General features: G+C 41.6%; 8 protein-coding genes and 1 long non-coding RNA gene across 10 annotated transcripts in view; 2 read left to right on the top strand and 7 right to left on the bottom strand.

Moving 5' to 3' along the window:
* The window catches only part of LOC306973506 (autophagy-related protein 16-1-like), a gene marked incomplete at its 3' end in the record, with an annotated part of 8221 nt that extends 8188 nt beyond the window's left edge, over nt 1–33 (top strand). Inside the window, exon 14 of the mRNA XM_079570430.1 lies at nt 23–33. Within this exon, the coding sequence (XP_079426556.1) occupies nt 23–33 (11 nt within the window). The remainder of the gene's footprint in view (nt 1–22) is intronic.
* Nucleotides 34–6993: 6960 nt separating this feature from the next.
* Nucleotides 6994–12908, bottom strand: LOC306973508 (C3a anaphylatoxin chemotactic receptor-like; the record flags this gene model as incomplete). Its single annotated transcript, XM_079570432.1, has 3 exons — nt 6994–7171; nt 11122–11939; nt 12759–12908. 3 exons carry the CDS (start codon nt 12906–12908, stop codon nt 6994–6996), a joined length of 1146 nt encoding a protein of 381 aa, XP_079426558.1.
* A 2161-nt stretch (nt 12909–15069) lies between these two features.
* LOC306973509 (C3a anaphylatoxin chemotactic receptor-like) lies at nt 15070–16859 on the bottom strand (the record flags this gene model as incomplete). The annotated part of the gene is made up of 2 exons (XM_079570433.1): nt 15070–15933; nt 16710–16859. 2 exons carry the CDS (start codon nt 16857–16859, stop codon nt 15070–15072), a joined length of 1014 nt encoding a protein of 337 aa, XP_079426559.1.
* Nucleotides 16860–21543: 4684 nt separating this feature from the next.
* On the bottom strand, nt 21544–23806 carry LOC306973510 (formyl peptide receptor 2-like; the record flags this gene model as incomplete). Its single annotated transcript, XM_079570434.1, has 3 exons — nt 21544–22410; nt 23187–23343; nt 23775–23806. The coding sequence occupies 3 exons, from the start codon at nt 23804–23806 to the stop codon at nt 21547–21549; spliced, it is 1053 nt and encodes a 350-aa protein (XP_079426560.1). The 3' UTR covers nt 21544–21546.
* A 2665-nt stretch (nt 23807–26471) lies between these two features.
* On the bottom strand, nt 26472–27338 carry LOC306973794 (formyl peptide receptor 2-like). Its single transcript, XM_079570788.1, has one exon. It carries the CDS (start codon nt 27309–27311, stop codon nt 26475–26477), a length of 837 nt encoding a protein of 278 aa, XP_079426914.1. The 5' UTR covers nt 27312–27338; the 3' UTR covers nt 26472–26474.
* Nucleotides 27339–28150: 812 nt separating this feature from the next.
* On the top strand, nt 28151–36702 carry LOC306973999. Of its 2 annotated transcripts, none has more exons than XR_013793593.1 (3): nt 28151–28291; nt 32794–33005; nt 36556–36702. It is a non-coding gene; the product is annotated as an uncharacterized lncRNA (long non-coding RNA). The 2 variants fall into 2 exon arrangements; XR_013793594.1 differs by having other exon boundaries at nt 36608–36689.
* Nucleotides 30985–31896, bottom strand: LOC306973809 (fMet-Leu-Phe receptor-like). Its single transcript, XM_079570806.1, has one exon. It carries the CDS (start codon nt 31816–31818, stop codon nt 30988–30990), a length of 831 nt encoding a protein of 276 aa, XP_079426932.1. The 5' UTR covers nt 31819–31896; the 3' UTR covers nt 30985–30987.
* Nucleotides 34787–36754, bottom strand: LOC306973933 (formyl peptide receptor 2-like). The gene is made up of 2 exons (XM_079571024.1): nt 36591–36754; nt 34787–35607 (listed from the first exon to the last, which is right to left on the bottom strand). Exons 1-2 carry the CDS (start codon nt 36738–36740, stop codon nt 34789–34791), a joined length of 969 nt encoding a protein of 322 aa, XP_079427150.1. The 5' UTR covers nt 36741–36754; the 3' UTR covers nt 34787–34788.
* A 3312-nt stretch (nt 36755–40066) lies between these two features.
* On the bottom strand, nt 40067–43761 carry LOC306973511 (C3a anaphylatoxin chemotactic receptor-like; the record flags this gene model as incomplete). Its single annotated transcript, XM_079570435.1, has 2 exons — nt 40067–40930; nt 43612–43761. 2 exons carry the CDS (start codon nt 43759–43761, stop codon nt 40067–40069), a joined length of 1014 nt encoding a protein of 337 aa, XP_079426561.1.
* Nucleotides 43762–50690: the final 6929 nt, after the last annotated feature.

Raw genomic sequence — 50690 nt, forward strand, 5'->3', positions numbered from 1 at the left:
CTGTCTGTTTCTGGAGGCGCAGGTAAACACTGAGCATTGCCTAAAAATAAAGTTAAAACCTATAGGAAATGGTAATAAGCAACTATATTGTATATTAACTATTAACTATATTAAATACCTGTACAACCTGCTTACATGTGAGCCTACATAATTACATGACGGATTTGGACGTGGACATATTGGCTGTTTCTCAATTGCGAGGATCCGTTTGGCCACTTCGTTGACGTCCTCGGTGGCGGCTCCTCCAAAACGGAGCGGAGTGTCCTCTCCCCGCCGCCTTTGAGCTCAAATGGAACGGCCTCCGGGGCGACCAGCTGCGTCAGGTCACGTGTCAATCTATGCTCATTAAAACAACTGTTTTATGAATAACAGAGGCCAGGAAACTGTTTATGTGGAACAAAACTTTTTTAAAGTGAGTTCAAACTAATAACGTTTTGCGAGAAAAGAAAAAAGAAACTATGCTGCAGTGCATCATGGGTAATTTCAGCTCTCCGAGGCAGCGGAGGATCCACAGCTGTATCCTTCGTAAATGAGCCAAACGGAGGAGTCGAGCTGCGAGGGGGCGAGTGCTCCAGGTGAAATTTTGTTTTTGTTTTTGTTTTTTTACTTTTTTTTTTTGTTTTTTTTTTTTAACTTTTTTTTTTTATTGAACAGTTATTTTAATGTTATAAACATTTATGCCAGGGGTTCAGCAAAAAAAAAAAAATAACATAATAAAGAAATAATAATAAAAATAAATACAAAATTAAAAAAAACACACAAAAATGACAGAGGCAGCCCTTAGCAGCAGCACCCAAAACAGGTTAAAGCATCAAGAGTCTTAATAGCTTTAGGGTTTGAAGAGGAACGTATTGATTCTTTATATTGCACCATTTCGAGCAAGTAGAGTTTAAAAAGGGGATTTTTACCGGAAAATTTACATTTATGAATGTGAAATTTTGCAAAAATAATAAAAAGATTTATCACATAAAATTCTTTTCGTTTAGAGCCACAGGGATTGTAAAAACCAAAAAGCACACCAGAGTATGTAAGTGAAAAGTTATTAAGGATATAAGTTTGTATATAACGAGTAAAGTTTTTCCAAAAAGCTACAGTGAAGGGGCATTTCCAAAATAGGTGGATGACAGTTTCATTGTCCTGATGACAAAAGGAGCAGCTACAGTCAATGTCCTTGTGTAGAGATTGCTTTGCTGGGTAGCACCTGTGGAGCAGTTTAAAACACACATCCCGAAATTTGTTTGTAACCAGGTATTTAGAAGGTAAAGTCCATACAGTAGTCCATTTGATATCAGGTACAAACTGCCTCCAGTAGTGAATGACATAAGGCACAGTAGCAATATCTTTCTGAAGTAAAGCTCTAATTTTTTTGTTACTCATGGAAGGACTGGAGGCAAAACAGATTTTGCCCACAACAGTCTCAAAGATTGACAAAGAAGAAGCAATTGGCCTCTCGGTAAGTGAATGAACCCCACCCCGAAATAACATGAGCACACCTTGAGGAATAGCGTCCATAACAATAGCAAACTCCTTGGGAGTTACCGGAATCTGAAAGGATGACAAAAATTCAGAGTATGACATCAGGAACCCCTCAGGATTGAAAAGTTGCTTGACAAAAATTAAATTATTATTATACCAGTTTGAAAAAAAAATCGATTTGTTTTTATATAGAATGCAAGCATTGTTCCAAATTTGAAATGTGTGGGGAGAGAAAGAGTGTTTATAAATAAGAGACCAAGCTAGGAGCATCTGTTTGTGATAATTGGCTAGTTTTACGGGCAGTTTATCAATCTTAAAGTTTGACATTAGTACTAACGAGAGGCCACCGACTTTTGAGAATATATAATTAGGGATAAAATTCCACACTGAAATAGGATCCATTAGAAACTTCCTAATCCATTTAATTTTAAATGTATGATTTAAAGTGGTGAAATCTAAAAAATTAAGTCCTCCAGAATCTATTGGGTTTACAAGCACACTATCTTTAATGAAATGGGGCTTGTTTTTCCAAATAAACCTATAGAGCATTTTATCGATGGATTTACAAGTTGAAGCGTTAACATTCAAAGAGAGAGCAGCATATGTTAACCTAGACAGCCCCTCCGATTTAGATAAAAGGATTCTACCTCTTAAAGATAGATCTCTTTGAAGCCAGTGGTTCAATTTTTTTTGGGTTTTCTCAACGACAGGATCAAAGTTCAGAGTGCATCTTTCTTCTATGTTTTTGGAAATAACAATGCCAAGGTAAGTGACTTCGGATTTGACAGGGATATTATACAAGGACAATTGATTACAAGATTTAATTGGGAGGAGTTCACATTTATTAATATTAAGTTTAAGGCCTGAAGCACTTGAAAAAACCCGGATGAGATCTATGGCAATAGGAATTTGCTCAGAGTCTCTTAAAAAAAGAGTTGTGTCATCCGCCACTTGGCTAATCAAAACCTCTCTATCAGCAATGGAGACACCACGCACATTATTCTCTGTAATATAACTTGCCAGAAGTTGAGCTGCTATTAAGAAAAGGTATGGCGAAACAGGACAGCCCTGCCGGACACCTCTAGACAACGGGAATCTAGGAGTAGTCCCATATTTAAGTTTGATCGAGCAATTTGCATTGTTGAATAATGTTTTAATGGAGTCTATGAAGAAGCAACCAAACCCAAATTTTTCTAATGCTTTGAAAATGAATTTGTGCTCTAAGGAGTCAAACGCTTTATAGAAATCTAAGAACATGACAAAGCTATTTTCATTTATTAGTTCAGAATAGTCCAGCATGTCCAGAACAAGCCTTACATTATTAGTAATATGTCTATGGGAAACGAAACCTGACTGCGATTCATCAATAATGGAAGATAAGGTCCTTTTAATTCTTTTCGCTAAAATTACGGCAAATATTTTATAATCATTGTTAAGCAGACAAATAGGTCTCCAGTTTTCGAGTGATAACTTATCCTTATTGGATTTTGGAATAAGGGTAATAATGCCTTGAGTAAGGGTTGTTGGTAATTTACCATGATTAATACTTTCAGTGAGTGTGTTAAGAATGAAAGGACTAATTTCATTTTCGAAAGTCTTATAAAATTCACTTGATAAACCGTCGCTGCCAGGTGATTTATTATTTTTAAGACATCTAATAGCTTCTTGAATTTCAGTAAGGGTTAAATTATTGTCACATTGTTTCTTATCAGGATCAGAAATGCTTTTACAATTAACAGAATTTAAAAATTCACTAGTTGCTTGTTCTGAATAATTAGAGGAATAGAGTTTGTTATAAAACTCGGAGCAAAAAGAAGCTATGGTTTTAAAGTTAGAGGTGATTTCATTGTTAATTTTAAGTGACTCCAAAGAATTATTAAGCTTTGATTTTTCTAGGCCAAAAAAATATGAAGAGCACTGCTCGCCCTCCTCCAGCCATCGAGCTCTGGATCTAATAAAAGCACCACGGGCCTTTCTTTTGTAGATTTCATCAAGTTTACTTTGGCACTCACCAAGGTGATATAACTGGTCTTCTGTTAAAGTCTCGTTACTAATATTAGACAAAGATGCAATCTGAGAGCAGAGATCGTCTTCTTCTTTTTTTCTGAATTTTGCTAGGTTACAACTGTATGATCTCATAAATTTACCAATGTCATATTTCAGTAGTTCCCAGGATGTGCAGAATGAATTTTTATTACAGGCCTCATGCCAGCGTAAAGATATAAGATTTCTAATAGTTTCAGTAACTGAGGCATGAGTCAAAAGGCTGTTATTGATCTTCCAACATATAGGCCTCGGTATGTTAACTTTAGGCGAAACCTCAATGTTAAGACTAATAACTTTATGATCAGAAAATGGAGCTGCGTGTGTATTTACAATTGCACTGGTGTGGCTAAATTTATTCGAAACCAACCAATAATCTATACGGGACATTTTAGATAGATCTTTTGTGCTCCATGTAAATGATTTCAGTGTAGGGAATTTTTGTCTAAATACATCTATGACATCAAATTTCTCCATAAAATCTTTTAAGTAACCATTTGACACATTTAAACTATTAGGAGGACATCTGTCTAAATTATTATCATACACAACATTGAAGTCACCACCAAAAATTAAGAAAGCATCAGGATATTTGGCCAACCAAGAAGATATTTTTTCATCCCATGTATCAAAAAGTTTTCTATTGTCTGAATGAGAGTTGTAGCCATAAATATTAGTTATTACCACCACGCTTCTAGAAATGGACAAAACAATAATAATAAAGTGCCCTTTTGGGTCGCTATAAACGTTCAAAATTTCTCCAGAAAATCTGTCTTTTAGAACCAAAACACCCGCCATTCTCTCAGAACAATGTGCTCCCCACAACTCCTTACCCCATTGACTTTTCCAAAAGGCCAGATCCTCTTTAGTGCTGTGTGACTCCTGAATAAAATAAAAATCACATTTAAATTGCTTCATAAACAAAAAAACTGCTTTACGCTTTAAATTGTTTCTTAAACCCCTGGCATTAAAAGTAACAAAAGAGAGAGACATACAAAATAGAACAAGTTCTCTAACAGAGAACAATAAAGGATAAACAAGTCAGTAGAAAGAGGTCCTTACTCTTATAAAGACCTTATGAGCTCAAGCTCCAACCACTATAACATTAACAAGTGAAGAGCCAAAAGGTGATTCAAAGCATTAAATAACTTTTTTTTTCTTTTTTTTTCTTTTTTTCTTTTTTATACAAACTTATTTAGAAGTGTCAATGTAGACTCCCTGCAGATGATTCCATCATAGAAGAGGAGGTCAAGATGGCGCAGGGGTCTTCTTTAACTTGATGTCATCCGGGTAGACGTTCATGAAGAAGAAGGCGGGAAGATTTCGGCGCCGTTTACAAAGGCGCGTCCAGCGACGAAAAACGCTGCTTTCCCTTGAGCGCGAGCCTCTTGTACCTGTGGCCAAAGAACACGTCGTTTCTCCCGGTCCTCCGTAGTGAGATCTTCGGCGAAGCGCAGATTGTTGTGCTTCAGGAATGCCGATTGCTTTGCCGCTTTCCACACCAAATCTCTCAGAGAGCGTGACAAAAACCTGATGATGACGTTGCGTGGAGACTTCTTGGTGAAATCCCGTTTCCCAAGCCTGTGCACAATGTCGATGCCCTCTGCCACTTTCACATTCTCATTAGCAACCGTTTTCTGACAAATGTCAATCACCGTGGCTTTAATATTCTCCGCATCAGACTCACGGACCCCAGCCAGCCTCAGGTTCCATCTTCGAGAGTAGCGTTCAAGCTCAGAGATCCGCGATTCACAGCTTTTCACTCGAGTCTCCTCCATTTTGGTTTTAGCGTCAACCTCCTTCAGCTTCGTTTTCATATCTTTCACCTCCTCCGACACAAAGTCAATAGTTTTCTTAAGCCCTTCGATTTTAAGAGTTACCATTTTCTCCAGTGAATCAGCTCGGCAGTTGATGAGGGCAGAAAGCTTGGCCACAATGCCGTCTGGGTCTTCGTCGCCAGCAGCGGGCTTACCCTTCTTGGTTGCCGGAGAATAGAGCGGGGAGTCCGGTAACGGAGAGAGCGCGAAATCGCCCGTCTCCATCAAGGCTTCTGACGGGGCAGAGGCGCCAGCGTAGTTGTGGATATCCATTTCCAGTTGGGATACTGAGAATGGCTCACGTTCCTTCCTCTTGATATCTACTTTAGGCATGTTGGCAGAAAGTTGGTCAATGTAATTTTGTTTAAAAAAGTTACTGTATTTTGGCTCAAAATATAGTTTTTTCAGCGGAGCTCAAGTGCAGACGTCTTACAGAGTCGCCATCTTGCGCCAACCACCGAGAATGTCTCCAGGTGAAATGGAACCACTTGGCGGCGCCGTGATGACGCGAATGACGTCCGAAGTGGTCGAGACGGTCGAGACGCCGAGGATCCTGGCAATTGGGAAACAGCCATTGTGCGTGTTGTTGGCGGTGTTCCTCCATTAATACAATGACGTCATCATACGACTAGTCGACTCTACGTCGACTTTCCTGACTATAAAGTCGACTTCTAAAAATCAGTAGTCGTTCAGGCCCTACCGGCCGCAGATAAATAAACTACTGTAGATCCGATAACCTAGCAGGTCACTTCGCCGCGGCGTAGACATGCGCTAGCCTAGCACTAGCACTAGCATAGCATAGCATAGCATCACTAAACTCTTCAAATATAAGGAGTGCACGAATTAAAATAATATATACATATCCAGAAATCAACAACACTCTGGATAACTAGGAAATGAGCCCCTATGTCAAAAATCCTGAAATATCCCTGTAAGTGACTAACCTGCTGTGTGCGCTGGAATCATTTCGAACTGCACATATCACTTGTGATGTTAGTCTGGCGTTAGCCAGGCTAGTAAGACACAAAATATATTGCGAAATCACTTGTGGCGGTGGTGCAGCAGTTAGTGCTTGTGCTTCACAGCTACAAAGTCCCTGGTTTGATTCCCACCTGGACGGGGCCTTTCTCTGTGGAGTTTGCATGTACTCCCTGTGACTGTGTAGGTTTCCTCTGGGTACTCCGGTTTGCCCTACCACTAAAAACATGTACAATAGGCCAGAATGAATGTAGTGTGTGAGTGAGTGGTTGGTGGTGGTCGAAGGGGCTGATGGCATAGACTGGTTGCCTCGCTTCCGTCAGTCTACCCCAGGGCAGCTGTGGGTACAATAGTAGCTTACCACCACTAAGTCTGGTGTGAATGAACAATTACTACAGAGGTGTTTTGAGAATCCTGGTACTACAGGCTTTTAAAGTGCAATAAAGTAAATGCCATTGTTTGCAGCCATTATTAGTAATAAACAAAAATACATAGTAACTTAAAAAAAAAAAAAAAAATTTGGGTCCTGATTTTAACACTGTTAAAGGCTTGTTTGGTCAACATTTTATGACGGTTTTCTTAATTAGCAAAAATATTGCAATGATATTGTCACTATATTCACAAGAGGTTTTTTGCATTTCCTCATATGCAGCCCTCACAGATACAATGACATTCCAACCTAGTGCCTGTGACGGACCTTGATTTTGAGCGCAGCGACGTAGATGACCACAGAGTTGCCGCTGATGCCCACGGTCACGGTGATGATGTACAGGACCAGACTGACCCACAGCGAGACCGCATCCATGTCCACTCCTCCCTGGGCGCTGTCGGGTGAGACGAGAGCCATGATGGTGGGACTGCAAAAAAGAGATTTAAGGTTTTTCAGCCCTGGATCAGTCCCCACTTTCACAGTAAACATGCCGATAAGGATTTAGTCACAGACTCCTGGCCTTTTATATTTAATGGGTATTGGGGTCAGCTGAAAATGCTTATGGATAATGTGCTGTTTCATGATTACTTTATCTCACAAAGGCTGAGCGAGACATTTTCTTAGAAGCCCCTCGGGTATAAAATAACCTTAATAAAATGAATGCACGAATTTATGAATAGTAAACGGTAATTAAAAAAAGTGGCAAAGAATGCAACTTACTTTAGAATGACAGGATTTCGAGTTGCTGGTTGTGTGATGCTCCAGTGTTATCTGTGAGAAGAGTTTAAGAGCTACTGACACAGGATGTTTATCTTTGTGCTTCATCGGAATAAGCGTTTTTTCTTTATTACACTTGAGACAAACAGGAAAGGCACATTATGACCTTGTAATGTTAAATGAGAAAGAAGTTAATTAAAATTACAATGACCTTCAAGTGATTCTCTCATGGACAGATGTACATTTTAAAATCAGCTTAATGCAAAAGAAAACTAATTCCTGTGAGCAACATGTTTGTGAAGTAGGGGTGAAATGCATTCCATCAGGACCTCCACAGGGCAGGCCTACCTGCCCTGTGGAGGTCCTGATGGAATGGTAATTCTGTTCCAGAATTAAGAATTTGAGGATTAAGGCATTGAATTTCAGCAGGCATTAAATGTACTTTTCTGAAAATAATGGCAGTGCTGAACTTTATTTAAGGCTGAGGTACACTTTATTGATCCCTGCAGGATATTTGTGCATGTTTTAGGAGAAAGTAAATGGTCTCTACTTATAGGGGAGACCAGGTATGGTTGTAACATGGGGAGAGTTGAAACGCCACCAATTCCACCATTCAGGGATAGGAGTCAAATGATCACATCAGTGTTTGCCCACTTCCTCCATGATCCAGAATGGTGATTGTCAAGGTTATAAACAGGTTCTTGCAGATTCTATAGAGAGAAAAAAAAAATTGGGGTAAGAAAGTAAATTTTATATATTTTGTTTAATGCTTATACTATAGCACATAAAATAGATATAACTTACACAATTAAACTGAAGTTTCTCAGGCAATATGTGATGCACATTTCCCCTGCTAATTTTATAACCAGCTGAACAATGGCTGACACAATCATCCCCTATATGCAACTAATAACACTTACTTCATATGAATACTTTTACAGAATGCCTACACAGTGGAAAAGAAAGACTGACAGAGGTGTGCCTGCAAATGTAAAAAAAAAAAGAAAAAGAAAAAAAAGCATCTGATGAGGTCGGATCAGTTGCGAAAGCACATCAACAAAGTTTTCTCTGAGGTGCACGAGGAAGTGTTGGCTGACTCTTTGACTCAGGCCGCAGACCTGTATTATGGACTGACTCCACATGAGGTAAGCATATAATAATGATAATAATAATAATAACAATAATACATTTTATTTGTAACACACTTTTGAATATCAGAGTGCTAAACAGGTTAGAGAGAGAGAGACATTGTTCTTTTATTGAAATAAACCTCTTTTTGAAGCATATCACATACTGGGGTAGATTGTTACAAAGCAACACCTTGTAATTGACATCAGCTCACGAGGTCTGTGATATTCTTGCAGAGGTTTGTTATGGTGCCATTTGTAGTAAACAAATGTGTGTACTTTCTTTGTATAAAGGTTTAAGAACTCCAGCTCAAAAATTCAGTTTACAGGTTACAGTTACAGGTGCTGAAGCAAAAAGGTGCAAAGGTATGATCCAAAACGTTTACATTCTTTACATTTGGTTCAGATTTACATACAGTGCCTCTCGAAAGTATTCATACACCTTGAACTTTTGCACATTTTGTCATGTTTACAAGCCTAAACATAAAGATTTTATTTTTTATTTTTTTACTGAACGTTCACACACAAGTAACCGACAACTGTGAAGTGAAAGCAAAATGATACATGATTCTGTTATTTTTCAAAAAATAGAAAACCGAAAAGTGGGGCGTGCATAAGTATTCATACAGCATGCATGAATACTTTGTGGAACCCCCTTTTGCTGTAATAACAGCACAAGTCTTTTGGGGTTTGACTCTACAAGATTTGCACATGTAGAGACTGACATTTTAGCCCATTCCTCTTTACAAAACAACTCAAGCTCTGTCACATTAGAAGGAGAGCGTTTGTGAACAGCAGTTTTCAGACCTTTCCACAGATTTCCAATAGGATTTAGGTCAGGACTTTGACTGGGCCATTCTAACACATTAATATGTTTTTATCGAACCATTCCATTGTAGATTTATCTTTGTGTTTAGGGTCATTGTCCTGCTGGAAGGTGAATCTCCACCCCAGCCTCAGTTCTCTTGCTGACTCCAGCAGGTTTTCCTCCAAAATGTCTCTGTATTTGGCTCCATCCATGTTCAAAACTATTCTTATAATCTCCCCAGTCCCCGCTGAGGAAAAGCAGCCCCACAGCATGATGCTCCCCCCGTATATTTGACACTGGGGATGGTGCACTCAGGACCATGAGCAGTGTCAGGTTTGCTCCATACATAACGTTTTGCATTTGGGCCAAAAAGTTCAATTTTTGTCTCATCTGACCAAAACTCCATGGAGCTGTGTCCTCCATATGACTTCCAGCAAACTTCAAACGGGATATCTTATGGCCTCCTTTCAATAATGGCCTTCTTCTTCCACTCGTATATGAAGGCCAGATTTGTGTAGAGTAAGACTTATAGTTGTCCCATGTACAGATTCCCCCAGCTCAGCGGCAGGACTTCACAGCTCCTCCAGAGTTATCTTGGGGCACTTGGTTGTATTTCTGACCAGTGCTCTCCTTGTTCAGTTTGTTAGTTTACGTGAACAGCCGTGTCTTGGTAAGTTGGCAGTGGTGCTCTACTCTTTCCATTTCTGAATGATGGATTGAACAGTGCTCCGGGAGATGTTTAAATCTTGGGAAATCTTTGTATAACTTAATGCTGCTTTAAACTTCTCCACAGCTTTATCCCTGACCTCTCTGGTGTTCTCCTTGGCCGTCATGATGTTGTTTAATGACCAATACACTCCGACTATAGATCTGAGGGCCTAAAAAAATAGCTGAAATTATACTGAGAGTAGATTACACACAGGTGGCCTCTATTTAACTGTTAGGCCAAGGTGTGAACATTCTGCAGTCATTAGGAATGTTATGAAGGCAATTTAATGCACTCAGAAAATGCTGTATGAATACTTATGCAAGCCCCACTTTTCCCTTTTCTATTTTTTGAAAAATAACAGAATCATGTATCATTTTGCTTTCACTTAACAGTTGTCTGTTACTTGTATGGGAACGTTCAGTAAAAAAATCAAAATAACATCTTTATGTTTAGGGTTGTAAACATGACAAAATGTGCAAAAGTCCAAGGTGTATGAATACTTACGAGAGGCACTGTACATTTCTACTCACATAGATTGAGCACATTTTTTGTTCCAAACTTTCACTATTTATCTAACTTGTTTTTTGCTTGTTTTGTTGGTTTCCTCCAGGTTGCTTTCACTTAGATTTGGAAAAATAGATGAACAAAAAAGGGAACCCTTAACCAGCCTTGCCCATTATGAACAATAACATAATAAAAGTACAAATGAAAGGTGGACCTGGTGAGCCGGCCAAAAGGAACAAAAAGGTACCGGGCCAATCCTATATAGGAGAAGCCGGTACCAATCAAGAACTAAACCAATTTAAAAAGGAAAATGAAAATAGGACAAACAAAACAAACAAAAACAAATGCTATAACGAAGGCGGAGAGAGGCAGGCATGGGTGTGGCCTGCAGCATGGAGCTGACCGCTGGAGTGTGCACGATGACGAGGCGTGCCACAGCAGGAGAGTGGAGGACAGAGATGCTTCAAAAAGATATTTCCCACAGCACCAAACATTCTTGCACACAAATGTACTAAAGTTCACTGAAGGCCTGGGACCTGGTGGTGTCTTCAGGGCAGGTCTCCTCCTCCATGACGTTGACTATGGCTCTGTTGTAGACACTGGGCAGACGCTGCCTGGAGCCGCCCCTCACTCTCGCCCCCAGGCAGTAGTACAGCAGTGGGTTCACACAGCTGTTGAAGTACGCGATGGCACTGGTGATTTGCAGCCAGGGCGTCAATTTCTCTTTATTGTTGTTGGTCATTTTGAAAAGCTGCAGGATGTGATATGGAGCCCAGCACAGGAAGAAGGCGACGACCAGAATCAACAAAATCCTCAAGGAGCGTGACTTTTTCGCCAATTTTGTGCGTTTGATTCCTAAACCGGCCAAAATGTAACACACAAGGATGACCACAAAAGGCAGCACAAAGCCAAACACAAAACGAAGCCAGTACAGGTATGATTTGGCGCTCTTGCTCTTCTCCATATCGATGGAACACCTGGTCATGTTGTTGTCGAGGTAAACTTGGCGGTACATGTAGTAAGGAACGCTGAGAGCGATGGCGAGCGTCCACACGGCTACAGCCACCGCTCGGGCCACAAATACTGTGCGTCTGGTTTTGGCTGAGAGAGGCCTCCACACGCACAGAGCCCGGTCCAGGCTGATGACGGCGAGCAGGAACACGGAACAGAACATGTTGGCGTATTTGAAGAAGCCGTTGAACTTGCAGAGGAAGGAGCCAAAGGGCCAGTTGTAGGAGCGCAGCTTGTAGATGATGACGAAGATCCGAGTCACGCAGAAGATCAGGTCTGCCACTGCCAGGTTCACCAGGAACACGTTCGTGACATTGGCCTGAAAGGAGAAGAGCATTGGTTTGTGAAAGTTTAGTTTTAGACACTAAAGCCCAAAGGGGAACCTTGGAACTCTAGGTAAACAACAATATGTAGAATGTGCAGAGATCCCACATCAAACTCTATGGGCCTGATCTTCGGCCTGGTGCAAGGACAGCGTTGCTCCAAGTGCGTCGGCCATCTTGACCGCCCACGGACAACCCACTTAATGCACCAAGTCTGGAACTGCAAGATCGCACTCTTACTAAGCGCAAAAGTCTATAGTCTTAGTTTAGAAACAGAAGATTGGACCCTGCATGTAGTATTAAAGACAAACTATTAAAATGTAAGTGTTAACAAGCCATTATTTTGTAATTAACACGCTAATAATAAACATTGTATTTCTACTGTTGCAGGTCCATTGTTTTATGCAGCCATGGGGCTGTTACCACAACGTGACACAAAATCCATATTGAGAGAAGCCAAAATATGTTGCAAAATCATCTGAGGTTGATTGATTATAATCATTGATAATTTTAATTTTTTTTTTTCTAAAACATGGCCTTTAACAAAAATGTATCGTAACTTGCAAAAATAAAAGTGGTTCAGTTTTAATTAAATATGTTGATTCATTTCCATTTTCTATTCACACAATTTGATGAAAAGAAAATACAGTATCTTATGATTTTTTTTAATCTATGAGAATTTACTGGTGTTAAACGGTTTAGTAACATATTGCAATAATATTGTATCACTATATTCACAACAGGTATTGCAATTTTCCTCATATTTTGTAGCTCTCACAGATACAATGACATTCCAACCAGTGCCTATGACGGACCTTGATTTTGAACGCAGAGACGTAGACGACCACAGAGTTGCCGCTGATGCCCATGATCACGGTGATGATGTACAGGACCAGACTGACCCACCACGCGACATCATTCATGTCCACTCCAACCTGGGCGCTGTCGGACGAGACGGGAGTCATGGTGGGACTGCAAAAAAGAGATTCAAGGTCATCTTTTTCTCATGTATTATCACCATATTTATTTATCTGCATTGATGCTGGGGTATAGACTTGGGGGTCATGTTTGTTGGTCTGCCAGACTCCGTCCACTTGGTCTTGTATTCACAAGGCGCAGTAACGGAAGTTGCCAAAAGGGGCAAAATTTGGAATGAGCTGTTGCCAACAATGCATCACATGTTCGTAATGAGTAGCTCAACACAGAAAATGCAAATTGTTCATTGATTAGGTAATTTCCTTCCTTTGGTTCTCACTTTTACACAAAACATGTCGATAAGAATTTAGTATCAGGGATAGATTCAATTGGCTTTTTTAGTTTAAAAAAATGGTTAAAAAGAATAAAGTTTATTTTGTTTTATTCTATTTCTAGTGATTTTTTCTGTAATATAGGAAACTTAAGGCTCTTGTCGCATCATAAACGATATGACTGAAGAAGCTGCTACGACTGTATGGAATCACGGGTCCAATATATTGCATATTTACTTTTGGATATTTCTGTCAATCAAAATACAGCAATGAATCTGGAAGTACGACATCTTCACGTTTGAAGGTATGTGATCATATTTTTTCTTTATCTTTCATAGGCTGTGGCACAGTACACATTTCCGATTCATTATCATCCGTTATTCTTTTGTCATTGGCTACAGTCTGACCTAGAGCAAGTTCCTTTCTTGGAAGCCACTCTTTGGATATAAAATCGCCTAAATCAATTAATTTATGGGTGAAAAGATGAGGACATTTGTGTGATAAAAAAAGAAAAGCACCTTACCTTAAAATGAACAGAGGTTTTCGAGTGGCTGGTTGTGTGATGCCCCAGTGTTATCTGTTTGAAAGATTTAAGAGCTTCTGACACAGGATGTTTATCTTTGTGCTTCATCGAAATAAAGCGTTTTTCTTTATTTTACTTGAGACAAACAGGAAAGGCACACAGAGAGATACTGTTGGTCTGCGTTATGACTTTGTAATGTAAAATAAGTTCAATAAAATTACAATCATCTACAAGTGATTCTCTCATGGACAGATGCGACAGATGCACATTTTAAAATCGGCTTAATGCAAAAGAAAACTATTTCCTGCGAGAAACATGTTTATGAAGTAGAAGTTCTATCAGGACCTCCACAGGGCAGGCCTACCCGGGTCATTAAATGAACTCTGCCAAAATTAAGAATTTACAAATTAAGGCATTGAATTTCAGCAGGCATTAAATGTAAATTTCTTTGAAAATAATGGCAGTGCTCAACTTTATTTAAGGCTGAGGTAAACTTTATTGATCCCTGCAGGTCATTTATCCTCTGCATTTGACCCATCCTTCGATGCCGCTGGGGCAAGACATAAGGAGAAGTGGGCGACCGCGGTGCAGTGCCACGGCACTCATCTCCAGGGGCCAGGTTAATGGTCAGAATCACCAAGCTGGAGGATTAACCTATTGCGCATGTTTTTAGGAGAAAGTAAATGGTACTAGTAAATGGTCTCAACTCAAAGCTCTTTACAGCAAGAAACCACCACCGTGCGGCGCGAGCGCTAATCGCTGGACCACTTACTCCCAAGTGCAGTGAAAATGCAAAATGTATGATCCAAATGTTTACATTTTCTGTACGTTTGGTTCAGATTTACATACATTTTTACTCACAAGGAGCCCACAATGAGTCCATTTTTTCCCCTCAAAATTTTCACTATTTATCTAACTTGCTTTTTGCTTGTTTTGTTGGTTTTCTTCAGGTTGCTTTCACTTAGATTTGGAAAAATAGATGAACAAAAAAGGGAACCCTTAACCAGCCGTGCCCATTATGAACAATAACATAATAAAAGTACAAATGAAAGGTGGACCTGGTGAGCCAGCCAAAAGGAACAAAAAGGTACCAGGCCAATCCTACACAGGAGAAGCCGGTACCAACCAAGAACTAAACCAATTTAAAAAGGAAAATGAAAACAGGACAAAAAACAAAACAAAAAAAACCCCGCTATAACGAAGGCGGAGAGAGGCAGGCATGGGTGCGGCCTGCAGCATGGAGCTGACCGCTGGAGTGTGCACGATGATGAGGCGTGTCACAGCAGGAGAGTGGAGGACAGAGATGCTTCAAAAAGATATTTCCCACAGCACCAAACATTCTTGCACACAAATGTACTAAAGTTCACTAAGGGCCGTGGACCTGGTGGTGTCTTCATGGCTGGGCTCCTCCTCCATGACGTCAACTATGGCTCTGCTGTAGACCCTGGGCAGACGCTGCCTGGAGCCGCCCCTCGCTCTCACCCCCAGGCAGTAGTACAGCAGTGGGTTCACACAGCTGTTGAAGTACGCGATGGCACTGGTGATTCGCTGCCAGGGGGTCAATTTCTCTTTATTATTGTCTGTCATTTTGAAAAGCTGCAGGATGTGATATGGAGCCCAGCACAGGAAGAAGGCGACGACCAGAATCAACAAAATCCTCAAGGAGCGTGACTTTTTCGCCAATTTTGTGCGTTTGATTCCTAAACCGGCCAAAATGTAACACACAAGGATGACCACAAAAGGCAGCACAAAGCCAAACACAAAACGAAGCCAGTACAGGTATGATTTGGCGCTCTTGCTCTTCTCCATATCGATGGAACACCTGGTCATGTTGTTGTTGAGGTAAACTTGGCGGAACATGTAGTAAGGAACGCTGAGAGCGATGGCGAGCGTCCACACGGCTACAGCCACAGCTCGGGCCACAAATGGCGTACGCTTGGTTTTGGCTAAGAGAGGCCTCCACACGCACAGAGCCCGGTCCAGGCTGATGACGGCGAGCAGGAACACGGAACAGAACATATTGGCGTATTTGAAGAAGCCGTTGAACTTGCAGAGGAAGGAGCCAAAGGGCCAGTCGTCGGAGCGCAGCTTGTAGATGATGGCGAAGATCCGAGTGACGCAGAAGATCAGGTCTGCCACTGCCAGGTTCACCAGGAACACGTTTGTGACATTGGCCTGAAATGAGAAAAGCATTGGTTTGTGAAAGTTCAGTTTTAGACACTAAAGCCCAAAGGGGAACCTTGGAACTCTAGGTAGACAACAATATGTAGAATGTGCAGAGATCCCACATCAAACTCTATGGGCCCGATCTTCGGCCTGGTGCAAGGACAGCGTTGCTCCAAACTCGCCAGCCATCTTGACCGCCCACGGACAACCCATTTAATGCACCAGGTCTGGAGCTGCAAGATCGCACTCTTACTAAGCGCAAAAGTCTATAGTCTTAGTTTAGAAACAGAAGATTGGGCCCTACATGTAGTATTAAAGACAAACTATTAAAATGTAAGTGTTAACAAGCCATTATTTTGTAATCAACACGCTAATAATAAACATTGTATTTCATTGCTACTGTTGCAGGTCCATTGTTTTATGCAGCCATGGGGCTGTTACCACAACGTGAGAAGAAAATCCATATTGAGAGAAGCCAAAATATGTTGCAAAATCACTTGAGGTTGATTGATTATAATCATTGATAATTTGATATATTTTTTTTAAAACATGGCCTTTAACAAAAATGTATCGTAACTTGCAAAAATAAAAGTGGTTCAGTTTTAATTAAATTTGTTGATTCATTTCGATTTTCTATTGACACAATTTGATGAAAAGAAAATACAGTATCTTACAATTTTTTTTAATCTATGAGAATTTACTGTTGTGAAACGGTTTAGTAACATATTGCAATAATATTGTTATTATATTCACAACAGGTATTGCAATTTTTCTCATATTGTGCAGCTCTCACAGATACAATGACATTCCAACCAGGGCCTATGACGGACCTTGATTTTGAACGCAGAGACGTAGACGACCACAGAGTTGCCGCTGATGCCCATGATCACGGTGATGATGTACAGGACCAGACTGACCCACCACGCGACATCATTCATGTCTACTCCATCCTGGGCGCTGTCGGACGAGACGGGAGTCATGGTGGGACTGCAAAAAAGAGATTCAAGGTAATCTTTTTCTAATGTATTATCACCATATTTATTTATCTGCATGCATGCTGGGGAATAGACTTGGGGGTCATGTTTGTTGGTCTGCCAGTCTCCGTCCACTTGGTCTTGTATTCACAAGGCGCAGTAACGGAAGTTGCCAAAAGGGGCAAAATTTAGAATGAGCTGTTGCCAACAATACATCACATGTTCGTAATGAGTAGCTCAACACAGAAATTCACATTTTTCAGTGATTAGATAATATCCTTCCTTCCTTCCTTTGGTTCTCACTTTTACACAAGACATGTCGATAAGAATCTAGTGTCTGGGATAGATTCAATTGGCTTTTTTAGTTTAAAAAATTTGTTAAAAAGAATAAAGTTAATTTTGTTTTATTCTATTTATAGTGATAGTGATTTTTGCTGTAATATGGAAACGTATGGCTCCTGTCGCATCATAAACGATTTGACTGAAGAAGCTGTTACGACTGTATGGAATCACGGGTCCAACGTGTTGCATATTTACTTTTGGATATTTCTGTCAATCAAAATACAGTAATGAATCTGGAAGTACGACATCTTCACGTTTGAAGGTATGTGATCATATTTTTTCTTTATCTTTCATAGGCTGTGGCACAGTACACATTTCCGATTCATTATCATCCGTTATTCTTTTGTCATTGGCTACAGTCTAACCTAGAGCAAGTTCCTTTCCTGGAAGCCACTCTTTGGATGTAAAATAGCCTAAATCAATTAATTTATGGGTGAAAAGATGAGGACATTTGTGTAAAAAAAGAAAGAAAAGCACCTTACCTTAAAAAATGAACAGAGGTTTTCGAGTGGCTGGTTGTGTGACGCCCCAGTGTTATCTGTTTGAAGGATTTAAGAGCTTCTGACACAGGATGTTTATCTTTGTGCTTCATCGAAATAAAGCGTTTTTCTTTATTTTACTTGAGACAAACAGGAAAGGCACACAGAGAGATACTGTTGGTCTGCATTATGACTTTGTAATGTAAAATAAGTTCATTAAAATTACATTGACCTACACGTGATTCTCTCTTGGACAGATGCACATTTTAAAATCGGCTTAATGCAAAAGAAAACTATTTCCTGCGAGCAACATGTTTATAAAGTAGAAGTTCTATCAGGACCTCCACAGGGCAGGCCTACCCCGGGTCATTAAATGAACTCTGCCAAAATTAAGAATTTACAAATTAAGACATTGAATTTCAGCAGGTATTAAATGTGAATGTCTTTGAAAATAATGACAGTGCTCAACTTTATTTAAGGCTGAGGTAAACTTTATTGATCCCTGCAGGACATTTATCCTCTGCATTTGACCCATCCTTCGATGCCGCTGGGGCAAGACATGGGCGACCGCAGTGCAGCGCCACGGCACCCATCTCCAGGGGCCAGGTTAATGGTCAGAATCACCAAGCTGGAGGATTTACCTATTGCGCATGTTTTTAGAAGAAAGTAAATGGTAATAGTAAATGGTCTCTACTCAAAGCTCTTTACAGCAAGAAACCACCACCGTGCGGCGCGAGCGCTTAACGCTGGACCACTTACTCCAAGTGCAGTGAAAATGCAATATATATGATCCAAATGTTTACATTTTCTGTACGTTTGGTTCAGATTTACATACATTTTTACTCACAAGGAGCCCACATTGAGTCCTTTTTTTCCCTCAAAATTTTCACTATTTATCTAACTTGTTTTTTGCTTGTTTTGTTGGTTTTCTTCAGGTTGCTTTCACTTAGATTTGGAAAAATAGATGAACAAAAAAGGGAACCCTCAACCAGCCGTGTCCATTTTGAACATCCATCCATCCATCCATTTTCTTCCGCTTTATCCGGGGCCGGGTCGCGGGGGCAGCAGTCTCAGCAGAGATGCCCAAACTTCCCGATCCACACACACCTCCTCCAGCTGTTCTGGGGGGACCCCGAGGCGACACCAGGCCAGCTCGGAGACATAGTCCCACCACCGTGTCCTGGGCCTTCCACGAGGCCTTGTCCCACTAGGACATGCCTGGAACACCTCCCGCGGGAGGCGACCAGGAGGCATCCGGAACAGATGCCCGAGCCACCTCAGTTGGCTCCTTTCGACGTGGAGGAGCAGCGACTCTACTCCGAGCTCCTCCCGGGTAACTGAGCTCCTCACCCGATCTCGGAGGGTGCGCCCAGCCACCCTGCGAAGGAAACTCATTTCGGCCGCTTGTATTCGCGATCTTGTCCTTTCGGTCATTACCCAAATCTCATGATCATAGGTGAGGGTGGGAACGTAGATCGATCGGTAAATCGAGAGCTTTGCCTCCCGACTCAGCTCCCTCTTCACCACGACAGACCGATACAGCGACCGCATCACTGCTGACGCCGCACCGATCCGTCTGTCGATCTCACGCTCCATCCGTTCCTCACTCGTGAACAAGACCCCGAGATACTTGAACTCCTCCACTTGAGGTAAGGACTCCCCACCGACCTGAAGAAGGGAAGCCACCTTTTTCCGGTGGAGAACCATGGCCTCGGATTTGGAGGTGCTGATCCTCATCCCGGCCGCTACACACTCGGCTGCAAACCGCCCCAGTGCGTGCTGAAGGTCCTGGTTCGTTGGAGCCATCAGAACAACATCGTCCGCAAACAGCAGAGATGAGACTCTGAGGCTCCCAAACCGGACACCCTCCGGCCCCTGGCTGCGCCTAGAAATTCTGTCCATAAAGGTAATGAACAGAACCGGTGACAAAGGGCAGCCCTGGCGGAGACCAACACGCACCGGGAACAGGTCTGACTTACTGCCGGCAATGCGAACCAAGCTCCTGCTGCGGTCATACAGGGAACGGACAGCCCTTAGCAGAGGGCCCCAGACCCCATACTCCCGGAGCACCCCCCACAGGGCACCACGAGGGACGCGGTCGAACGCCTTCTCCAGATCCACAAAACAAATGTGGACTGGTTGGGCGAACTCCCACGAACCCTCAAGCACCCGACGAAGGGTGTAGAGCTGGTCCAGTGTGCCACGGCCAGGATGAAAACCGCATTGTTCCTCCTGAATCCGAGGTTCAACTATCGGCCGGATCCTCCTCTCCAGCACCCTGGAGTAGACCTTACCGGGGAGGCTAAGGAGGGTGATTCCTCTGTAATTGGAACACACCCTCCGATCCCCCTTCTTAAAGAGAGGGACCACCACCCCGGTCTGCCAGTCCAGGGGCACTGTCCCCGACCGCCACGCGATGTTGCAGAGACGTGTCAGCCAAGACAGCCCTACAACATCCAGAGACTTAAGGTACTCAGGGCAAATCTCATCCACCCCCGGAGCCCCGCCACCGAGGAGCTTTCTCACCACCTCGGTGACTTCAGCTTGGGTGATGGACGAGCCCACCCCCGAGTCCCCAGCCTCTGCTTCCTCATTGGAAGACGTGACGACGGGATTGAGGAGGTCCTCGAAGTACTCCTTCCACCGACCGACGACATCCCCAGTCGAGGTCAGCAGCCCCCCACCCGCACTGTAAACAGTGTTGGTGAAGCACTGCTTCCCCCTCCTGAGGCGCCGGATGGTTTGCCAGAATTTCTTCGAGGCCGACCGATAGTCTTCCTCCATGGCCTCCCCGAACTCCCCCCAGACACGAGTTTTTGCCTCTGCGACCGCACGAGCCGCAGCACGCTTGGCCTGCCGGTACCTCTCAGCTGCCTCAGGAGTCCCACAAGACAACAAGGCCAGGTAGGACTCCTTCTTCAGCTTGACGGCATCCCTTACTTCCGGGCGCCACCACCGGGTTCGGGGATTGCCGCCGCGACAGGCACCAGAGACCTTACGGCCACAACTACGAGCAGCCGCATCGACAATGGAGGAGGAGAACATGGTCCACTCGGACTCCATGTCCCCCGCCTCCCCCGGAATCTGGGTGAAGCTCTTCCGGAGGTGGGAGTTGAAGACCCCACTGACAGAGGGATCCGCCAGACGTTCCCAGCAGACCCTCACAACACGCTTGGGCCTACCAGGTCTGACCGGCTTCCTCCCCTGCCAGCGGATCCAGCTCACCACCAGGTGGTGATCGGTTGACAGCTCAGCCCCTCTCTTCACCCGAGTGTCCGAGACACACGGCCGGAGGTCAGACGACACAACTACAAAGTCGATCATCGACCTCCTGCCTAGGGTGTCCTGGTGCCACGTGCACTTATGGACACCCTTGTGCTCGAACATGGTGTTCGTTATGGACAAACTGCGACTAGCACAGAAGTCCAATAACAGAACACCACTCGGGTTCAGATCGGGGAGGCCGTTCTTCCCAATCACTCCCTCCCAGGTCTCACTGTCGTTGCCCACATGGGCGTTGAAGTCCCCCATTTTGAACAATAACATAATAAAAGTACAAATGAAAGGTGGACCTGGTGAGCCGGCCAAAAGGAACAAAGAGGTACTGAGCCAATCGTATACAGAAGAAGCCGGTACCAACCAAGAACTAAACCAATTCAAAAAGGAAAATGAAAATAGGACAAACAAAACAAACGAAAAAAAAAAAACTATAACGAAGGCGTAAAAAAGGCCAGCATGGGTGCGGCCTGCAGCATGGAGCTGACCGCTGGAGTGTGCACGATGACGAGGCGTGCCACAGCAGGAGAGTGGAGGACAGAGATCCTTCAAAAAGATTTTACCCACAGCACCAAACATTCTTGCACACAAATGTACTAAAGTTCACTGAAGGCCTGGGACCTGGTGGTGTCTTCAGGGCTGGTCTCCTCCTCCATGACGTCAACTATGGCTCTGTTGTAGACACTGGGCAGACGCTGCCTGGAGCCGCCCCTCACTCTCACCCCCAGGCAGTAGTACAGCAGTGGGTTCACACAGCTGTTGAAGTACGCGATGGCACCGGTGATTTTCTGCCAGGGCGTCAATTTCTCTTTATTGTTGTCGGCCATTTTGAAAAGCTGCAGGATGTGATATGGAGCCCAGCACAGGAAGAAGGCGATGACCAGAATCAACAAAATCCTCAAGGAGCGTGACTTTTTCACCAAGTTAGTGCGTTTGATTCCTAAACCGGCCAAAATGTAACACACAAGGATGACCACAAAAGGCAGCACAAAGCCAAACACAAAACGAAGCCAGTACAGGTATGATTTGGCGCTCTTGCTCTTCCCCATATCCATGGAACACCTGGTCATGTTGTTGTCAAGTTTAATTTGGCGGTACATGTAGTAAGGAACGCTGAGAGCGATGGTGAGCGTCCACACGGCTATAGCCACCGCTCGGGCCACAAATACTGTGCGTCTGGTTTTGGCTAAGAGAGGCCTCCACACGCACAGAGCCCGGTCCAGGCTGATGACGGCGAGCAGGTACACGGAACAGAACATGTTGGCGTATTTGAAGAAGCCGTAGAACTTGCAGAGGAAGGAGCCAAAGGGCCAGTCGTCGGAGCGCAGCTTGTAGATGATGGCGAAGATCCGAGTCACGCAGAAGATCAGGTCTGCCACTGCCAGGTTCACCAGGAACACGTTTGTGACATTGGCCTGAAAGGAGAAGAGCATTGGTTTGTGAAAGTTCCGTTTTAGACACTAAAGCCCAAAGGGGAACCTTGGAACTCTAGGTAGACAAAAATATGTAGAATGTGCAGAGATCCCACATCAAACTCTATGGGCACGATCATCGGCCTGGTGCAAGGACAGCGTTGCTCCAAGTGCGTCGGCCATCTTGACCGCCCACGGACAACCCACTTAATGCACCAGGTCTGGAGCGGCAAGATCGCACTGTGCGCTCCTACTAAGCGCAAAAGTCTATAGTCTTAGTTTAGAAACAGAAGATTGGGCCCTACATGTAGTATTAAAGACAAACTATTAAAATGTAAGTGTGAACAAGCCATTATTTTGTAATTAACACACTAATAATAAACATTGTATTTCTACTGTTGCAGGTCCATTGTTTTATGCAGCCATGGGGCTGTTACCACAACGTGACACAAAATCCATATTGAGAGAAGCCAAAATATGTTGCAAAATCACTTGAGGTTGATTGATTATAATCATTGATAATTTGATATATATTTTTAAAACATGGCCTTTAATTAAAATGTATCGTAACTTGCAAAAATAAAAGTGGTTCAGTTTTAATTAAATATGTTGATTCATTTCCATTTTCTATTGACACAATTTGATGAAAAGAAAATACAGTATCTTACGATTTTTCTTAATCTATGAGAATTTACTGTTGTGAAACGGTTTAGTAACATATTGCAATAATATTGTTATTATATTCACAACAGGTATTGCAATTTTTCTCATATTGTGCAGCTCTCACAGATACAATGACATTCCAACCAGTGCCTATGACGGACCTTGATTTTGAACGCAGAGACGTAGACGACCACAGAGTTGCCGCTGATGCCCACGATCACAATGATGATGTACAGGACCAGACTGACCCACCACGCGACATCATTCATGTCCACTCCTCCCTGGGCGCTGTCGGACGAGACAGGAGTCATGGTGGGACTGCAAAAAAGAGATTCAAGGTCATCTTTTTCTCATGTATTATCACCATATTTATTTATTTGCATGCATGCTGGGGAATAGACTTGGGGGACATGTTTGTTGGTCTGCCAGACAACGTCCACTTGGTCTTGTATTCACAAGGCGCAGTAATGGAAGTTGCCAAAAGGGGCAAAATTACTATGTAAGGGAACATGGAAGCAGACCATGGCTGCTTCTAAAAAGTGGCAAGATAGCTTCTTTCTCCTTCTCCTTTCTCTTTTCCCTTTATTTTTGAGGCCGACGTCATGAGGTCGACCTCAAAAGTTCCTCAGGTCGACCTGAACCTGCCCATTCATACACCAATGCAATGTATGCAGACACTGAAGACAAGTAGGGTGTCTTGCCCAAGGACACAACAATAGTGTACAGGAGGCGGGATTCAAACCCCTGACCTTCCGATCATGAGATGGCCCACTCTACCCATCTGAACCTTCTGACAATCTGAACCTTCCTAACCTAACGGACGGGGTTCGAATTTAATGTTGTTATAAACTGTACAAATATAATCCAATGAACTGCACAAATATTAGAATGATATGTTAAATAAACAGCTCTTTATAAACATCACTGTTCAATTAATACTGATGTTCACCAAATCTTGTCCTGTAGTTTACAGCAGACAGCTGCATAAGCCTCGGTTCTTTTACAGAGCTTGTGCAAAAACGCCATGTGGCTTAGGTTTCGTTCTTCTAAATGTAACAAATTATGAAGTTGCCATCATTTTATAGATTTCCTATAATGAAGCTTCCATTTGTAGCCGTAACGCTGCATGACCTGTTTTACGCTTTCATATATTTAGGACAAAGCTCATGTTTTTAGTGAATGAAATGTCAGGCAGCAAAACTGTCAATAATTTCATACTTGTGCAGAGATCAACAGTTACAGTGGCTTGTGGGATTGTTCTTAGCTCCTTTTGGGCTGATGAGGAGCATCCCGAAGTTTCTTTGCTAAAGGAGGTCTTATAGGAACCATACAGCTCCTTTACTCACAGGAAGTTCCTAATCTGTAATGCAATGTCAGCAATAGATTTGAAAGTTTGTTGTCTACTTTTTACCTACACGCCAAATAATTTTTCGAAGGATTTGATGTCTCAAAATCTCAAAATACATGATTTAAAGGCATACTGCATAACATTTTTGAATGATCTGTTGCCAACAATACGCCACATGTTCGTAGTGACTAGCTCAACACTGAAAATGCACATTTTTCAGTGATGAGATAATTTCCTTCCGTTCTCACAGTTACACAAAACATGTCGATAAGAATCTAGTATCTGGGAAAGATTCAGTTGGCTTTTGTGGTTAAAAAAGAATAAAGTTAATGTTGTTTTATTCTATTTATAGTGATTTTTGCTGTAATATAGGAAACGTATGGCTCCTGTCGCATCATAAACGATTTGACTGAATAAGCTGTTACGACTGTATGGAATCACGGATCCAACATGTTGCATATTTACTTTTGGATATTTCTGTCAATCAAAATACAGTAATGAATCTGGAAGTACAACATCTTCACGTTTGAAGGTATGTGATCATATTTTTTCTTTCTCTTTCATAGGCTGTGGCACAGTACACATATCCGATTCATTATCATCCGTTATTCTTTTGTCATTGGCTACAGTCTGACCTAGAGCAAGTTCCTTTCCTGGAAGCCACTCTTTGGATATAAAATAGCCTAAATCAATTAATTTATGGGTGAAAAGATGAGGACATTTGTGTGATAAAAAAAGAAAAGCACCTTACCTTAAAATGAATAGAGGTTTTCGAGTGACTGGTTGTGTGATGCCCCAGTGTTATCTGTTTGAAGGATTTAAGAGCTTCTGACACAGGATGTTTATCTTTGTGCTTCATCGAAATAAAGCGTTTTTCTTTATTTTACTTGAGACAAACAGGAAAGGCACACAGAGAGATACTGTTGGTCTGCATTATGACTTTGTAATGTAAAATAAGTTCATTAAAATTACATTGACCTACACGTGATTCTCTCTTGGACAGATGCACATTTTAAAATCGGCTTAATGCAAAAGAAAACTATTTCCTGCGAGCAACATGTTTATAAAGTAGAAGTTCTATCAGGACCTCCACAGGGCAGGCCTACCCCGGGTCATTAAATGAACTCTGCCAAAATTAAGAATTTACAAATTAAGACATTGAATTTCAGCAGGCATTAAATGTGAATGTCTTTGAAAATAATGACAGTGCTCAACTTTATTTAAGGCTGAGGTAAACTTTATTGATCCCTGCAGGACATTTATCCTCTGCATTTGACCCATCCTTCGATGCCGCTGGGGCAAGACAAAAGGAGAAGTGGGCGACCGCAGTGCAGTGCCACGGCACCCATCTCCAGGGGCCAGGTTAATGGTCAGAATCACCAAGCTGGAGGATTAACCTATTGCGCATGTTTTTAGAAGAAAGTAAATGGTAATAGTAAATGGTCTCTACTCAAAGCTCTTTACAGCAAGAAACCACCACCGTGCGGCGCGAGCGCTTAACGCTGGACCACTTACTCCAAGTGCAGTGAAAATGCAATATATATGATCCAAATGTTTACATTTTCTGTACGTTTGGTTCAGATTTACATACATTTTTACTCACAAGGAGCCCACATTGAGTCCTTTTTTTTCCTCAAAATTTTCACTATTTATCTAACTTGTTTTTTGCTTGTTTTGTTGGTTTTCTTCAGGTTGCTTTCACTTAGATTTGGAAAAATAGATGAACAAAAAAGGGAACCCTCAACCAGCCGTGTCCATTTTGAACAATAACATAATAAAAGTACAAATGAAAGGTGGACCTGGTGAGCCGGCCAAAAGGAACAAAAAGGTACTGAGCCAATCGTATACGGAAGAAGCCGGTACCAACCAAGAACTAAACCAATTCAAAAAGGAAAATGAAAATAGGACAAACAAAACAAACGAAAAAAAAAAAAAACTCTAACGAAGGCGAAAAAAAGGCCAGCATGGGTGCGGCCTGCTGCATGGAGCTGACAGCTGGAGTGTGCACGATGACGAGGCGTGCCACAGCAGGAGAGTGGAGGACAGAGATGCTTCAAAAAGATTTTACCCACAGCACCAAACATTCTTGCACACAAATGTACTAAAGTTCACTGAGGGCCTGGGACCTGGTGGTGTCTTCAGGGCAGGTCTCCTCCTCCATGACGTTGACTATGGCTCTGTTGTAGACACTGGGCAGACGCTGCCTGGAGCCGCCCCTCACTCTCACCCCCAGGCAGTAGTACAGCAGTGGGTTCACACAGCTGTTGAAGTACGCAATGGCACCGGTGATTTGCTGCCAGGGCGTCATTTTCTCTTTATTGTTGTCGGCCATTTTGAAAAGCTGCAGGATGTGATATGGAGCCCAGCACAGGAAGAAGGCGATGACCAGAATCAACAAAATCCTCAAGGAGCGTGACTTTTTCACCAAGTTAGTGCGTTTGATTCCTAAACCGGCCAAAATGTAACACACAAGGATGACCACAAAAGGCAGCACAAAGCCAAACACAAAACGAAGCCAGTACAGGTATGATTTGGCGCTCTTGCTCTTCCCCATATCCATGGAACACCTGGTCATGTTGTTGTCAAGTTTAATTTGGCGGTACATGTAGTAAGGAACGCTGAGAGCGATGGTGAGCGTCCACACGGCTATAGCCACCGCTCGGGCCACAAATACTGTGCGTCTGGTTTTGGCTAAGAGAGGCCTCCACACGCACAGAGCCCGGTCCAGGCTGATGACGGCGAGCAGGAACACGGAACAGAACATGTTGGCGTATTTGAAGAAGCCGTAGAACTTGCAGAGGAAGGAGCCAAAGGGCCAGTCGTCGGAGCGCAGCTTGTAGATGATGGCGAAGATCCGAGTCACGCAGAAGATCAGGTCTGCCACTGCCAGGTTCACCAGGAACACGTTTGTGACATTGGCCTGAAAGGAGAAGAGCATTGGTTTGTGAAAGTTCAGTTTTAGACACTAAAGCCCAAAGGGGAACCTTGGAACTCTAGGTAAACAAAAATATGTAGAATGTGCAGAGATCCCACATCAAACTCTATGGGCCCGATCTTCGGCCTGGTGCAAGGACAGCGTTGCTCCAAGCGCGTCGGCCATCTTGACCGCCCACGGACAACCCACTTAATGCACCAGGTCTGGAGCGGCAAGATCGCACTGTGCGCTCCTACTAAGCGCAAAAGTCTATAGTCTTAGTTTAGAAACAGAAGATTGGGCCCTACATGTAGTATTAAAGACAAACTATTAAAATGTAAGTGTGAACAAGCCATTATTTTGTAATTAACACACTAATAATAAACATTGTATTTCTACTGTTGCAGGTCCATTGTTTTATGCAGCCATGGGGCTGTTACCACAACGTGACACAAAATCCATATTGAGAGAAGCCAAAATATGTTGCAAAATCACTTGAGGTTGATTGATTATAATCATTGATAATTTGATATATATTTTTAAAACATGGCCTTTAATTAAAATGCATCGTAACTTGCAAAAATAAAAGTGGTTCAGTTTTAATTAAATATGTTGATTCATTTCCATTTTCTATTGACACAATTTGATGAAAAGAAAATACAGTATCTTACGATTTTTCTTAATCTATGAGAATTTACTGTTGTGAAACGGTTTAGTAACATATTGCAATAATATTGTTATTATATTCCCAACAGGTATTGCAATTTTTCTCATATTGTGCAGCTCTCACAGATACAATGACATTCCAACCAGTGCCTATGACGGACCTTGATTTTGAACGCAGAGACGTAGACGACCACAGAGTTGCCGCTGATGCCCACGATCACAATGATGATGTACAGGACCAGACTGACCCACCACGCGACATCATTCATGTCCACTCCTCCCTGGGCGCTGTCGGACGAGACAGGAGTCATGGTGGGACTGCAAAAAAGAGATTCAAGGTCATCTTTTTCTCATGTATTATCACCATATTTATTTATTTGCATGCATGCTGGGGAATAGACTTGGGGGACATGTTTGTTGGTCTGCCAGACAACGTCCACTTGGTCTTGTATTCACAAGGCGCAGTAATGGAAGTTGCCAAAAGGGGCAAAATTACTATGTAAGGGAACATGGAAGTAGACCATGGCTGCTTCTAAAAAGTGGCAAGATAGCTTCTTTCTCCTTCTCCTTTCTCTTCATGACGTCGACCTCAAAAGTTCCTCAGGTCGACCTGAACCTGCCCATTCATACACCAATGCAATGTATGCAGACACTGAAGACAAGTAGGGGTTCTTGCCCAAGGACACAACAATAGTGTACAGGAGGCGGGATTCAAACCCCTGACCTTCCGATCATGAGATGGCCCACTCTACCGATCTGAACCTTCTGACAATCTGAACCTTCCTAACCTAACGGACGGGGTTCGAATTTAATGTTGTTATAAACAGTACAAATATAATCCAATGAACTGCACAAATATTAGAATGATATGTTAAATAAACAGCTCTTTATAAACATCACTGTTCAATTAATACTGATGTTCACCAAATCTTGTCCTGTAGTTTACAGCAGACAGCTGCATAAGCCTCGGTTCTTTTACAGAGCTTGTGCAAAAACGCCATGTGGCTTAGGTTTCGTTCTTCTAAATGTAACAAATTATGAAGTTGCCATCATTTTATAGATTTCCTATAATGAAGCTTCCATTTGTAGCCGTAACGCTGCATGACCTGTTTTATGCTTTCATATATTTAGGACAAAGCTCATGTTTTTAGTGAATGAAATGTCAGGCAGCAAAACTGTCAATCATTTCATACTTGTGCAGAGATCAACAGTTTCAGTGGCTTGTGGGATTGTTCTTAGCTCCTTTTGGGCTGATGAGGAGCATCCCGAAGTTTCTTTGCTAAAGGAGGTCTTATAGGAACCATACAGCTCCTTTACTCACAAGAAGTTCCTAATCTGTAATGCAATGTCAGCAATATATTTGAAAGTTTGTTGTCTACTTTTTACCTACACGCCAAATAATTTTTCGAAGGATTTGATATCTCAAAATCTCAAAATACATAATTTAAAGGCATACTGCATAACATTTTTGAATGATCTGTTGCCAACAATACGCCACATGTTCGTAGTGACTAGCTCAACACTGAAAATGCACATTTTTCAGTGATGAAATAATTTCCTTCCGTTCTCACAGTTACACAAAACATGTCGATAAGAATCTAGTATCTGGGAAAGATTCAATTGGCTTTTGTGGTTAAAAAAGAATAAAGTTAATGTTGTTTTATTCTATTTATAGTGATTTTTGCTGTAATATAGGAAACTTAAGGCTCTTGTCGCATCATAAACGATATGACTGAAGAAGCTGCTACGACTGTATGGAATCACGGATCCAACATGCTGCATATTTTACTTTTGGATATTTCTGTCAATCAAAATACAGTAATGAAGTAATGAAGGTATGTGATCATATTTTTTCTTTCTCTTTTTCTTTCTCTTTCATAGGCTGTGGCACAGTACACATTTCCGATTCATTATCATCCGTTATTCTTTTGTCATTGGCTACAGTCTGACCTTGAGCAAGTTCCTTTCCTGGAAGCCACTCTTTGGATATAAAATAGCCTAAATAAATGAATTTATGGGTGAAAAGATGAAGACATTTGTGTAATAAAAAAAGAAAAGAACCTTACCTTAAAATGAACAGAGGTTTTCGAGTGACTGGTTTTGTGATGCCCCAGTGTCATCTGTTTGAAGGATTTAAGAGCTTCTGACACAGGATGTTTATCTTTGTGCTTCATCGAAATAAAGCGTTTTTCTTTATTTTACTTGAGACAAACAGGAAAGGCACACAGAGAGATACGGTTGGTCTGCATTATGACTTTGTAATGTAAAACAAGTTCATTAAAATTACAATCATCTACACGTGATTCTCTCTTGGACAGATGCACATTTCCTGCGAGCAACATGTTTATAAAGCAGAAGTTCTATCAGGACCTCCACAGGGCAGGCCTACCCCGGGTCATAAAATGAACTCTGCCAAAATTAAGAATTTACAAATTAAGGCATTGAATTTCAGCAGGCATTAAATGTAAATTTCTTTGAAAATAATGGCAGTGCTCAACTTTATTTAAGGCTGAGGTCAACTTTATTGATCCCTGTAGGACATTTATCCTCTGCATTTGACCCAGGGGCCAGGTTAATGGTCAGAATCACCAAGCTGGAGCATTAACCTATTGTGCTTGTTTTAGGAGAAAGCAAATGGTAATAGTAAATGGTCTCAACTTATATAGCACTTTTCCACCTAGTTTGGGCACTCAAAGCTCTTTACAGCAAGAAACCACCACCGTGCGGCACGAGCACTAATCGCTGCACCACTTACTCCAAGTGCAGTGAAAGTTTTTTTTTTTTTTTTTACAGTTTTTTACTTTTTTTTAATTTATTTTTTACAGATTTTTGGTTCAAATTTACATACATTTTTACTCACAAGGAGCCCGCATTAAGTCAATTTTTTGTTCAAAATTTTCACTATTTATCTAACTTGCTAGCTGACAGATGGAGTGTGCACGATGACGAGGCGTGCCACAGCAGGAGAGTTGAGGACAGAGATGCTTCAAAAAGATTTTACCCACAGCACCAAACATTCTTGCACACAAATGTACTAAAGTTCACTGAGGGCCTGGGACCTGGTGGTGTCTTCAGGGCTGGTCTCCTCCTCCATGACGTTGACTATGGCTCTGTTGTAGACACTGGGCAGACGCTGCCTGGAGCCGCCCCTCGCTCTCGCCCCCAGGCAGTAGTACAGCAGTGGGTTCACACAGCTGTTGAAGTACGCCATGGCGCTGGTGATTCGCTGCCAGGGCCTCAATTTCTCTTTATTGATGTCGGACATTTTTAAAAGCTGCAGGATGTGATATGGAGCCCAGCACAGGAAGAAGGCGACGACCAGAATCACCAAAATCCTCAAGGAGCGCGACTTTTTCACCAAGTTAGTGCGTTTGATTCCTAAACCGGCCAAAATGTAACACACAAGGATGACCACAAAAGGCAGCACAAAGCCACACACAAAACGAAGCCAGTACAGGTATGATATGACGCCCTTCTCCATATCGATGGAACACTTGGTCCTGTTGTTGACGAGGTAAACTTTGCGGTACATGTAGTAAGGAACGCTGAGAGCGATGGTGAGCGTCCACACGGCTACAGCCACCGCTCGGGCCACAAATACTGTGCGTCTGGTTTTGGCTAAGAGAGGCCTCCACACGCACAGAGCCCGGTCCAGGCTGATGACGGCGAGCAGGAACACGGAGCAGAACATGTTGCCGTATTTTAAGAAGGCGCTTAATTTGCAGAGGAAGGAGCCAAAGGGCCAGTCGTTGGAGCGCAGCAGGTCGACAAGGTAGAAGATCCGAGTCACGCAGAAGATCAGGTCTGCCACTGCCAGGTTCACCAGGAACACGTTCGTGACATTGGCCTGAAAGGAGAAGAGCATTGGTTTGTGAAAGTTCAGTCTTAGACACTAAAGCCCAAAGGGGAACCTTGGAACTCTAGGTAGACAAAAATATGTAGAATGTGCAGAGATCCCACATCAAACTCTATGGGCCCGATCTTTGGCCTGGTGCAAGGACAGCGTTGCTCCAAGCGCGTCGGCCATCTTGCCTGCCCAACGGACAACCCACTTAATGCACCAGGTCTGGAGCTGCAAGATCTCACTGTGCGCTCTTACTAAGCGCAAAAGGCTGCGCTATAGTCTTAGTTTAGAAACAGAAGATTGGGCCCTAAATGTAGTATTAAAGACAAACTATTAAAACGTAAGTGTGAACAAGCCATTATTTTGTTATTAACACACTAATAATAAACATTGTATTTCTACTGTTGCAGGTCCATTGTTTTATGCAGCCACGTGGCTGTTACCACAACGTGACACAAAATCCATATTGAGAGAAGCCAAAATATGTTGCAAAATCACTTGAGGTTGATTAATTATAATCATTGATAATTTGGAATGTGTTTTTTTCTTTTTTTTTTTTAAACATGGCGTTTAAAGACTAAACAAGTTTAAAAATGTTAAAATTATGTATTTTCCTCACCCTACATGTTTCAGCCATGTCCTATTGTGTAGAATGAGCTCAGACCTGTTCACCACAACTGCCTCTAAAATCCTGCATTGTCACTCAAAAAGGTGTCACTTCCGGTCCTAAGTGTCGTCATGCACAAGCTTAATATAGAAGGTGTGGTTACACATTTGGCCTGAGGAGGCAATAGTGAGCATAAAATGGCCAACTTTCATCCATCATTTCCATTTTCTATTGACACAATTTGATGAAAAGAAAATACAGTATCTTACGATTTTTCTTAATCTATGAGAATTTGCTGTTGTGAAACGGTTTAGTAACATATTGCAATAATATTGTATCACTATATTCACAGGTATTGCAATTTTTCTAATATTGTGCAGCTCTCACAGATACAATGACATTCCAACCAGTGCCTATGACGGACCTTGATTTTGAACGCAGAGACGTAGACGACCACAGAGTTGCCGCTGATGCCCACGATCACGATGATGATGTACAGGACCAGACTGACCCACCACGCGACATCATTCATGTCCACTCCTCCCTGGGCGCTGTCGGACGAGACAGGAGTCATGGTGGGACTGCAAAAAAGAGATTCAAGGTCATCTTTTTCTAATGTATTATCACCATATTTATTTATCTGCATGCATGCTGGGGAATAGACTTGGGGGACATGTTTGTTGGTCTGCCAGACTCCGTCCACTTGGTCTTGTATTCACAAGGCGCAGTAACGGAAGTTGCCAAAAGGGGCAAAATTTAGAATGAGCTGTTGCCAACAATACACCACATGTTCGTAATGAGTAGCTCAACACAGAAAATGCACATTTTTCAGTGATTAGATAATTTCCTTCCTTTGGTTCTCACTTTTACACAAAACATGTCGATAAGAATCTAGTATCTGGGATAGATTCAATTGGCTTTTTTAGTTTAAAAAATTGGTTAAAAAGAATAAAGTTAATTTTGTTTTATTCTATTTATAGTGATAGTGATTTTTGCTGCAATATAGGAAACATATGGCTCTTGTCGCATCATAAACGATTTGACTGAAGAAGCTGTTACGACTGTATGGAATCACGGATCCAACATGTTGCATATTTACTTTTGGATATTTTTGTCAATCAAAATACAGCAATGAATCTGGAAGTACGACATGTTCACGTTTGAAGGTATGTGATCATATTTTTTCTTTCTCGTTCATAGGCTGTGGCACAGTACACATTTCCGATTCATTATCATCCGTTATTCTTTTGTCATTGGCTACAGTCTAACCTAGAGCAAGTTCCTTTCTTGGAAGCCACTCTTTGGATATAAAATCGCCTAAATCAATTAATTTATGGGTGAAAAGATGAGGACATTTGTGTAATAAAAATAGAAAAGCACCTTACCTTAAAATGAACAGAGGTTTTCGAGTGGCTGGTTGTGTGATGCCCCAGTGTTATCTGTTTGAAAGATTTAAGAGCTTCTGACACAGGATGTTTATCTTTGTGCTTCATCGAAATAAAGCGTTTTTCTTTATTTTACTTGAGACAAACAGGAAAGGCACACAGAGAGATACTGTTGGTCTGCGTTATGACTTTGTAATGTAAAATAAGTTCAATAAAATTACAATGACCTACAAGTGATTCTCTCATGGACAGATGCGACAGATGCACATTTTAAAATCGGCTTAATGCAAAAGAAAACTATTTCCTGCGAGAAACATGTTTATAAAGTAGAAATTCTATCAGGACCTCCACAGGGCAGGCCTACCCGGGTCATTAAATGAACTCGGCCAAAATTAAGAATTTACAAATTAAGACATTGAATTTCAGCAGGCATTAAATGTAAATGTCTTTGAAAATGATGACAGTGCTCAACTTTATTTAAGGCTGAGGTAAACTTTATTGATCCCTGCAGGACATTTATCCTCTGCATTTGACCCATCCTTCGATGCCGCTGGGGCAAGACAAAAGGAGAAGTGGGCGACCGCAGTGCAGTGCCACGGCACCCATCTCCAGGGGCCGGGTTAATGGTCAGAATCACCAACCCTTCACCAGCCTGCCTATTATGAACAATAACATAATAAAAGTACAAATGAAAGGTGGACCTGGTGAGCCGGCCAAAAGGAACAAAAAGGTACTGGGCCAAACCCATACAGGAGAAGCCGGTATCAACCAAGAACTAAACCAATTCAAAAAGGAAAATGAAAACAGGACAAACAAAACAACCGAAAACAAAACGCTATAACGAAGGCGGAGAGAGGCAGGCATGGGTGCGGCCTGCAGCATGGAGCTGACAGCTGGAGTGTGCACGATGATGAGGCGTGCCACAGCAGGACAGTGGAGGACAGAGATGCTTCAAAAAGATTTTACCCACAGCACCAAACATTCTTGCACACAAATGTACTAAAGTTCACTGAAGGCCTGGGACCTGGTGGTGTCTTCAGGGCTGGGCTCCTCCTCCATGACGTTGACTATGGCTCTGCTGTAGACACTGGGCAGACGCTGCCTGGAGCCGCCCCTCACTCTCGCCCCCAGGCAGTAGTACAGCAGTGGGTTCACACAGCTGTTGAAGTACGCCATGGCGCTGGTGATTCGCTGCCAGGGCGTCAATTTCTCTTTATTGTTGTCGGCCATTTTGAAAAGCTGCAGGATGTGATATGGAGCCCAGCACAGGAAGAAGGCGATGACCAGAATCACCAAAATCCTCAAGGAGCGCGACTTTTTCACCAATTTTGTGCGTTTGATTCCTAAACCGGCCAAAATGTAACACACAAGGATGACCACAAAAGGCAGCACAAAGCCAAACACAAAACGAAGCCAGTACAGGTATGATTTGGCGCTCTTGCTCTTCTCCATATCGATGGAACACCTGGTCATGTTGTTGTCAAGTTTAACTTGGCGGTGCATGTAGTAAGGAACGCTGAGAGCGATGGTGAGCGTCCACACGGCTACAGCCACCGCTCGGGCCACAAATACTGTGCGTCTGGTTTTGGCTGAGAGAGGCCTCCACACGCACAGAGCCCGGTCCAGGCTGATGACGGCGAGCAGGTACACGGAACAGAACATGTTGGCGTATTTGAAGAAGCCGTTGAACTTGCAGAGGAAGGAGCCAAAGGGCCAGTCGTCGGAGCGCAGCTTGTAGATGATGGCGAAGATTCGAGTGACGCAGAAGATCAGGTCTGCCACTGCCAGGTTCACCAGGAACACGTTTGTGACATTGGCCTGAAAGGAGAAAAGCATTGGTTTGTGAAAGTTCAGTTTTAGACACTAAAGCCCAAAGGGGAACCTATGAACTCTAGGTAGACAAAAAATTGTAGAATGTGCAGAGATCCCACATCAAACTCTATGGGCCCGATCTTCGGCTTGGTGCAAGGACAGCGTTGCTCCAAACGCGACAGCCATCTTGACCGCCCACGGACAACCCACTTAATGCACCAGGTCTTAGTTTAGAAACAGAAGATTGGGCCCTACATGTAGTATTAAAGACAAACTCTTAAAATGTAAGTGTTAACAAGCCATTATTTTGTAATTAACACGCTAATAATGAACATTGTATTACTACTGTTGCAGGTCCATTGTTTTATGCAGCCATGTTGCTGTTACCACAACGTGACAAAAAAATCCATATTGAGAGAAGCCAAAATATGTAGCAAAATTACTTGAGGTTGTTTGATTATAATCATTGATAATTTGATATATATTTTTAAAACATGGCCTTTAACAAAAATGTTTTGTAACTTACAAAAAAAAAGTGGTTCAGTTCAGTGGTTCAGGAGTTCCAGACAAAGGTGGATATATTTAAATTCCATCGGCACCTTCAGCTGAAAGTATGGTATCGCTGTAATCCAGGCCAGGCTGCCATGTGCTCAAGTGAATATTGATTATAATCATTGATAATTTGAAATATATATATATTTTTAAAACATGGCCTTTAACAAAAATGCATCGTAGCTTTTAAAAATAAAAGTGGTTCAGGTTTAAATAAATTTGTTGATTAATTTCCATTTTCTTCAGACACAATTTGATTTGATTTTGATTTGATTTGTCTTGTTATTTTTTTTAATCAATGAGAATTTACTGTTGTGAAACGGTTTAGTAACATATTGCAATAATATTGTTATTATATTCACAACAGGTATTGCAATTTTCCTCATTGTGCAGCTCTCACAGATACAATGACATTCCAACCAGTGCCTATGACGGACCTTGATTTTGAACGCAGAGACGTAGACGACCACAGAGTTGCCGCTGATGCCCATGATCACGGTGATGATGTACAGGACCAGACTGACCCACCACGCGACATCATTCATGTCCACTCCTCCCTGGGCGCTGTCGGACGAGACAGGAGTCATGGTGGGACTGCAAAAAAGAGATTCAAGGTCATCTTTCTCTCATGTATTATCACCATATTTATTTATCTGCATGCATGCTGGGGAATAGACTTGGGGGACATGTTTGTTGGTCTGCCAGACAATGTCCACTTGGTCTTGTATTCACAAGGCGCAGTAACGGAAGTTGCCAAAAGGGGCAAAATTAATATGTAAGGGAATATGGAAGTAGCCAGACCATGGCTGATTCTAAAAAGTGGCAAGATATCTTCTTTCTCCTTCTCCTTTCTCCTGTCCCTTTATTTTTGAGGCCGACGTCATGAGGTCGACCTCAAAAGTTCCTCAGGTCGACCTCAGGAATCTGTTGCAGTTCGGAACAGGAGCATCAGCTGCTCCTTCTGCCCATGAGGACAATTGTGAAAAGGTGGATGGTCTGAACTTAGCACCTTTTCGCCTACAGGCGCATTGAGTTGCCTTTTGTACGAAATGCGCAGTATAAATAAAGTTGCCTTGCCTTACATTAGGCACTCAAAGCACTTTAAAGCAAGGAACCATTCACCCCTTCATACACAAATGCAATGTACGCAGACACTGAAGACAAGTAGGGTGTCTTGCCCAAGGACACAACCATAGTGTACAGGAGACGACCCACTCTACCCACCTGAACCTTCTGACAATCTGAACCTTCCTAACCTAACAGACAGGGCTCTTTATAAACATCACTGTTCAATTATTACTGATATTCACCAAATCTTTCCTGTAGTTTACAACAGACAGCTGCATAAGCTTGTTCTTTTACAGAGCTTGTGCAAAACAGGATGTGGCATAAGTTTCCTTCTTGTAGAATGTAACAAAAGTGTGAAGTTTCCATAAGTTCATAGATTTCCTGTAATAAAACTATTAACGCTGCATGACCTGTTTTGTACTTTCCTATACTTAGGACAAAGCTCATGTTTTTAGTGAATGAAATGTCAGGCAGCAAAACTGTCAATCATTTCATACTTTTGCACAGATCAACATTTGCAGTGGCTTGTGGGATTGTTCTTAGCTCCTTTTGGGCTGATGAGGAGCATCCAAAGGTTTCTTTGCTAAAAGAGGTCTTATAGGAACCATACAGCTCCTTTACTCACAGGAAGTTCCTAATCTGTAATGCAATGTCAGCAATAGATTTGAAAGTTTGTGGTCTACTTTTTACCTACACGCCAAAAAGGATTCGGTGTCTCCTCAGCCATTTCAAAATACATGATTTAAAAATGCGCTCTGTATAACATTTTGAATGAGCTGTTGCCAACATGTTCCCAATGACTCAACACAGAAAATGCAAATTTTTCAGTGATTAGATTATTTCTTTCCTTTGGTTCTCATTTTTACACTAAACATGTCGATACATATCTAGTATCTGGGGAAGAGTCAATTGACCTTTTTGGAATTAAGTTATTATTATTATTATTTTATTACTGTGTTGCAGGGCAGGTGACATCACAGTGTTTTAAAGGCCTGTAATATTATATAGAGATAAAATTATTTTGTTTTTGAGTTAATTTTTGTTCTTTTACGTAGAGATCATGGGCCCAGTGACTGATATTAATGATCATTTTTGTAATTCAGAAATTTTCTTTTTAGCTACGACTTGTGAAAGTGCAATGCTGTTAATAGGAAAAACTGGGTCCTGTTACATCATCACATTCTAGAACCTGCCACCCAGCAATTGATAATAGTTTGATTTCGGCTGTAATATTGGAAACTTAAGGCTCTTGTCGCATCATAAACGATGTGACTGAAGAAGCTGCTACGACTGTATGCAATCACGGGTCCAACATGTTGCATATTTTACTTTTGGATATTTCTGTTAATCAAAATGCAGTACTGAATCTGGAAGGGAATGTGAATGTGATCATATTTTTATTTCTCTTTCATAGGTTGTGGCACAAATTTCTGATTCATGATTTAGAGCAAGTTCCTTTGCCAGTCTTTGGATATAAAATAGCCTAAATTAATTAATTTATGAGTGAAAAGATGAGGACATTTGTGTTATTTAAAAAAAAAACATAGAGAATGCAATGCACCTTACCTTAAAATGAACAGAGGTTTTCGAGTGGCTGGTTGTGTGATGCCCCAGTGTCATCTGTTTGAAGGATTTAAGAGCTTCTGACACCTGATGTTTATCTTTGTGCTTCATCGGAATAAAGCGTTTTTCTTTATTACACTTCAGACAAACAGGAAAGGTACACAGAGAGATACAGTCGGTCTGCATTACGACTTTCTAATGTAAAAGTAATGTAAATGTATGTAAAAAAGAAGTTCATTAAAATTACAATGACCTGCAGGTGATTCTCTCATGGACAGATGCACATTTTAAAATTGGCTTAATGCAAAAGCAGCAGGCATTAAATGTTCCTTTTTTTTTAAAATAACGGTAGCGCTCAACATTATTTCAGGCTAAGACATAACGAGAAGTGGGCGACCGCAGTGCAGCGCCACGGCACTCATATCCAGAGGGCCAGGTTAATAGTCAGAATCACCTAGCTTTAGGATAAATCTATTGTGCATTTGGTAGGAGAAAGTACTATGGGAAGAAAAAGTTAGTAAACCGTTTGGAATTTCTCACATTTCTGCATGAATTGGTCATAAAATATGGTCTGATCTTCATCAAAATCATAAGAATGAGTAAACAGTGTCTGCATAAACTAATAGCAAACGTTTCAAATTTGGATTAATCAGTCCACGTTACATTTCTCCAGTAGTGCTGTAGACAAGGCCGGATTTATGCAGGGGCATACAAGGGCTAAGCCCAGGGGCCCAGCAGGTTGAAGGGCCCCTGGACATAAGGAGGAAAATGCGTGCTCAGTGCTGGCTATCAAATGAGTTCCCTCTCTCTTTGCAGACTCCCTCACATGTAAGGCTTTTTCAGATGACTTTTTACCCGAGACTAAACCAGATCTAAACCAGGTCTAAACTAAGACTAAACCAAGACTAATCTGGGTTTAAACCAGTTCAAAACAAGGTCTGAGCCTTTTTCATTGGGTTGACACTGGGAAAAAAATATGTACCTATTGGTCTGTTAAAATGCATGAAAATGCACCATTAAAAGCAAAAAAAAACATCTCTGTGGGAAGACCCCCAGACCCCCCTTTTAATTGTGCCAAATTGAAAACAGGAAAAACAAAACAAACAAAAACAAAAAGCTATAACGAAGGCGAAAAAAAGGCTGGCATGGGTGTGGCCTGCAGCATGGAGCTGACAGCTGGAGTGTGCACGATGACGAGGCGTGCCACAGCAGGAGAGTGGAGGACAGAGATGCTTCAAAAAGATATTACCCACAGCACCAAACATTCTTGCACACAAATGTACTAAAGTTCACTGAAGGCCTGGGACCTGGTGGTGTCTTCAGGGCAGGTCTCCTCCTCCATGACGTCGACTATGGCTCTGTTGTAGACACTGGGCAGACGCTGCCTGGAGCCGCCCCTCGCTCTCACCCCCAGGCAGTAGTACAGCAGTGGGTTCACACAGCTGTTGAAGTACGCGATGGCCCTGGTGATGCGCAGCCAGGGATTGAATTTGTCTTTATTGTTGTCGGCCATTGTGAAAAGCTGCAGGATGTGATATGGAGCCCAGCACAGGAAGAAGGCGACGACCAGAATCACCAAAATCCTCAAGGAGCGCGACTTTTTCACCAATTTTGTGCGTTTGATTCCTAAACCGGCCAAAATGTAAGACACAAGGATGACCACAAAAGGCAGCACAAAGCCACACACAAAACGAAGCCAGTACAGGTATGATTTGGCGCTCTTGCCCTTCCCCATATCGATGGAACACCTGGTCATGTTGTTGTCGAGGTAAACTTGACGGTTCATGGAGTAAGGAACGCTGAGAGCGATGGTGAGCATCCACACGGCTACAGCCACCGCTCGGGCCACAAATACTGTGCGTCTGGTTTTGGCTAAGAGAGGCCTCCACACGCACAGAGCCCGGTCCAGGCTGATGACGGCGAGGAGGAACACGGAACAGAACATGTTGGCGTATTTGAAGAAGGCGCTTAATTTGCAGAGGAAGGAGCCAAAGGGCCAGTCGTTGGAGCGCAGCTTGTAGACGATGGAGAAGATCCGAGTCACGCAGAAGATCAGGTCTGCCACTGCCAGATTCACCAGGAACACGTTTGTGACATTGGCCTGAAATGAGAAAAGCATTGGTTTGTGAAAGTTCAGTTTTAGACACTAAAGCCCAAAGGGGAACCTGGGAACTCTAGGCAGACAAAAATATGTAGAATGTGCAGAGATCCCACATCAAACTCTATGGGCCTGATCTTTGGCGTTGCTCCAAACGCGACAGTCTTGCAGAGGGCGTCGCTCATAAAAAAAGATGTGAACTGATTTATTACAGCAGCCTAAGATTCTGAATTTTAACCACTTTCACCCCTGTTTATATCACACTGCCTCATGTTCTTCCTTTTTTTTTTTCATTATAATATTTATTTACTTCTATTGCAGGGCAGCAATTTGAACATAGAATGATTCTAGTCGTCATCATCATCATCATCATCACCATCATCATCGGACAACAAGCAAACATCCGGAACACAAACTGAGGCTGCTCGAGGTTGCAACTGTGATCGGTGTCACGGCGAACAGTACCGTGGCAATGTTACAATTACAATATTTTACAATGCGTACGATTTACATTCTGTTCAAACAAAAACTGCAAGTTTTTTAGCGGGCAGAAGTGTCTTAAAAAAATATAATAATAATAAAAAAAATAAATAACAACATCCATAAAAACACAATCAGAATCAAAGCAAAGATCGAATTAATAAATCGAGCTAAATTCCACACATATTTTAAGCCCTGTTTATTTTTTGTTTTAGCTGAGTTTGCAATAAATAATTTGATATTCCGATCAGATAAATGCTCAAGCGATGCCGTGACACACCATGGCCTCCGGTGACACAAACATCGCACCACCCAGTATATCGTGACACGACACCTTCCGCGACACACCGTGCAGCCCTAAAACAAACACATACTGTAGGTCATTATGATGGCTATAATGCATGAGACAGATGAAGGTAACGGTAAAAGTATCAGTAGAGTTGTTAACAACAATAATGATGAAGACAACTAAAATAATGAAGAAAAGGGCTGCCCTGGCGAAATGAAGTGATTTTCAATTTTATCCCCTTATGTGCTCCCCTCCCCTAATTCCCACCCACCCCCCTCGCCTGTCACAATTCAGTTTAGTGTTACTCTAACTGCTTAAGGAAAGGCTCCCATGTGTCATTAAATATTTCTAGGTTTCCATTTATTTTATAAATTAAACGTTCATAGGAAGCAGTTTCTGAAAGGGTTATCAACCACTCCGTAAATGTGGGGATCTCCTGAGTTTTCCAATATTTTAAGATCACTCTCTTAGCTGTTGTAAGAGCAACCTTCAGCCAATTTATCTTTTGAGATGGGATTTCTTTTGTTGGATTTATCTTATTCAAGATGCATAAGGTTGGTGTTGGCTCTATGCTCACTCCTAAGGTATAGCTGATTTTCTCCATAACTTTCCCCCAGAATATTTGAATATAAGAGCATAGAAAAAGCATATGGGCTAAGGTTCCCCTTTCGAGGTTGCATCTCCAACACAGGTTTGAACTGGACAACCCAGCCCTATGCATCTTGACTGGTGTCCAGTAAAGTCTATTAAAGATGTTAAATTGAGTCAACTTGGATCTGGCATCTCTCATAGGAGCCAACATATTTTTAACAAATAAAGTCCATTCCTTCTTTTCAAAATTTGTCTGTAGGTCTTTCTCCCATGCCTTTTTTTAGCCCGTTGTTAACCTGATTGATCTCCTCCATCAAAAAGGTATACAGGTGACCAACTGGGTGTGGTAGCAGTTTCAGTTTTTTAAATTTGGAGTGAATAGAGAGTTCATCAGGTATTTTAGAGTATGTAGGTATCATTTTCTGAAGGCAGTCTCTCAGTTGAAGATACCTCCAGAAGTCTTTATTATTAATAGTGAATTCTTTTTTTAAGTTATCAAAAGACTTTATTGAGCCGTTACAGTGGAGGTCTTCAATATGTTTTATACCTAGAGAGTGCCATTCTTTCCAAAAGAAGGTCTTGCCCCCTATCTTTAAGGTTGGATTATACCATAATGAGGCAGTTTTTGTTAAAAAGGGGGATAGACCTTTTCTTTTACGGAGTTGTTGCCAAGTGACCATAGTGTGGCTGATGATGGGATTCTTGCTATAGACGTTTGTACACTGGGTGAGATAATCCTTAGAATCAAATGGGGTACAGAGTTCAGCTTCCTCATGTTCTTCCTTGAGCATTTTAGGCTTTCATAAGCTCCATCAGGTCAAACTAAAAATGGTCTTAATCCCATCATGAGTTAAACTCGGTGCCCTGAGAGAAAGAGATGTACAACTATTAATATGTAAATGTTAACAAACCATTATTTTGTAATTAACACGCTAATAATAAACATTGTATTTCATTGCTACTGTTGCAGGTTCATTGTTCTATGCAGCCATCGGGCTGTTACCACAACGTGACACAAAATCCATATTGAGAGAAGCCAGAATATGTTGCAAAATCACTGAGGTTGAATGATTATAATCATTGATAATGTGAGATCATTCTTTTTTGCAAACATGGCCTTAAAAAATGCATGGTTGCTTAAACAAAATAATTATAATGTGGTTTATTAATAATCAGTTTCATTTTTTTTTTAAATACAAAGAAAATACACAATTTTTGTTAATATATTAGAATGTACTGTGGTGAAACAGTGTAGTATTATATTGCAATAATATTGTTATCACTGTATTCACAAGAGGTATTGCAATTTTTCTCATATTGTGCAGCTCTCACAGATACAATGACATTCCAACCAGTGCCTATGACGGACCTTGATTTTGAACGCAGAGACGTAGACGACCATAGAGTTGCCGCTGATGCCCACGATCACAATGATGATGTACAGGACCAGACTGACCCACAGTGAGACCTCATTCATGTCCACTCCTCCCTGGGCGCTGTCAGGCGAGACAGGAGTCATGGTGGGACTGTAAAAAAGAGATTCAAGGTAATCTTTTTCTCATGTGTTATTACCATATTTATTTATTTTATTATTACTCCATCCACCTTGTCTTGTATTCACAAGGCACAGTAACAGAAGTAGCCAAAACGGGGCAAAACTACTATGGAAGGGAATATGGAAGTAGACCTTGGCTGCTTCTAAAAAGTGGCAAGATAGCTTCTTTTTCCTTCTCCTTTCTCCTGTCTGTTATAGAATTAACAATGGTGTTCCAGAGGATAGATGAAAAATAGGCTCAGTCTTATACAGGAGATGTTTATCATCAGTGCGGGACCCGGAGACATGAATTCGAGACATTGTGTTAGTCCCACCATTCAAGCCCTTCTATGCTTCCACAGAAAAGGGATAAACACCCTCTCGAGCGTCATACTGATGCCCAAGCAAACATAAATAAATGAATTTTTGGGTGAATAGATGAAAACATTTGTGTAATTAAAAAAAGCAACAACATTTGGACAGAGAATGCAATGCACCTTACCTTAAAATGAACAGAGGTTTTTCGAGTGGCTGGTTGTGTGATGCCCCAGTGATATCTGTGAGAAAGATTTAAGAGCTTCTGACTCAGGATATTTATCTTTGTGCTTCATCGGAATAAAGCGTTTTTCTTTATTACACTTCAGACAAACAGGAAACGCACACAGAAAGATACTGTTTGTAATGCAAAATTATAAAGTAGTTCATGAAAATTACAATGTCCTACAAGTGATTCTCTCATGGACAGATGCACATTTTAAAATTGGCTTAATGTTTGCAAAGTAGAAGTGAAATGCATTCTATCAGGATTTCCACAGGGCAGGCCTTTCCCCGGGTCATTAAATGAACTGTGAATTAGGAATTTCAACATACAACAAATACTTATGTTCCCACTGTAAATGGTCTCAAGTTATATAGTACTTTTCCAACTACTTTAGGCACTCAAAGCTCTTTACAGCAAGGAACCACTCACCCGTTCACACCAATGTACACAGACACTGGAGGCAAGGTGGGTGAAGTGTCTTGCCCAAAGACACAATGACAGTGGCAACCTGCAGGAGATTTGAACCCCCAACCTTTGGATCATGAGATGACCCACTTAGCCATCTGCCCCACTGTCGCAGAGTACAGGTACACAGGGCAAAGTCCACACAAAAGGCCCCATACTAATAACCTACTCCAAGTGCAGTGAAAATGCAAAATGAATGATCCAATTTTATTTTATGTCAGATTTACATACATTTTTACTCACAAGGAGCAGTCAGGAGTCAGTTTTTTTATTTTTTAGAGCCCCTGGTCTATGTCTGATGTGAAAATGACCCTCCTTCTGCACACACTGCTGCAGTTGCACACTGTTGACAGCAGAGGGCGCACTCGAGCATGATTTTGAGGGGGAATTTTTTGTTTTTTTGCAGCGGACTTGAACTTGTCCTGACTTGTAGCAGAAGGAAGTTGTTACTTACTTGAGGCATAAATCAGCACAATGACAAAAACACTTAGCCTCACTTCACTGCGGGCCATAAAAATAAGTGGCACTTTTCAGACATTTACGGATGACTCTCCAGCAGTGAATCACCTGCCGCTGACTCAGGGCTTTCTCTCAGACAAAACAAATCGTATTAATAATACATTACTAAACAGTATTGACACATGCGCAAACATCAATCTTTCCCTCCTGACATTAAGCAAGTTTTATTCCAGATTTCCTTTTTTTTTTTCTCTCTCTTTTTAGTGGCATTTCACTTTTAAGATGAGACGCTGCAGGTGAAAATATATATATGAGGAATATAGAAAATGTGAAGTTGAACGTTTTTTAATTTCATACACGAATTTAAGAAAAAAGTATTGTGGAGTTTCATTCAAAAGGCACAAATTTATACATAAAAAAAATCGGCAAAATTACATAAAGAGCCAGGATCCAATGTTGGTCTATTTTGTTGAAATATTTAATTATTTAATTATGTATTTTTATTATATTATTTGTATTATTATTCTTCCTTTAGTCTTTGAAAAAACAAAGTTATTACTGGGCAAAATCTGTTGTCTATTGCCAGGTTGCTGCTGTAATGGAATTAATTATTACAGTATTATATTGATTCAAATTATTGGGCTAATTATTAACAATTCCCAAAGACTGCAAGACTTCACCTGAGTTCTTAGAGTTCAGTTTTTTCTTATTCAAAAAAGAATGTTTAATGAACTCCCTTTATCCATTCCCCGTGCGTGCCTTTGAGCGTAGACATGTTCCCCTCTCCGTCAGACAGACGTGTGACCTCTGACCTCTGGAGGTAAATAATGAGTTTTTGACGTCTCTGCCCCTTCAGACGCCTCACCGTCTCGTCCGTCGCGCTCAAACAGGAAGTCATGAGTAATCGCCAAAATGAGTGGACGAACTTCACTCACAAATGTAAGATCAGCATGAACAGTATAGGAATGCATGATGGCAGAGGGGTTAGCTGGGACTAAACCAGTATACTAACATTACAAAATTAAAGCACCACTTTCTACCAGTGCCAGTGCTGTGCATAATGTATGACATGGTGTTCTGTTTGGACATTTTTAAGTAATTGACAGTATTTCTCACATTTTTACAGTACTCAACCTCCTGCCTTAACTGAGAAGCTTCTTTTAAAAAAAAAGAATCAAAAGAGTGACAAAAACCCCAAAATCCGACAAAAAAGTAATGAAAAAGCAACAAAGAGACAACAAAAAATGCAACAGGAAAAGCAACAAAAATGCAACAAATACGCAGCAAAAAAATGACAAAAAAGTGAACCAAAAATCGTACATCAGTTTTAGGCTATAAGCTCCATTCGAGAAGCTTTTAGATTTGGGCAAAGCTGAACTGGAGAAAATGTGCTTGGCTAAGGCTAAACTCTAAAGTAACCTTTATTTGTATAATAATATTTCTCAAAATCATCTTGAGGGCCAAAGGTTCTATGCTGGAGGGCCGGATTTGGCTCCCGGGCCTGACATTGCCTTCCCCTGGGCTACATACTGGGCTCTAAAATTTGCCCCCGTGGACATTTAAACATTAAGCCTCATTTAAAGGGGCTAGATGCAAGTTTGCCATTTTATGCTCACTTCTGCCACCTCAGGTCATTCGTGTAACTGCAGGTTCTATATAAAGCTTGTGCATGACGGCACTTCGGACCCGAATTAACACCTTTTTTAGTGACAGTGCAGGATTTTAGAGGCAGTTGTGGTGAATATGTCTGAGCTTATTCTGAAACATGTAGGAAAATACATAATTTTAACATTTTTAAACTCTGTATAGTCCCTTTAAACGTCTTTATTATGCAGATGTTAAGTAGTGATAAACTTCTCTTTTTACCCACTTAAAGTAAAATGGATTGTAAATGATTGTAAATGAGAAAACTCAACACTGTAAAGTATTTTGCGAGAAAGGGGCCTCTCACTAATAGGATTCCTTTTGGGCAAAAACTGCAAACAGCCCTGTTCCTGTTGGACCTTTACAGATGAAACAAAAACTGTCACGTAGTTCAACGTCTTCTGTCTCAGCACATTTGAACTACACTGGAAAAACTAATAATCATCTTAAACAAGAAATGACACACATTTACTTGAATTATAAGATTAAAATCTGAAGTTTGAGGAAGTTTGGTCTGTCTTAGACAAGATAAAACCCCCTTATCACCAGTGGAACAAACCAAAAACGAAAGTCAAAGAGAAATTGTATTAAAAGTAAAAGTTAATTTGTCTGATTTCAAGGACGATTTATGCATGTTCCATTGGTATAAGCATTTCTAGCTGATTTTAGATTAGTTCAAACCAACACAAATTCAACATAAAATACCTTCATTCAAGCAATTTTAAGTCATTTATCTCATTTATCTCCTTTAAGACAGTCATTTTTCAAGTGTGACTCTCATAAAGGTGTCCAACAGTGGTGATCATGCTGAAAATTATGTTCTCTCTTCTATCTTATCCTAAACCAAAATGACATGAAAGTGCTTCAATGATCTGGTTTGGACTGTGTTATTGCCAGTGGAACAACAATGATTTTTGGTCTCATTTCACAAGTTTTTGTCTTATTTTGTCCAAAAGTAAATGTTTGTTATTTTAAGCAAATGAATGCTTGTTCCATTGGCAGGCTTATTTGAGTTTCAAACCTACCAAAAAAATCTGCATTAATTGTCTTAATTCAAGCACGTTTCAAGCCATTTATCAAAGATGAGATGTTTACATTTCTGCCCCCTTTAAGATTTTTGCTCCTGCTCATTGTACATAAGATACCTCCTTTTTACTTTTTAACTGTTTGCACATTTCCTGTCTATTTTGCACACTCTGAGTGATCTTATTAAGTCCCAAATAAAAGTGAACAAGTGAATTTCTCCATTGTGAGATCAATAAAGGATTATCTTAAGATGGCATGTTGATCAGATGAAATGACCAGGGGTGTAGCTCTCCATTAGGCAGGCAGTTGCTTGGGCCCCCCAACTGTCAAAGGACCCTGAGCTGGCCCAATATGCACAGACTCGCAGTGAATACTCGTTTTATAGAGTTTTCCTGATGACTATGGTGCTGCTGCAGTTACACTGTCTCACCACTCGATCCATCTGGCGCTGTTTATTCCCCTTTTGCTGCCTGCTTTATTGAGTCATGGCCTCTTAATATTCATTTACAATGAGAGGTGGACAAACTTTTGACACGTGACTCCACCACTTTATATCTGCCATTTTAAGTGAAACAAGTTTATTGTAAGACCTATCACAACATAGCGAACCTCATGCCTTCTGTTCTGAGATAAACTGATACAGAGAACTGCATTATGGGAGTTGTCAGGTGAGCTGCTCCTCGTCCGCTCTCTCAGTGCGTGGGTGGATGGACGTATTCCATTGAAAGGTTTTCACATATTTTCACTAGTGGTTATGGTTTCTACTATGTATCTAGCAGCTTTAATAAAAAATAATAAAGGGCCCCCTGTGAACTTTTGCTTGGGGCCCCAGGGCACCCCTGCTACGCCACTGGAAATGACTTTCAGTCGTAAGATGAATGTGGCAGGTTTGTGAATCCAATCACTTCCAAATTATGATGAGTTGTTTCGGCCTCTTCGCCATCAGATCATCTAAAACTGACAAATGACGATGGAGAATATCATGAAGTTCGTGAACACAACTAATAGAGTTATTTTTCCCATGCTGTTCTGACGTAAGAGCCCAAAGTATCGAATCAAGTCCTTCGTGGCCTTAGACAGGAATGGCGTTATCGTTTAAAGGAATAGGCCACCGTTTTTACATACTGAGATATGTTCTTAACTTAGCTTTGACGAGTTCTTTAAAACCTGTCTGATCTTCACCCGTGCCTTCAATCACGTAAACACAGCACAGACGTTAGCATTTAGCCGCTCCCTCTCTCCTCTATAGCTCCAAAACAGGTCAAGATAGAGGCTACCAAGCTCTTCCACGTTTTCCCTATTTAAATATGGTTACGTGAAGTGTTACACTACAAAGTATAATTACACAAAATTAAACAATGTGGATTTTCTAAGCGGATAAAAGGGGGGACTATATTGTAAGGCGTAATAATACCAGGTGTAATTTGGCATCCGCACAGTAAAGTGAAGATTACTGCGCAGTAAAGTGAAGATTACTGCGCAGATTTCGAATTACTCCTGGTATTATTACGCCTTACAATATAGTTCCCCCTTTTATCCGCTTAGAAAATCCACATTGTTTAATTTTGTGTAATTATACTTTGTAGTGGAACACTTCACGTAACCATATTTAAATAGGGAAAATGTGGAAGAGCTTGGTAGCTTCTATCTTGACCTGTTTTGGAGCTATAGTGGAGAGAGGGAGCGGCTAAATGCTAACGCCGTCTGCGCTGTGTTTACGAGACTGAAGGCACGGGTGAAGATCAGACAGGTCCTAAAGAACTCGTCAAAGCTAAGGTAAGAACATATCTCAGTATGTAAAAATGGTGGCCTATTCCTTTAAACTGGCCAAATTAAAACCACACTGCGGAATATTTTAGGTTATACATCACAAGAGCAACGAAACTATCCTAAAATGCTGATAAATCATCAAACATGTACCATATGTGCTTCTAATGATCAGCTAGACACAGACAATGCTTTTTTTTTTGTGTGGATAATCAAAAAGTTGGATAACGTTGTATTTTATATCTATTTATAGGGTGAAATGTTGCACAGTGTTGCTTTAAACATACATACGCTGCTGGCCTTTCATCTCCTGTGACTGAGGTAATGAAAGAAGTTAGCAGCAAATCCGTCACGCTGTCAGTACAAACGTATAGTAGTAAATATTTTAGGGTGCAGCTCGAGAGGCTGAACGGTGAACGGCGGTTTGGCATTCCACTGGTTTGAGTCACTCTCTTTGAATTAATGATGGATTTGGTGGGAACGTTGGGGGGGAATTTCAGACGCAGGGGGTCAATGCCCGGATAACTGCGGCTAAAACGGTGACAAATTCCTGTGTTGAATTCACAGCCCTTTTGGAGATTAGCTGTGGGGACTGTAGAAGCCTCTAACAACATTACAGAGCTCTCATTTCAGAATTAACACTTCTCACAAGTTCAATCCCTTTCTTGGCTGCACATTCCACCAGCATATTTTCTGTGTTTTCAGTAAAATATGTACAATAGAGTCCCTTTGATGGCCAGGAGGACTGAATGATAATTGATTCAGCATTAATTATCTTCATTCAAGCACATTTCTAGCCATCTATCTAAGATAAGATGGCCTGCTGATGAGTTGAAATGAACAGGGGTGCAGCTTGCCATTAGGCAGGCAGCTGCTTGGGCCCCCCCACTGTCAAGGGAGGTGGCCCAAACATGTACAATAGAGTCCCTTTTATGGCCAGGATGAATGAGAGTGCGTCTGCGAACAGCCCTGTTCCTGTAATGTGTGTAAAGGCTGGACCTATACAGATGGA

This window comes from Gobius niger (assembly GCF_951799975.1).
Source record: "Gobius niger genome assembly, chromosome: 14".
Taxonomy (NCBI): domain Eukaryota; kingdom Metazoa; phylum Chordata; class Actinopteri; order Gobiiformes; family Gobiidae; genus Gobius; species Gobius niger.

Bases quoted from the DNA above. Each gene is read 5' to 3' on its own strand.
- LOC306973933 (XM_079571024.1), bottom strand. From the start codon at position 36,740: ATGACTCCTGTCTCGTCCGACAGCGCCCAGGGAGGAGTGGACATGAAT. The intron at 35,608-36,590 runs GTCCGTCATAGG...TTCTCCTTTCAG, and splicing joins TCTCTGCGTTCAAAATCAAG to GCCAATGTCACAAACGTGTT.
- LOC306973794 (XM_079570788.1), bottom strand. From the start codon at position 27,311: ATGCTCTTCTCCTTTCAGGCCAATGTCACAAACGTGTTCCTGGTGAAC.
- LOC306973809 (XM_079570806.1), bottom strand. From the start codon at position 31,818: ATGCTCTTCTCCTTTCAGGCCAATGTCACGAACGTGTTCCTGGTGAAC.